General features: G+C 47.0%; 1 long non-coding RNA gene across 1 annotated transcript; it reads left to right on the top strand.

Annotated features, from left to right (window-relative positions):
• Positions 1–31,767: 31,767 nt before the first annotated feature.
• Positions 31,768–59,242, top strand: LOC130854269 (uncharacterized). The gene is made up of 3 exons (XR_009053988.1): positions 31,768–31,861; positions 57,238–57,428; positions 58,739–59,242. It is a non-coding gene; the product is annotated as an uncharacterized LOC130854269 (long non-coding RNA).
• Positions 59,243–71,772: the final 12,530 nt, after the last annotated feature.

The raw sequence follows: 71,772 nt of genomic DNA, 5'->3' as shown, positions 1-71,772 counted from the left end.
GTGCGGGTTACAGTGCTGAAAGGGTGTAACAGCAGGCCGACTTGGCACACAAACAAATTTAAATGTGAACCGGGGGCGGGGGGCTGCCCACCTTATGACGAGTGGTTGAAATGCTGCCAAAAAACAAAACAAAAACAAAACAATAGGTGGGTTTGATGAGGGTTGGGGGACCGGAGTTGCAGTTCCTAAGCAGGGCGGAGGCTCCTTTAATCCCGCCAGCACGGAGGATGCCGGGGGTCACAGCACAGCTGCTCGGCAGGAAGGACAAAGGGCGAAGTGGGGTGCCCGCGGCCTGGCGGCGGGGCGCTGGGCGCGGTGCAGCGCCCACCGCGGCCCCGCCAGCCGCCTCTGACCTTGACGTCTTCCTCCCCGCCGCGGGCGCGGGAGGAAAGCTGGGCCAGATGGGCGTCCCGCGCGTGACGCCTCCCTCCCGCCCCCGCGCTCTGGCGCAGCTGTCGCCGCCCACGAGGCCCCGCACCTGCCCGGCGCGGCCCGCGCTCCGGGGGGTCCCCGCGAACAAAGGCGAGCCTGGGCTCGGCCGGCTCGGGGGGCGCCTTCCCCCAGGTCCCGGGGGGCATCGGGGGCACCGGCGACCCGCGCGCCGGGATCCCGCGCGCCCGGACCCTGGTGTCGCCCGCGTCCGGTGAGTCCGTGGAGACGGACCGCGCAGTGACAGGCCGGAGGCGGCTCGAGGGACCCATAATTTATGATGTTGTTCTCACCAGTCCGGTTTGGGATTTCACAAGCCTTGCCTGTTTTCTTTCCCATTTGTTGCTTCCGTCCGTCCTATCGGAGAAAAGCCCTCTTCCCCTCCCCAGGACAGTACTTACCTTATAGACTTAATGTGATAAGAAAGAAAAAAGTGAGTTTCTACCTGAGGGATTGCTCTGGGGGGCGAGAGGAACACAGGTATGGGGGCGGGGATGAAAGAGATGGCTGAGTCCGCCGCGGACCTTCCACTACTTTTACCCCAACTGTGTAGGAAAAAACCCTATTTCCAGAGAGTTGGGGTGGGGAATTTATGCTGCGAGGCAGTGAGAACAGATCTTTCCCTGCCCCTCCACCAGTCATTTTCCTCATTTATAACTAAACCTTTTGGCCCTGATTTTTTTTCTTTTAGCGCTGCAGGCCTGCAAAAAATGTTTGAGGGGATGGCAGGAAGCAGAGTGGTTAATCACTCCCCCACTGCAGCCGGACCTGACTGATCCCTGCCTGGGGCCAGCACTGCAGCAAGGCAACCTCAGGTGCTCCTAACGTAGGATACAATGAGGGACCCTTTAGCAAAGGATACTTCTGTCCTGAAAATTCCTTAAATTGCTGTAGTGATTGGGGAAAGCTTTGTGGATTTTATCACATTTTAGTGCGACAAATTGAGTAAATGATAGGGACAACAAAGGACCCCTAACTCAGTTGGGGGAAGTCTTTTTTCTCCTTCCCCCCATTTTTTTCTCTTGAAAAGAAATTTATTCTAGGTCCCTTCTTTTTCTCATTCGGACTCAGTGTTGCTAAATGTACTTGGGACCAGAGAGAGACTGTTGCTGATGCTTTCCTGAGGCTGGAGCCTGCAAAGACTTGAGTGAGATGAGGTCTGCGGAGATCAGATCCATCCATCCATCCGGATTGCTGCACGTGCCCGAGGCCACAAGCCCAGGGCTGCTCCCATCCCAGCTGCTTTTGAGGAGGAAACAGGCCTGAGAAGAGCTGCAAGCTCCAGAGCCCGCAGATGGCTGGGTCATTTTGTGGTTCACAAACGACCATGTCAGGTTGAAGCCACACTCACTGTGGTTCCAGGCAACCACGATTAGTCACACAGTCAGTGACCCAGTTACGCGGCACACCCTCTTTTAAAAGGACAATAGTCCACATCTTGCTAGCTTGATGGCAGAAATGGTCCATGGATACGAGGGGAATGAAGACTGCAAGAGATGGGGGACTGAAACCTAGGGTGTAGGTTCCTATAAGGCCAGGAGTGGTGTCTTCTGAAAAGGGGCAGACCTGGGGTGTGACTTTTAGGGCAAGTAGAGTTTCACTGAACATTGATGAGAGAGTGCTGTCCATGTCAGGTATGGCCTTCTCTGAAGGGAGGCAGGTGGGCATAGAAAGGTGCCTCCGAGTTACCTCCTGAGTGTTGACTTGGCCTATAGGTTCCTGGCCATCTGTCAAATGAAGGTGGGGAGACAGGAAGAGGAAGAAAAGCCCTACATATGGAGGCTTGTGTGGGTTTTTACTTTTTAAAAATAGCATTTCTTTTTACCGCAATGGCATAGGAACTTGTAAACATGAATCCCCAGCAATAGTAAACAAATTAGTCTAGGTTCTTTCATCTGAAAAGTAAGTAGAGCAAGTGTCTCTCTGTGTCTGTCTCCTCTCTCTCTCTCTCTCTTTCTTTACAAAGGGAAAATGCAAAACAAAAATTCCCCCTCCTCTTAAAGACTTCTTTGCTGGTGAGTGTTTTTCCAGGAACAAACAGTCTTTTATTCGAATGGTCTCCAAAAGTTCATAAGCAAAAAAAAAAAGTGTCCGATGTCTGGTTACCCACGATACAGCCTCTGGCTGCATAGTGAAGCTTTTCTGTCCTGAGTTTGTGATCTGCTATCAGAGTCCTTTAATTTCTCTGAACAGAAGGCTCTTTGGGAGAAGAAAGCTTGGGGGTGGGGAGCAACACTGGAATCAGTCCGTGTCCCGTCCTGTCCCCCACCCCCCCGCCCCGTGCTGTTTTCTTCCGGTCAGCAAGGAGTTCTCGAATTCTTCTGAACTCCCCCAGCATCTTAGTGAGCTGAGGGCCAGGGAAGGGTGAAACCAGGCCACGGGCAGGTTTCCCTGCCGTCCTGTTTTGCTGGGGTGGAGCCGCTGGCCAGGCACCTCCTAGGAGCTCTTCATAAAAAGGAGCCTCCCTGCTTCTGATGCCCTTTATCTCTTTTGGAGATTTTCCTTTCACAGTGGCGTTTTATACCATCTTCAGTGATGACCGGCTCTTTAAAGTCATAGGTTCCCTTTAACCAAGGGGAGTTTACCGATGTTCCCGACATTTCCAATGCAGTGTCTGGTGAGATGAAGGAGGCACAGGGCGGAAAAGATGGACCATCATTTCGAGGGATGGCAGATGTAATTATTTGTAGCTATGTTGTAATTGCTTAGAGACAAATTGTTTGTAACATTTTGTTACTTGCGCAGATGGAAGCTTCAGTTCCAGTGAATTCAGTTTGATATCCTGTTACAGAGCAGCCTCCGGTCCAGCCAGGTACTCCCCTAGGTGCCAAGGGTACCGAAGGGCCAGGCAGGCCTGGGCCGAGCTCTCATGGAACTTACATTCCATGGGGGCAGAGGGAGCTAACAGGTCAATTTTTAAATGACTTTTGGATAGGGATGAGAGCTTTGAAAATAATAATACACGACAGAGAAAAGGCCCCTCTGAGGAGCTGATACTTGAGCTGAGAGTGAGAAACAAAAGAGAGGCAGCCAGGGTGCCTCTTGGGAGAAATAGGCCAGGCAGAGAGACTCAGGAAGGCCGAGAGAAGCCGCTTGAGTCGCAGAGACAGAGGGAAGGCCGGGTCACGGGGCCGGGGAGAAGCAGGGTGGAGGGGCGCCCAGGATTCCGTCCCCTGCCCAAGTCGCCATGCGCACAACTCCAGGGGGCGCTGTCCTAACCTACAGCCTGCCTGCAACCCACACCTTCCCTGACTTACTTCCACATGCAAACCAGCAGGGTGGCTGAGAGCTCAGACGCTGCCCTCTTTATGTGCGAATTTTCTTTGCCTTGCCTTGGAAGCCAGCAATATTGATTGAAAGCAGAAGACACAGCTATTGCAGAGCAAAAATCCGGTGTCCGCAGTGGGGGAGGGGAGGGTGTAGAGGGCATGTCTTGAGGAGCTGGGTAACTGCTGGGGCTTGGGTTACACAGTTCTGAGGGGAGAGACCTATGACCTGTGTACCAGGACCAGTGTTTCCCTTCAGGAGACAGTTGTGCTCCCAGAAGCAGTCCCCTCAGACCTGGGTGCGGGCCTCTTCTCTCCCAGGAGCCTGCCAGTCAGCCCCCCAGGTTTCTTCCAGGAGGCCTGAGGTGTCCCTCCTCACCCTCTGGTCTGTCCCAGCAGCCCAGGGCAAATTTGGTTCTTGTCTCCCATATAGAGCATCAAGTCACCTCTGAGTTCCCTGGGAAAAGGGCCCATCTCTCTCCTTCCTTTCCTGATTTTCTCATTCTTAAATTTAGATTTTTGATGGGTGGCCAAGGGTTTCCCAGTTCTCAGGTAGAATGTGGAGGAGAGGAAGAAATAAAGGAATATTCAGTGAGGCGGCAGGAAACAAGGAGCTGAGGGATGCGGTGCGGCAGCCGTTCTGCCTTATCCCTAGGACTCTTGGTTTATTTGTAAGCAAAGTCAGGCACTCCTACAATTGAGTTTTTATGGGTTTTTTTTTTCCTTTTTTTATGGTCATCTCCCACCCCCCCCTCAACTGTTGGCCTCAGGCAAGTGCCCCAGCGGGGTCTCTAAATTGGTCTTCTGCCCGCACCCCATTCCTCTCGGGGCCTCCACCTCCCTCCGGGTCATAGGGCCTTTTGCCAGCGGGGCTCTGGGAAGTGGATGAGCTGTTCCCCATTCTGCCCTCACTGGTCCCGTGGCCATTGGAAAACCCTCATGGCAACCCTGGGGCTGCATTTCCAGTGCAGGGGTGGGGGAGGGAAGAGGCTCCAGAGAAGCCTCCAGGCAGAGGCAGCAGTCAGCCTGGCCGCTGTCGGAGGGCTGGGGCCCTTTGCCAAACCTCTCTGACTCCCTCCCTGTCCTTGCCTCACTTAATCAGAAGAGTATCTAGACTTCTGTCTCTTTCCACTTCAGTTCTCATCCAGAATAGAGACGTCTGTTTTGTTCTGTCAAGTGACCTAGCATCACAGAACACTGGCATATATTCCCTCCCACCTTCCCTTCCTCTTTCCAGATCCAGCTCCGGGTTCCATGCAGCCTCACTCTGCCTTTTTCTGTCCACACCACCTTGATGACGTGTACAATTGCCAGGAGTCTCAGCTCATTTGAAAAATGAGGGTAATGATAGCACCCCTCCCAGAGAGGTGCTGCGAGAATTAAATGAGACCATTGGTGGAGACCTCCTTGAGACATGCCTAGCCCATGGCCAGACCTCAGATACGGATCAGCATTGAAGGTTGCAAACCAACTCCTTCTCAAAGTCTCTCCTCCCTGGGCCTTGTCACCTCCCACTATGTTCCGGATGCCTCTGTCTCCTTCAGGGTCTTCTCCCAGTCTCCTCTGGTTGTCTTGCTGTCGCTGGAGGAGCACCTGCTGACTTTAAATTTCACTTATGTTGTCGAGTCTCCCTCATCCACCCTGCAACTACCAGCTCTACGTGGGTCACCTCCAAATAGACACCCCCACCCTCGCCTCTCTGCAGGTGACTTCCTGTGACTCCAAGGTCCACTTGGACTGCTTGTGGCCTCACAAACCCAATCTGCTCCAAATCCAAAGGATCACCTTCCCTCTCAAACAGAAATCCTCTCCCAGCCTCGGATGCATGACTCCACCCTCAGAACCACGCTGGTTCCATCTTCTCCTGAATACCCTTCCTCCCGGACTCTGTCTCCTCTGAGGCTCTGGATCTTAGGCATCTTCATTCACAGTGTCTTCCTCTGATAATCTCTCTTATTTCCTTTCCAAGACCACCACACACATCTAGCTGCTGAGCACTTCGTGTCTGTGATGTTCTGGTCGCTACCTCCCTGCCCCCAGGCTCCAAGCTCTGCTGTCTGATATACCCTGCCAAAGACTGAAAGCAGCCAGTGGGAGCGAGAGAGCAGTCTGACCTGTTGCATCAGCTGTCTCTGTGCAAGGACTCAGTTTCTTCATCCAAATGATGTGCTCCTGTGCGAGTGTACTGGAGATTTTTTGGCTCATGTCCACCGTAAGTTTGATGTCAGGAGGAGGGACTTCTGGAAAGGGCTGTGAGGTTGATTTGCATGAAGATCCAAGAGGGTCCTGGGTAAGGAGTTACCATAAGGGGAAAGAGAGTCAAAGTGTAATCAGAAGAATGAGACTATAAGCTACAGCCTAGTGCAAAAAGGGAGGAGAAATTTCAGATGCACTAATACCAGTAGCAGTAAATATTATTATTAATGTTGTTCTCTGGCCTCATCTCACACCTTCCCTTTTAGGACTTGTACCAGATCCTTAAAAGGTGTAGCTATAACAAAAATGAGTAGAAGAGCTGGTTTACTAAAATATCTAACAATATATTGTTATGAACCAAATCCACTCATTCTTCTGGTCCTTCCTAAGCGTGTGCTGTGGGCTCAGCTTTGGGGGCACATCTGCATGGAGCTTATAGTCAAGTGGGGAGAGAGATGATACAGACGAGGAACGACCAAGAAGGTTGGTAAGTGGTCTAGGTGATCAGAAGGTTAGAGGACCACACATCGGGGTTCCTTTGCCTGGAGTTTAGAGAGTCAGATAAGGCTTTGTGGAGGACACAGAGTCTAAACCAAGACACCGCAGGAGAGTAGGAGTCAGCCAGGTAGAGGAAGAGTTCCACGCAGAGGGGAACAGGGTGCACGAAAGTCCCTTGGGCTGAGAAGCACGACATTTTTGAGGAACTGAAAGAGGTTCAGCCCAGGCAGAGCGTGGGCGGGATGCTGAGAGGCAGGACAGGAGAGGGTGCACGGCCAGGGCAACGCAGGCTCTGCTTGGGAGTTTTGTTTTACCCTAAAAGGGAAAGGAAAGCCACAAGAGGGTTTTAAATGCTCGTGTGTGTGTGTGTGTGTGTGTGTGTGTGTACAACAATCAGACATCAGCATTAGAAGTATGGGTATAGGAGGTTGCTGCAGATACCAGATTCCAGGCGATGGAGCCAGGACCAGGGCAGGGCGGTAGAGAGGCAGAGAAATGGGGGGACCTGGTGATAGCTGAGAGGACTTGTAATAGGTTGAATAAGGGAGGCGAAGGAAATGGGAAGGTGGAGGTAATGCCTAGGTTTCTACTGGAACAACTGGGAGGGGATTAGTCTGGGAACAGCTGGGGACATGCACACAGGAAGTGGATGGGTTTGCTTGCGTGCATGCTGGTTTGAGGTTCCTGAGAGACATCCACAGGGACCTGAGCTTGGGGACACTGGTTATCGCTGGCAAATTGAGACAATCATTTGGATAATCTGTGTGTTTATTTTTGCTGTGGTCTGAGCTCTTATGGTTGTAAGGAAAGGAATTCAGTCCAGCTAGCTCAAATAAAAAGTGCAATTGTTAGCACACAGCGTGCTTCCCGGGGTGTGAGGACAGCACCGGGCAGCGTGGCCACTGCTGCCTTTGTTTCTGCCTCGCTTCCTCCTCGTGGACCAGCCTTCTCTGCTCTTCAAGAGGCCTCTGTCCTCCACGTCTGTGCTCTCTATGGAGCTGACGCCTGCTCTCGCCCCCAGCAGACAGCATCTGAGCTGAAAAGCTTATTATCATTATACTTCACCATGATTTATACATCTCTTTATTCAGATCTTGACAAGAGAGGATCTGATTGGCACTGAGGAGTTAGTGGCATGGTGGCTTTGGGTCAGGTGATCATCCTTGGTTCAAGCAGTGACAGCAATATGTGTGTGTATGTGTATATGTGTGTATATGTGTGTGTATGTATATGTCCGTGTATATACGTATGTGTCTCTGTGTGCATGTATGTGTGTGTATATGTGTATGTGGGGGATGATTTTGTATGAAGGGAGTGGTCAGGCCAGTTGTCCTGTCGAGTAGAGGACTGGGGGCTGGACAGATGTTGGTACATTATTTATTTATTTGTCTAACCTATCGATGGTTGACCCTGCTGCTCCTCTGTGTCCTGTGCAGCAGGAGGAAAGAGCCTTGGCAGGCTGAGTCTGAATGTCTCCTATCCCAGCATGATCTTGGGCGGTGTGTATCCTCCTAGAGCCTCAGTCCCTGCTCTGTAAAATCAATGATTTCGTCTGCCTCCCGGGAGATGGAATGAAAAGAAGGGATGTTGGCGGCGGGAAGGAAGCTCTCAGTGACTATCCTTCCCTCCTTTATGCTTGTTCACACCACCTATTTTCCCAGAACACGGGAACAGTACTTACATCACTTTTTTGTAGTGATTCCTCTGCATGAGTATGAACAAATATTTATAGAGTGATCATATATTTTACCCCATTAAAAAGTAGTTGTAGCCACTCAATAGCATTTGGGAAAACTGAACCAGAAAAAAAATCATTAACCCATAATCCTGCCATCTAAATAAAAACACATAAACTGCTTGGCTTATTTCTTCTCAGCTTTTCTCCTAGGCATCTTTTTTACATACAGGGAATCATAATTTACACACAATAAAATGCAGTCTTTTAAGATGTTTAAACATAAATTATTTGCAGAATGAAAAACATATACTTTAAAGCTGTTTAATTTTCATAAATCTAGAATCCTGATTGGCGTCTCACTATAATTTCTTCTGTGTGGTCCAGAACATCCTGCAGACGGGGCAGTGTTTACTTAGAACCATACTTATTTCTACCAAATTACAAATACATTCTGGGCAAGAGCTATACCGTTCAACTGTACTTTGAGAAACTTAATGCAGGGCTAATGAGGCCAGGCCAGAGGTTTCATCCTCACAAGAGTCAATTAGCCTTACTAACTACTATGGCCACAAATTTCACCCCAATCTTGGTTTCCCACCTTGCAAATGAATGTCAGGGGTCACCAGGGAGACTGAAAGAGAACACGGAAAGTTCAATGCAAATCCATTATCATTACTAGACAGCCAACCTAAAGCTTCTTTTTTGAACTGTTAAGTGAACTTGGGGCGGGGGTGAGACATGCTTAATAGGCACAATTAGAATATTTCATGTTGAACAGTTGTTGATTCTAGAATGAAAGTTCCAGATCCAGCTAGAACAGAACCAGTCCAGACCCATCTATTGTCAAGGATGGTACATGAAAAAAATCTCTCTGCCTTCAAATGAAATAGGGGTCAGCACCTTCAAACAAGGATGGAAACCAGAGAATTCTTTCAGCGGGTTCTTTTCTTTAAATTAACACCACCCCACTGGTTGGAGTTAATAATTCTGAAAGAAGTAAAGTGTAGTTACTGGTTGGAGAGATTTGGAAACATGCCCATTAACCTGTTTCCCTGAGGTCATCTTAGAGCAGACACTCAATTTTCAAAAATTCCATTTGAGAAAACTACATCATGCAATTGGGGAATTTTCTACAATGACACTAAATATATGTCTCTGAACGTGGGCATGGAGTTTTACGAGCCTTACCTCTACCACGATGCACTTTCTGTGCACGCGTGTGCTTTCTTTTCAAGACAACTTGTATACATACTCCCATCCCTGCATCAGCTCCATGGAGAAGATGCAGGCTGGCGAGAAATTCCTGTGTGGGTGCTGGTGACCTCTTCTGCCCTGGTGACAGGGGTTTGAGCCCTGTTGATGTGATGCCCCACCCTTTGTGTTTTAATTGTAAGCCTGGAGAGGGCGGGGATCTTAGTCCTTCTGTGTGAGGGCTGTTCGTCAACACTCACATATCTGCCATGTGGCTTTCGTCCACACGAGAGGAGAAAATTTGAACCCCTGAAGCTCTCGGACTGCTTTTGTAGCATTGCATTTTTTTCCTCTAAAGTCTTTTCTCCTCTTTGCAAAACCAACCACACAGTTGGGGCTCAGAGCTCGTGTCGGAGGCCCAGTTGAGCCGCTGTTTGATACTGTAACTTGCTGGTTACCGCATCGCTGGCATCAGATGTCCTTATTGATTTGTTCCTGATTGGTCCAACCTGGTACAGGAGCGGCTTCCTAGATGGGACATCTTGTGGCCTGAAATAGGAGGTTTGTTTTAACAAACCACTCTTCACCATCATCTCTCCCAGGGAACCAAGCAAAGGCAATTTATGAATTTCTTCTTGGTGGTCTCTCTGGGGGCCCTTCTCACTCCTCCGAGTGTCCTGTTGCCTCTTTCTCCCATTGCTTACAAACAAAAACCCTCAAACAATGCTCACTGAACCCTCAAATCATTCCCTGGGCCCCTGAATCAGACAGAACTGTATCATTCTGGCTGCTGATGGAGTGGAGGATGTTGGAAAAAAGTACCATTGTGCAAGTTAAGGAAAGAGTGCGAGAACTGAAAAGATGGCAGCTGTATTAAGGAGCTGCTCTGGGTTGGGATTCTCCTTTTAAGCTATCCAAAGGCGTAAATTAAGCACCACAAACTTGAAGATGTGGCAGATGAACACAACACTAGGGTATTTTTTAAGTGAAATTTCGCTGTTTCCCAGGAATTCCAACGTGAAGCTTTACATATTTTTCATGTCGGCTCCGTCCCCAGCCACCTTTGTTTTCTAGCCTGCACGCGTGCCTCCCCTTAACAGCTGGACACATCACCATTCCATTTTTCTATTGGTTGTGACTGAAGTAGCTTGAGGTCAATTATTTCCCCAGCAATTGACAAAGAATCTTAACGAAGAGGAAAGTGACATTGTCCCTTGAACAACACTGCCCCCTCCTCTGCCTGCCCTCCCAGCTGAGAGGCGGGCAGACTCTTTTTGCAAGGAGCCCAGCGGGGCAGTGGCGATGGGGTCTGTGGAAGTGCGTGGGTAACATATGGCAAGTGGAGAAAATATTTATATTCATGGGGAAAGAGCAGGAGAAGATCCAAAGAAGGCATTCCACAGAGATTTCAAGCAGGAGACACACAGACCTGATATTCTGTCTCTGGAAGGATACAACAGAGAACTTAAAGGAAGAGTTTTGTTTTGTTGCTTTCCCTGCCACCTCAGATCCTCTGAACAATCTGAATTGTTGGCGGTTTTCACAAGGGAGCATCCCTCGCCCCTAAACTCCCGGAAAGTATCACACTGGACCTTCCCAGGGCCCTGCTCCCACCGCCTCCCCTCCCCCTGCCTCGGCCCCCAAGACCAGAATCCAAAGCCACTTTCTCTGGTCCTTGGGTCTTGGGCCTGTCGGAGTTTCTTCCCTTGTTTTGATTGGGGGGCCGGTACAGAGTAGGCATGGGGACCAATTGTTCTTGGCGGAAGGTATACATAATTAATCGGTGTGAGACTGCACTCTGATGAGTCTTCTCCTGGGCTGTCCGGCCGGCGTTTTGCGCCACAGCTTCCTAAGAAAGGTAAAGGGCTGCCTTCTAGGCCGCAGGAGAAAACCTCGCGCCGCCTACAGTGCCACCGTCCACCGCGCTCAGGGGACCCATGGCGCAGACGCTCCACGGCTCCCCGCGACCGACGGACACAGAAGCCGCGCCCGCCCTCCGCCCGCGTTCAGCACCGCAGGGGGATGCGCAGACTTGCGTGGGGAGTCAGGACTGCGAGGGGGCCGGCTCCCATCTCGCCGTCGCAAGTGTGCCCCCTCCCCGGGCGCGCAGGAAGGTGTGACCTGGGTGCTGCGGAGGGGGTCACCCCTCAACGCGGCGAGCTCCGCGGCTAGGCTCTTAACTCTGGTTTGGGACTTCTTACTACCCACTCCCCCCCCCCCCCGCCCCCATTCCAGTTCCAGGCGGGGGAGGTGTGGTGGTGGTGGTGGTGAGATGGGGTACAGGTGCGTCTGGGTCCTGGCTGGGGAGGGGTCCCCCAGGGTCCCCTGGTGAAGCTGCCCGTAAACAGCGGCCCGAGGCCACCCTTAATGGATTCTTGCCGATAAAAAGCCTCGGCTACTCGGCTACCTTTCTTTGCCATAATGGCCCCTGAGGCTAACGTCTTAAAGAGGAAACCCTGGGATTGTTTTACAGCACGTGGGGGGTAGGGGCCGGCTGGCAGGGAGGGGGAGGTGGCCCCCGCTGGTTAACCCTTCCTCTCCCGCGGCCACCCAGGCTTCCCCAGCCTGGCCTGTGCTCCCAGGAGCAGAAAAAGGAGGGAGGAGAGGACGATGCTGGAGGGGGGCCCTGAGACCCGGCCCCGGCTCCCCTACTCCCCTCTTGGTCAAGGGGTTGCATTTTTGAGAGTCAGGCCAGGGGGGTGTTTCTTGGGAGCACCGGCTGACCCCCCAGGATCCACGCGTGGCGGTGCCTCTGGGCCCCGGACTCCTGGAGGGCGACCTCAGGAAGGCCTCTCCTAGCCCAGCTTCTCGCCCTGCACCTCGCCCCAGGGCGGGGGAGTGGGGGCTGTTCCTGGGCCACTTTGGAGACCCACTTCTTCAGGTGTGCGTGCTGTGTACCGACCTGGGCGTCTCTTACAGGAAGTTTACGTCGTTCGCAAACTGCGGAGGGAGAGAGAGGGAGAGAGTGGTAGTCGCATCTGCTTCCTGGCTTTTTGTTCTGGCTCCAGGAAAAGATCAAAACAATAGTTAAATAGCAATTGAAGACAAGTGATGTAAGAAATAAACAACTCGACAACAAAAATGCCCATAGGGGTGGTTTTTGAAAAAAGCCTTTATTATGGAAATAATTGCACAAACACTGAGGGAGAGAAAACAGTATAATGCAGCGGGTCTCAGATTTGAACCAGCCTCAGAGTCAGGGGAGTGAGGGCCTCGCCTTGTGAGGTTCGCCTCTCCAGATTGCTGGGCCCACCCCCAGAGTTTTTTATTTAGTAGATCTGGGGTGTCCCGCAGCAGCCTGAGGATTTGCAAGTTTCCAGGTGATGCTGCTGGTTTTGAAAGGGCGCTATGAGATCCACTGGTACAATAGTCTCCCTTGTAACCCTCACCCAGCTTCAGTATGTAAACTGTATAACAGTTTGCCCATCAGGTTTCTTCCATTCCCTCCCCCATCTTTCAGGTTGCTGAAGACTTTTTTATTTTATTTTATTTTATTTTATTTTATTTTATTTTATTTTATTTTATTTTATCTTTTGGCCGCACTGTGTGGCATGCGGGATCTTCGTTCCCCAACCAGGGATCGAGCCTGTGCCCCCTGCACTGGGAGTGTGGAGTCCTAACCACTGGACTGCTAGGGAAGTCCCCTGGAGACTTTTTAAAGCAAATCCCAGACAGCATGTCATTTCACCCATATGATGATTTTTAATTCAGCAGTTACTCAAGCCAAGAGGAGTTAATGCTCTGAGAGGTACTGGGAAAGCCTTTATGTGATTCCAGGAAGTTCAACCTCCCTTCTGGTCATTTCGCCCTGGGGCCTGGTCCAGAGCCTCTTTCTGTTAAAGCCATGCTTGCATCTTGGTTTTGAGACCACCCTTCAGGAATTGCTTGCCAGCAAAGCCTGTCAGGTTCCCGGAATGCTGCTGGATTTTTCCAGCAAGCTGGCCTGGTCTGGGGTGTCTCCTGGTCCCCATCTCTCAGTTTCCGGTCATTATCCCATCTGTCCTCATGTACTCCCTTGACCATCATTCACCCTCAAGTGTTTTCCTAACAAGGGACCTTCCCCCAGGACTGAACTTTGTGGTGCAAGTCCGTGGGGATATATTTTTTTAATACAAATTTGTTTATTTGTTTATTTATTTATGGCTGTGTTGGATCTTAATTGCTACGCTCAGGCTTTCTCTAGTTGTGGTGAGCAGGGGCTACTCTTCCTTGCAGTGCACAGGCTTCTCATTGTGGTGGCTTCTCTTGTTGTGGAGCACAGGCTCTAGGTGCTCGGGCTTCAGTAGTTGTGGCTTGTGGGCTCTAGAGTCCAGGCTCAGTAGTTGTGGTGCACGGGCTTAGTTGTTCCTTGGCATGTGGAATCCTGCTGGACCAAGGATCGAACCCGTGTCCCTTGCATTGGCAGGTGGATTCAGGGAAGTCCCCGTGATGCTATTTTGAATCTGTTGCCTCCTTCTTTAAGAATCCTGGGCTCATCCCCCAAGGGAAGCCACTATGTCTGCCCCTTCTTATAACCACTGCTGTTGGAAAGGGGAGATTCTAGCTCGCAGCTTCTGGAAATGGCCATCATTGAAGGCTGGTTTCACCTCCCTTCATTGGTAGGTCCTGTACAGTCTGGTGGTACAGGTTGATCTTGTTCAGAGGTGCTGAGCCCCCTCTTATGTTCCACTTGGCTCGTCCTCAATGTGAAGCTTCTACCCAGGCTTCTCAACCCCCTCTAGGCCACTCCAAGAGAACCCCCCTAAAATGAGGATCCCTCCTCCCTCACTACAACTTTCTCTCCCCAACCCCTGGCAGTCCTACCTGACCCCAGCCCAGAGGGCTTCCTTAGGCTGTTGCAAAGTTCACTGTCTTATATGTTGGTTGTTCTTTCTTCTTCTCTTCTCCTGACTCTCCAGGAAGCTGTATGAATTTTTCCTTTCTCCATCTGCTGCTAAAGAAAGCCCCAGGGATGGAGGAAGCTTCTCCACCCTAAGCTCTGTTTCTATTTTCATTTCGCCTCATCTTCCTATGTTTTTCTTCTTTTGCCCGCCTGGAATCAGCTGTCACTTTTCTGTTGTCTCCTGGGTCCTTCAACTTGCCTTTGCTTTTCTAGCCTTTCTCAAAGAAAATGCGAACAGCATGTGTTTGCTCCCTTTGGGGTCCTATTGCGCCTAATTTTGTCTTGTCGTCCATCTCCCAGGCTGCAGCTGATGTAACAGTTTTACCCTTCTCCCAGGAAGAGAGGCCACATGGTGCTGGGGCAAGGTTTGAGATCCAGTACTGGTTCTTCCTTTTAATAGCCTGTATTGCTGGGTTCAACCCTGGGACTTCAGTTCCCCTATTCATTCATTCATTCATTCATGCGTTCGTTCGTTCATTTATTCAGCAGACACAAATGAGCCTGCACTGTGTGCTGAGTGCTGTGCTGGGTCTGGGGATACAGCTGTGAAGAGAACAGACATGGCCCTGCCTTCACAGAGCTTTTATAATATATCGTTATATAGAAATGATATAGTTGAGTTGGGGAGAGAGATGTTAAATAGGAGAAGTAAGTGAAATAGCATATTAGAGGGTGATAAAGTCCTGTGGTGAAAACGCGAAGCAGGAAGGGGCATCAGGGGCTGGTGTTACTGCTTAGGGAGCGTGGCCAGGAAAGGCGTCACTGAGAAGCTGGCATCACACGAAGGCCTGAAGGAAGGCAGGTCATCCGCAGCACGCGGGTATGAATATTTCACACACTGGAGAGGAGTAGGTGGGCCGATGTGTGTGGAAGGCGTTGCCCCCAGAGACAGAGCCCTTGCCTTTGTCCAGTCAATGCCTTCTCCTAACATTGTGGTCCTTAAAACCTACTCTGAACAAGTCCAAGGTTAGAGTCCCTCTGATGGCTTCGGTGCCTGTCTCCCCTGTTACCTGCTTCCTTAGGGCAATGCTGGCCCAGAGGGGTGCCTCTGTGCAGAGCCCAGCTAGTCCCTCCCTCCATGCTCTGCAAAAAACCACGTCCCTGGGGAGGCCGGAGGAAGCACCCGAGGGCAGGGCTGCATGGGTGTCACTCTCCCTTAGTGTTCGTGGCCTCAGTGACAATGCAAAGGACGTGATAGAGTAGAGGCTGATCTTTAATGAGAGGAGGTGCCCGTGGTCATGGGAGAGCTCCCCATGAGACAGAAGAGGAACTGTCTGGCTGAGGCAAAAGCTGAAACTAGGTTGTAACCACAGCGTTGCTGCAGATGCGTGTTCAAGTGGCTGTGCCTTTGAGCAATTGTCTTGGTGCTGTTCCTGGTTGTTTGATAGACTAAGACATTCTCCGGCATGTCCAGGCCCCATCCTTTTCTGTGCGTAGTAGGTGCTTTTCCACACCTCGATGTCTAACGCTTATTCACTCTTCCTACCCCTTGAGGTCATCCGGGCACTGGGCTGCAGCTGTTTTAAGAAACTCATGCAGTTTGGTGCAGAGATAACTATGTCGCTTTTGACCTTCACTGTCTCTTTAGAATGTTGCAGGAATGAGGAAACAGTGGATTGTTTACCAATTCAACTCTTGGTGGTTCCGTTATACCAACTCAAAACTGCAGGGCCAAGTGGCCTGCTCCCCTGAAGAAAAACAGCCCAACCCTTTCTGTTCTCTTTGTTGTTGTTGTTTAAAGCTGAACTGGTCACAACATAAATGGGTCTCTGTGCGGCTGCCACCCCCACAACCAGGTCTGGACAGGAGGAGCTGATACTTTCCATCCAAAAGCAAACAGAAGTGCCACTGGGAAGCCAGTCCCGCCGGCAAAGGGAGCTGCTCTCTCTGCTGCTGTCGAGTCACGGAAGGCTGGATCGGGTGAGAGCTGTGCAGACGAGCCATCAGAGATCTGACCCCAGAGAAGGCTTCCTGCTCACAGCCACTCTGAAGGCGCTGTGGGCATGCAGCGTGAGGTGCTGTCTCTTGTCTCCCTTTTGGCAAAGTGAATGGGCGGTAAACCAGACCTTCGCAGAAAGGGCTGGAGAGGTAGGCCAGGTTGTGGGGGAGATCTCCCACCTAACCCCTTGTCCTGGGCTCACTCTCAAAGCACCTCTGTGAGTGGAGCTGGCTGGCAGGAAGGGAGAAGCAGCTGGGGGAGAGGATGTGGTTACTTTGCAAGACCCTGTTCTGCTACAGGATCAAAAAAAAAAAAAAGAAATTTGTTGCAAAACACACTCAAGTCATAATGTAACAGATCTGTAGCTATTAAAGTAGTGTGTGTGTGTGTGTGTGTGTGTGTGTGTGTGTGTTTTCCTGGGTATTATTATGTGCGCCTTGTGGTCAATGACCATTTAGTGTGATCAGTAGTTTACCAAGAAAGAGAGCCATATCTCATTGTATTGCTTTGTTAGAGCTGCCAGAACAAATTACCACAGACTTGGGGGCTTAAACAGCAGACATTTATTTTCTCAAGTTCTGGAGGCTGGAAGTTTGAAATCAAGGTGTTGGCAGGCTTGGTCCCTTCTGAGGGCTCCCTCCCTTCTCTGCAGACGGCCGTCTTCTCCCTGTGTCCTCACCTGGTCTTCCCTCTGTGCGTGTCTGTCCAAATCTCCTCTTCTTATAAAGACACCTGCCATATTAGATCCTAACTCAACGACCTCATTTTAAACTTAGCTACCTCTTTTAAAAACTCTTCCTCAAATATATTCAGTTTTCTGAGGTACTGGGAATTAGTGCTTCAGCATGCGAATTGTGGAGGACACAGTTCAGCCCATGACACTCACTAGGAGTCATCGTGACATAGAACAAGGGCCTTGGAGTTTAAAAAGTATAATGGCTTAGCCATGAAAAAAAAAATCAAATGTACTAATAAGATTTTTTTTTTTGAAAAAAAAACCAGCTAAAACATTTTAGTACTTTTCAGAACTAGTTATGCTGCAATATTGAAAACATTTAAATATAAAACTAAGCGACCTTTGTGAGGACAGTAGGATTAGAGGTAATTAACTGTTTCCATTTCATAAATTTTATTGTCATCATGTTACCTTTATCATTAAAAATTATAAATACAAAAATGAGTGGCGACATGGCACATATATCACCCTTAGAAAGCACTCATTTCAGTCTCTTCTGTTTGGAGCGAGGAAGCTGGGACACAAGAGATGGAGCCCCAGGCCCGCCCACCCGCACGCCCGTGCGCAGGTAAAACTTTGCACCCAGGTAGCTGGGCGGTTCTTAGATTTCCGCAGGCCCACGGAAGTGGACAGGAGGTATTAAATGAGATCGTCCTCTGATCCTGAGTTGGGACTTTTGCTACGTTTTCAGAGAATACTTTCCTTTGTTTGTTTTTCTGATAAATCTTGAAACCAGCGCAGACTCTTCCGCAGCCCCCACGTTCTCCAGATGAGACAGGCCGGGTCTCATCGGCCTTCTCATCTCCGCCCACAAAACCCACGCAAACAGGAGCAGAGACGGGTGAGGCCTAGAGTCCTTCCTGATTCTTCTCAACAGGGGACCTGATTCCCTCCTCTGTAAAAACAGCGTGCCAGCGTCCCATCGGGGCGCAGCTTCTTCCAACAGGAGACAGGCCCGTGTCCAGCGAGGCCGGGAGCAGGGCCTCAGCCTCCCTGCGGGGGACAGAGCTTCTCAGAGCCCCCGGGAAAGCCTGCCCACCGGTCCGCCGGCAGGAAGCACGGTCAGCCCACGTTTATCTCGGGCTGCGCAGCACCGTGTCATCCAGATACTGGCGATCTGATGTGAGGAAACGCCTTCTATCCCTCCAGTGTTCCCTGAAGGCCGAGCGGTGCCTTCATAAGTCGACTGCTTCCTTACTGCAGTGAAAATTAGGATGCATGGGATGTTATTTACAGGTTCCAGGAAGGACACAGTATTGCCTGATATGTGAAAAGGCAGGCACGTGTTGTTTTTAAGGTGATTCCCCAGAGACCTGAGGTGGCTGGTTTACTTCTCAGTGACATGTGATGCATCGCTGTTCCTTGCTGTCGTGACCGCACTTGCCCTCTGCTCCGAGATGCGCTGGGTGTGTGCCCCAGGGTTGTCTGGCAGAACCCACACCCTCTGCCTGTGCCTCTTCCCCCCCAGACGTGCCCCTGTCCCTCCCGCCCTCACTGCTCCTCCTGACGCACTGCGGGAACGGGATTCGTCACTTCTCTCTGAACACAGCTCGTAAAAGTTTCCCTGAGCTGGATTTGGGGTGGTGTGATTAGTCACCAAAACTTTTTTTTTTTTTCTTTTGGTGATTTAAAAAATGGTAGCAAAGTATACATAATGTAAAACTTACCATTTTAATAATTTTAAAGTGCACACTTCAGGGGTATTAAGTACATTCACACTGTCAGGCAACCCTCCCCACAGCCCGTCTTCAGGACCTCTCCATCATCCCAAACAGAAGGTCTGTGCCCATTAAACAGTCTCTCCCCACCCTCCCTTCCTACCAGCCTGAGCTAATCTCTATTCTATTTTCTGGATTTGTGAACTTGCCTATTCTAGGTCCCTCAGATAAATGGAATCATACAGTATTTGTCTGGCTTATTTCACTTAGCACAAGTGTCCAAGATTCATCCATGTTGTAACATATAATCAAATGACATTCCTTTTTAAGGCTGAAAGATATTCCTATATCTATCTCTCTATTTCTCTCTCTCTCTCTCTCTCTCTATCTATCTATCATCTATCATCTATCTATCTATCTATCTATCTATCTATCTATCTATCTATCTATATCTATCATCTATCTATCTATCTATCTATCTATCTATCTATCTATCTATCTATCCTCTATCTATCTATCTATCTATCTATCTATCTACCTATCATCATCTATTTATCTCACATTTTGTGTAAGCATTTCTCTGTTGACGGACATTTGGCTTGTCTGCGTCTTTTTGGCTGTGGTGAACAATAGTGCCAACATTAGTGTACAGATTTCTGGGTCCCTTCTTTCACTCCTTTTGGGTGTGTGCTTAGCAGTGGAATTGCCGGAGCCTACAGTCATTCTATGTTAAACTGTCTGAGGAACCATCAACCCCAAATCACTGAGCACAGTGCTATTGGGTACTTATTTGTGAAAGCAGGACCACTGCCTCTTAGGGACAGGACCTCAGAGGTCATCCTGTCTCCTTCCTTTGACCATGGGGCTGAATGGCCCAGGGGTTCTGTGTTCCCCAGGGCCAGCCAGGCAGAGTTGAATTCCAGTTCTGATACTTGCTAGATCTGTAATTGTGGGTGACTGACTTAAACACTCTAAGCAACAGTTTCTAATGAGGACAATGATACCTACTTTTGGGAGCTGTTGTGAGAAAATAAAAAGACAATGTGGTAAAATGCTTGGTATAGATCCAGTGACAGGCACCTCCTTGACGAATGGTAGCTGTTGTCATCACTGTGACCGTGTTTACAAGACTTGGAGACCCAGGAAGATAACAGTCCTCTGATTGCTTCTTCCATGGCTGGTTCTAAATGTCTCTGTACCTGGCGCTCGTGATATGTCCGTACGTTACCTTATCGTGTACACGGAAATCCTCCTGTGAACCGTGCTCCTCTCCTCTGCACTGTTCATGGCTGTGGTTGATTGATGATTCTGATCCAGCTCAAAAATGCCAGGAAGCAGGGCGACTTGGCACCATCCCACTCTGGTGCTTAATCACCGGGTGGCCTCCCGCAGGTCACTGAATCTGGCTACTCCTCGAGTTTCATCATAACGTGGGGCATCATGGTGAGCGTACAGGGCTGTGGTTAGATCCATGGAAAACACTTATGTAAAATCCCAGCACTGAGGCACTCAATGAAGAACAATTTCCATAGTTCATCCAAACAAAGACACTGATTGTCAGATGGGCGATTTAGTGGGTACACAAAGCTGAGGTGCCGCGGACTGTAAAACTCATCTCTGTTTCCTAGATGGTGAGTGGGAGGAGAATGTGCATCACAGCACTGATGAAACATGGGAACTGCCTCTTGGTGCGTCCCTAAGTAAAAGGTCATAAAGGGAAAAGAAAAGAAAAAACACAAACCAGAAGCTCAAAAAAGCCTCACCTTTTGGAAAAGGAGCAAAGGAACTGGAGCACTTCTGCTTTTCCTGTGATTATTTTGGGACCCACACCTGGGACAGCTCTCTTACCAACTCACGCCCAAGGAATTCAAGGTGAAGAAACATCGTTGGAAATGCAGGCTCAGCTCTGGCACACAGAGTGGGAGAAGGAGTGCTTTGGGGGAAAATGCTCTCCCTTTTTCTGTTGTCTGAGATGGAAGCAGCATCCTTGACTTGTGGCTGTGGTTGGTAGCTAGCGGTCTGAGTGGGGAGAAGAGTCACCTTGGTCTCCCCAGGTTAACCAAGTCCAGCCTCCCCTCCTCCCCCTGGGTTTCTTACACAATAGATCCATTTGAAGGTGCCAACTACAGGCGCCTGACTCACTTCCGAGCCTCTGAAACAGCAACTTGTTGGGTCTCGATGGGACTTCAGAGGTGACCTTAATAGTGGCCTTGCCTCCAAAGCGCTCACATTCCCACAGCTGGGGGTGGCCCAGGTGGCAGCAGAATCTGGGACTTCTGACTCCCTCTCCTGTGGGCACACTGGCTCTCAGAGTTTTACAAATAAGCTCGAGCGTCTGTTGGAGGTTGAGCAGGATCATTGATGACGCGCCACAGATCTCCTGGACCCACAGCCCCGGATTCACCAGGGTTTTACTTCTTTGGCGGAAGTTAAACTTTAATAGCTGTGACCTCTCAGCAGTTCTGTGGTTAACAGCCTCTACTTCATTCCTCAAGCTCTTCACTCGCATGAAGCAAATGCTTGCGGAGCATTTGCTACGTTTCGGGCACAATTCTAAGCACCTTTACCTTGAGGAAGGTCCCATCACTCTCCCTGTGTTATAGCCGCTGGTTAGGCCCTGGAGTCATCCGTCCACTATTATGCAGCAGGTTTGAACTCTGACTTTGGAGACTGAATTCTCAACCCAGTGCTTTAGGGCCACCCTTGATTGAAGTACTTCCTCCCCGGAGCAAATCGAAGCCATCAGATGGGAACACGCTCAGTTTCCCTCCACTGAACTCATAAACCTGCCTCCGTCTGCACCGTGTTCCTCGCTGGTGCCTGTCTGCTTGTGTTTCTCCGTGGCCACCTGCCCTCTCTGTGCTCGGGGTCCCACCCTGGCCTGCCTCCTTAAGGACCTCACTCCGCGACCATTCTCTTCCTCCTGTGTTTCCAACCTCCTGTCATTCACGGACTCCTTTCCTCACTTAAGTATCTCCCATGGGAAAAAGGAAATGTAATGCCCCACCCCCTTGCTCACCCCCCACCCCGCTCCCCACGGGTCCCTATGGTTCCCCACTTGCCGGATGTTTGTATCCATTCCTGCATTGATTTTCCCACCTGGCCTCACCACCCTCTGCAATCTGGCTCCACCATCAGCACCCATCTAGAGGTGGTCGGTCCACAGTAGCCGCTGGGCTCTTAAATACGACAAGAGGACCTCTGTCCTTACCTCCTTGACCTGTCTGAACACTGACAGTGCTTCTCATGCCTTTTTTTTTTTTGGTAGAAATGCTTCCTTTGGCTTCTCTGGTGCATCTCCAAAGTAGACTTTGTTTTGGGCTACTTACCTCCTGATCCTCCTTCTTTGGAAAAAGAACCCCTTTCTTCCTCTTGGAAGCTCCCCTGTCTTACCGTGGGGCAGTCCATGAAAAGGCTGGCCTCCTTCAGCTACCCCACCACCTGCTCCGAGCTGCTCAAATAGTTGGTTAGGAAAGAACCCTTGTCTCCTGATCCTTGTTTCCCCATGGAGGGATTTTCATGAATAGCGGTTCCCAAAGTGTGGTCCCTGGACCAGGGGTATCGGCATCCCTTGGGAATGAATTAAGAATGCAGGTTATCAGGCTCCACCCCAGACTCACTGAATCAGAAACTCTGGGGTGGGACTCTTCAATCTGTGTTTTACAAGCTCTCCAGGTGATTCTGACACATGTTAAAATTTGAGAACTAGCATAACGCCCCTGTTTTTTGTTGTTTGTTCTTGTCCTCTTTTAGGTTAGGTTTGTTGGAGTTTAATTTACATGCAGTAATAGTCACTCTTTTTACATGCACAGTTCTAGGAATTAAAAATGTATATATATTGTCGTGTAATCACTATCGTTAACAAGATACTGAATACTTCCATCACTCCAAAAAGTTCCCTTATCCCCTTTTGTATTTAATCCCTCTCTCCACCCCAGCACCTGGCAAGAAGTGATCTTATTTGTGTTCCTATAAATTTGTCATTTTCAGAATGTCACATACAGGAGATCGTACAGTATGTAGCCCTTTGAGACTAGCTTTTCTCACTTAGTGCAGTGCCTTTGAGATTGGTCCACCTCGTTGCATGTATCAGAGGGCTTCGTCTTTTTTATTGCTGAATAGTATCCATTGTGCAGATACTAGAGTTTGTGCAATCATTCAGCAGTTGATGGGCTATTTGGGATGGTCTCAAGTTTCTGGTGACCATGAATAAAACCTCTGTAAACATTCACACACAGATCTTTGTGTGGAAGTATGTTTTCTTTTCTCTTGGGTAAATATTTGGGAGTGGGGTTGCTGGGTCATATGGTAAAAACTCATTTAGCTGCATCAGAAACTGTCTTCCAATGTGGCTGTACTATTTTGCACTCTCATCAGTAATGGACAGTTCTTCCAGTTGCTCCGTGTTCTCATCAGCACTTGGTTTTGTCAGGTTTCTAAATTTTAGCCATTCTGATAACTCTGTGGTTGAATTTTTTTTCCCTTTTTCGTTATTCCCTGGGGGATGGAGAGATTGGCAGGTGGGTGGTGAGGTGAATCATCTACAGGTGAGTTTGGGAGTGGACCTGTGTGATTCAAATCCCTTCCCTCCTCTGCCAAGAAAAGGTGCACAATGATGTGTGTGGCCGGCCTCGCCATGCAGGCTGTGGTCTCAGGCTCTGCCCATGCTGGGACGTCTCCCACTGGTCCAGTTTTGCCCAGGCCTGGGGGTAACTTTTTTCTCAGGTGAAGTATTAGAAAGCCCGTTTTTGCCAAACACCTAAGTCATGTCTCTATCCCCCCCCCACCCCCTGCTACACCCCCAACTTTAAATCTTACACGTGGATTCTATTTGTCTTGCTCTTGCCTTCGTCTCTCAGTTGATACTAAATGTGGAGGGGGAACTCATCGCCCTGGACCCTGTAATTGGTTTAGGGTTGGCAAGTGATGGGAGAACTCTTCTGTGGAGACTAACATCAGCCAGGATCTGCCTGGAGCTCTCTTTGCCATCGAGTCAATAGAGCATGTCTGAGAATAAAGCCAACAGGAGGGAAGCTGCACTGAGAGATGGAGAGAGAAGGAAGGGGTAGAAGGGAGAGGAGAGAGAGAGAGAGGGAGAGAGAGAGAGAGTGATGACCTTGCCTCAGTCCCTTCAGGTGTGCCTGAAATATGTCCCAAGTTCTACTCCTCATCTTTTTAGTTGCCGGTAAATTCCACAGTTAAGTCAGTTTGCATTCAGTTTCTGTTCTTCAGAACAGAAAGATTCAATTTGGCATAAAAGCGTGGACAGAGAACATGTTCTCTGGAGGCAGCCACCTGAGTTAGAATCCTTGCTCTGCAGTGTGACCTTGGGTAAGTTCCTTGTTCTGTCTGTGCTTCAGATTCTTCATCTGTAATATAAGGATACTAACATGATAATGCCTCATGGAGAGTTGTGAAAATTAAATGAATTAATACTTGCTGTCCACCTGGAACAGTGCCTGGCACACGGAGATTTCTTAATAAATGTTGGCCGTGATTAATATAGCTGTACACTTAGTTTTCCTCCTGCCGTGCTGGGCACCTTTTCTCAGAACCCTTTGAAACTCCTCCTCATCTACTCACCATCTATGTTGGTGGATCCTCAAGTTTCTGTCCTGGACTTTCTCCTTGTCACTGCACACTCTCCCAAGGCTCCAGCTGCTGTCTATATGTTAATATTATAATTGCTGAATGTGTATCTCCAGGCTTGACCTCTGTCCTGTGGTCCAAATCCAAACATCCAATTGCTTGTTCCCTATCTCCAATTAGACACTATATTATTTTTCAATTGTTGCACAACAAATGACTACATACTTAGTGCCTTCAACCGACACACATTTATTATCTCATGGTTTTCATGAGCCAAGCGTCTAGGCGCAGCTTAGCTGGGTCCTTTACTCAGGGTCTTACAAGGCTGAAATCAAAGCCTTGGTTGGGCTGTGATCTCATCTGGAGGCTTAGCTGAGGGAAGAATGCACTTCCAAGCTCACTCAGGTGTTGGCAGAATTGCTTTCCAATGAGGGCCCATCCTCAGGCTCTAGAGGCTGTTCCTCCTCACCTGGGCTTTCCCAACAAGGCAGCTCATTGCATCAAGCCCACAGGCTCTAGTTCCAGCTGCCTAAGAGAGGGTCTTCTGTGATGTAATGTAATCACAGCAGTGATGTCTCATCCCCTTTGCCACAGTCTGTTGGCTGGAAGGAAGTCACAGGTCCTGCCCACACTCAAGGGCATGAATTCTAGGAGGTCGGACCATGGGTCGCCGTAGGGTTTGAGTACCAGATGTTTCATACGCATCATCACCATGGCCACGTGGATGCATCATCTCCCGAACACTCTGCTCCTCTTCCATCTTCCCTGCAGTAGGAAACGGTGCCACTCTTCACACCAAAGGCCAAGAGGGCCTCCTTGATTCCTTCTCCTAACAGAGCCTCAATCAGCCATCCAGCCCTCCTAAATGCCGCTTGATTCCTTCATTCTCTCCAGCGTGTCACTGCAACTGTCTGCTGCTGCCGAGGTCCTTTTCCTTCTACAGGAGTCAGAGAAATGTGTCCTAAGTGCAATTCTGATCACACTGTACCCCGCTTAAAACCCTTTAGTAACTTCCTATTGACCTGAGGATGAGACCCAGATTCCTTCATGGCCCGTGAGACCCGTTGTTGTCTGGCTTCCTCCCCTCTCCAGCTTCGCGTCCTTCTGGCCTTGGCGCTGTCTGCCCTTTTCCCCTGGAGCCCTCCATCCCTCCCTCTGCTGTTAGTCCTGCCCGTCCATCAGGACTCAGCTTCCGTGCCATGTCCTTTGGGAGGCCTCTCCTGCTCAGCTGTGGTCGCTCCCCGGCCCCCACTCGCTCTCCATGCTCACACCCTGGACTCCTATGTCCACGATGCTCCGCCCACAAGGTGGCTGTTTTTTGTTCACTTGTCTTTATTCTCCTCTGAACTGTAAGCTGTGTGAGGCTGGGTGACATCCTCTGTGGCTGCCACCATGCTTTCAACACTGTGAGCCCACACGTAATTGTCATGTGCATCAAATGATAGATGAAGCCTTGGATCTCAGCCTACCCTTGAAAATATTCCCACCTTCCCTCGTGGTGACATCCAGCTTTCCCTCTTGATGGGCTCTGTTCCAGTCGGCAGACCATTTTAAATCGAAAGTAATGTATTAATAGAGGCACCTTTGTTTCGGGTCATATTTCTTTCCTATTATGGCCAGTCCAGCCTCGAGACATTTCCTTGCAACTGACATACTCCAGTGACATGAGCGCCGGGATGTCACCTATTTTTCTCCTTATGTGATGTTTGTCCTTTAGCTGTGTAATTGGAATTTTGTAAAAATAGCTGACCAACTGCAGTACATATAGTTCTATAAACTTGCTGGGAACAGGCCCCTCCATCCACCCTATGGGGGGGGCCCACACCTGCTCCTGGGACATTCCAGGAGATGCTCTCATGCACGGAGAACACAGGAGCATTTGTTCCCTGGACCCACTTTGGAGGGACAGCTGAGGCTGGGCCCGATCCAGCCAGGTCGGCCTGTTTCTGGGCACTGGGGTTATTTTCACAAGACAAGCGATTGAGCTTAATTGACAGGTGTGAAGTACGTCCTTTCTCACCATCTCTGTTCACTTCTATGGGTGAGGCAGACTCTCCCGGGAGCCCAATTAGCATGTCATGGTGTGTGTGTATGTGTGTGTGTGTGCGTGTGCATGTGGGGGGAGGAGGGAGATAGTGTGTATGTGTGAGAGAGAGAGTGGCAGAAAGAGGGAGAGAAAAAGAGAAAGAAAAAGCAAAACTCAGACAGGGAAAGAGATGGAGAGAGAGAGACTCAGAGAGAAGAAGGAGAGACAGAGAAATAGGAGGAAACAAGGGAAAAAGAGCAGCAGAGATGTGGAAGTAGAAAGCTGGGCAAATAAGAGGGCTTGGGAGTGTGGGCAGGCGGCGCCGTTGGTGGCCTTTAGTTGGGTTAAGTGCACACAAATGGACACCGGGGTGGTGTAGAGTGTCAGGCCCATCTGGAGGCCCATGTGTGAGGTCAGGGCAAAGTGAGCATCTGCATGGTGGTTAGTTTATTCCTAATGGTCTGGGATGGATTCTGGGAGGGCTGTGGGCTGCGGCACATTAGACCAGGAGACTGTCTCCATGGCAGGAGGCTTCACTCTCTGCCCCAGTCGGCTCTCAGACACTACGAGGCTGGGGAGGTGGTAGAGTGCCTGCCACGTCGTTATCCCGGGGTTGAGATGTGAGGACCTGTTCTGCGTGGGGGGAAATCATTCTCTTGAACGTTTAGAGGTGGTTCTAGCACACAGAGATCCTGGAAGCCAAGTGAAGCCGTTTGGGACCATCCATTGGCTTCAGAACGCTACTGAGAGGGGCAGGGCATCATCCCTCCTGCTCTTCATACGTTAACTAACTTAATCCTCACAACGCCCTTAAGGGGTGGATGCTTTTGCTGCCCCCACTGTACCAATGGAGATAGGAGAAAATCGCCAGCTTGCCCAATGCCACACTCCTGGGAAGTGGTGGAGCTGGACTTCGAACCCAGGATTTCTGGTTCCAGAATCAGTGCTTTTAACCACTATGCTGCTAATCAGATGCAGCTTTCAAACTATAGTTAGTCCTTTTTTTCTTGTTTTCCCCCAGAGTCCTTTCCAGAGAAGAGAGAAGAGGCAGTAGGGTGTAGTGGAAGGACTGGGACATTTATAACACTGAGTTTTCCTGACCACCTCTCTAAGCTTCAGGTGGGGCCAGTGACTGAGTGCCCAGACTCTGGAGCCAGACCCACCCAGGCTCACACCCCAGCTCTGCCACTTCCCAGCTGGGTGCCCTTGCTCCTTTGTTGAGCCAATCTAGGCCACAGGCTCTTCTGTAACATGAGGACGAAACCAGGGCTGTCCTCGTGGGGTTGTGAGGGTTAAACAAAGTCGTGCGTTTAACATGCCTGGCCTGAGTATGCCCTCAACAAACACTACCCATTATTATCTTTCAAATGACCGTCCTTTCTATTTTGTATCTTTATTGGAGGGATCAAATGAGATAATAAATGTGAAAGTGCTTTGTAAAATTTTCCACACTGTTCCAGTGTTAGATGTTATTGTTGTTGTTAAACCCTGAGTGAGTATACGGTCCATGGATGAAATCCTCCAGCAGATAGGCAGCAAGACGTGGAGACCACCATGGAGGGGCTGGAGGGAGGAGCTGGGGGAAGAGGTGTAGATAAGTGACTGTGATGCCAGATACAATACGGCAAGTCCCACAAGAGAATTCCAACACCGAACTCTGGGGTCCGGTAGAGAAAGGGATAGGAAATGGCTTAATTAAAACACCAAGTTTTGAATAGGACAAGAAATCCACTTATTCAATGCATATTGAGTCTTTGCCCTTTGCCAAGTCATTGGGTGCTGGGGATACAGTGATGCCTAAGACATAGTCAAGGTATCCAAGAAATGACCCTTGGCCTGAGTTTTCAACTGGAATTGGTTGGGAAGAGCATTTCTTGGGGAGGAAATAAGGTGAGCAAAGACAGAGAGAGAAAAAAATGTAAGCAAGCTTTGTGAAGCGACCGGCAGTCACCTGTGGCTGCTGTGGAGTCTGTAGAGTAATGCTAGGTGAATCCAGAAAAGACGTTTGGGGGCCGTATTTGGGCAGGTTTGCATTAATGGTGGTCTGTAATTAATTTGAAAGGCAATGGGGAGCCACCTAAGGGCAACAATATGATTGCAGCCACATGAAGCTACCTCTAGTACAAATTCACATCAGCGCCACTTATTTTTGCTAATTTAGAGATGATGTCCTAAGTGTAGATGATAGCCTATCCCAGAAAAGTCTTACCCAAAACTTTTTCAGGGCATGAACATGTATATTCAAAGTCTTTGAGGGTGACACAAAGTCAGCTTCAATAAACTAGCCATACCTTGTACTTTTCACAAAGCTACTGTCGTGCGCGTGTGCGTACACACACACAGAGATTAGTAGGTGACATTGTAAAGTCAGCTCTGCATTTGAGGGTATTTAGAGGTGTCATTTTCTCTTTCAGCTCCAAAATTTAATGTGTCAATATATAACATTCAAGGATAAATGTATATGGGAGGGTAATTGTTCAAGAATTAAAATATATGCCAACAGAACATCGGCAGGTTTTATTTCGTGACATTTGGGGCTCCTTCCTTTGCAGTGTTTCTTTGTGGTAAAAGAGGTAGATTAAAGATCATTGCAAATCAAAGCGATGCTTTCAACTTTTGAAATGAACGCTAGCTTGTCTTTTTCCACTTTTCACACATTTGCATAGATGTCAACCGAATTCTGAATTCTTTTAAGAGTAATGTTTAATACAAAGTTATGAACACCCGCGTGCCGCAAAATTGCTTTGCCCCTCTTTTCTTCAGCTAACACCTCCACTGCCCTTTCCTTCACCCCCACTAGAGCATGATTCTTCCGGAAGATTTCTCAGGAGCTTAGAGAGATGGAATCAGAGCCTTAAAAACAAACCAATAGCTGCCAAACAGAACTTGCGGACCCCTCCCTTGCCACGGACCCTCCTACGGGAGTTTCTGTGTTTGATTGCAATTCTGCTGACAGTCAGAAAAATGTGTTTTCAGATGTTCCCCAGTGAAAAATGCCCGAAATCTCTCGTGGCGGGATCCAGGTGGTCAGGTGTGATTCTTCTAGGGTAGAAGAGCTGCTGCTGGCCTGGGCAGGGTTAAAAGGCCTCTGTGAGAGAGCCTTTGGCAGTGTGGGAGGATGGAAACCCCAGTCGGTCCTTCAGCCTCGTTTATGGGTAGTCATGTTGGTCCAGGGGTGCTTTGGATGCCGATCGGCTGCCCACTGCCAGACACACGCAGGTCTGCAGCAGCCAGCTCTGCTCGCAAAGGGTTACTAACTAACCACAACTGTCGTGGCCTTGAAAGGAAACAAAACCCCGGGGCAGGGCAGGGTGTTGGTTGGGTCTGTGTTTTGTTGCGTGTTATTTTTAATTCTGGATTAATAGCATAGATCAAACCCACAGTTAAATCACACATCTGCCTGGGGTTTGGGTAGCAATTCGCAATATGTTTTTATTCATTATTGCTTTAATTATGGCTCAGACTTCTTTTGAATCGCTCCCAAGTAACAGGTGGTTTTCTGACCATGATAAATGCTAAACGCTGCAGAGGATGAGGCAGTGAGGCGTTGTTTGCCTAGCTGTGGTTACACCTAGGCCCCAGGCAGCCTCTGAATTAGCAGCCGGCAACAGATTGGAATTCCTAGGGGACTTCACTTAACCCTTAATTCTCCCAAACCTGTTTGCAATGCGCTGTGGGGTGGGGGTTCCCCAATACACCCAGCAGCGTGGCAGGTGTACTTTTTGTATCCTGGGAGGTAGCGGGAGGGTTCAAGGTAGGTCAAAAAGTTAATATGTCAGTGTTCTGAAGGTTGATGGGAGTAAGAACTTGGTGTGATATTGAAGATGATTTGAATTTAGATTTTTTTTAGAATAAAAGCATTCTTTTATACATCTGCAATAGAGGATAACAATTAAATAAGTCACACATGAATCATAGAAATTAGAGCAAGGGCAAAGACCTATTAGATCATCGAGCCAATTCCCCAGCTGACACAGAATGATTCCCCACAGGATTTTCAGGAGAGCTTTGTACAGTCTCTTTTGAAAGACTTGAGCAATTGGGGCCTTCAATTATTTCCTTAGGGAGACACTTTCCCTCATAAAAGGCCTCAGTGTTTTTCTCCTTAGCCTGATTCAGGCTAAAAAAAAAAGTCTGTGTTAATGTGCAAAATCGGAGACCGATCAGAGGTAAAAATTAAGCCCGAGTCTTCCAGAAAACTGTGCATGTCGTTGGCATTCTTCTGTGTCCTCTCATTTCTGGGTTTTGTGCTGAAATTTGCATACCCTGTGGAGGGGGTAGCACAGAAATATCCATTGGAAGACTCCCTGTTTCCAACATCACTATCACAAACCCGTTACAGGTGACACGGCACCCCTCCTTCGTTTGAAACAAGGGGAAAAGATGTTTTTGAACAAATCTGTTCAGACTATCCATGTTTCTGGGGTAAAGAGTACTCAGTCATCCAGGAAACAGCAACTGCTTAGAATTCCTCTCTCTTTGGAACCAACTGGTATTGTCTTTCCCAGGCTGTTTGTATTGGAGAGGTACGACTGTGTGCACACAGGGCCCCGGGGCGGGCACCCTGCCCCAGATTCTCTGTGATCCAGGGCTGAGGGCTGCGGACCGCGGGCTGCGGACCGCGGACTGCGGACCGCGGACCCAGCACCAGCAGAGCGGCACCCACAAAGCTGCCCGCTGAGTGGCCGTGGTTTGTGTCCTAGTGCCCTTAAAGCGCAGTGTTCCGTCTAAGAGGGAACATTTTGTATTTGGAGAGTTAAAAACACGAAAAGAGAGACATTGTGTAGATTTCCAGAAGTCGGGATGCTGAGATTGGAACTGTTCTCCTGTCCCATCCCCCTCACCTTGCACTAGAGTCCCCGACGTGCCAGGAAAACAGGGGACAAAGGATCAAGCTTCCCGCCCTGGAAAACCTGTGGACAGGTGAGGAGACAGGTGTGGGACTAACCTCCGAGCCCTGAGAAAAGGGTATGAAAGAGGCAGGCAGGGGCGGCCACGGGCCCGGGGAGGGCACCCGAGCAAGCCTGGGGGTAGGAAAGAGTTCCCAGGGAAGCTGAACTTACTGGACAGACGCGGGGAAAGTGGGGGGAGATGCGAACGAGGCGAAGAAGAACGGAAGCGCTAGGGGGGTGGGGATTGGGGGAGGCTGCGGCGGGGTGGGGTTCCTGCTGCCAGGCCAGCTGCAAGTTTCTGCACGGGCCTCACTGTCCTCATTCTGCAGACGAGGACACTAAGGTTCAGAGAAGCCAGGTGCCTCTTCCAGGGTCCCACAGCCCAGTGGCAGAGCTAGGATTCTGACCCGCTGACCATGCTGCCTCAGGAAGACAAGGCAGCTGGAGCACAGCTTCAGGGTGGGCGGACTTGCAGCCTCCTGGGAGGAGCAGGTGGCCGTAGGAGCTACAGCGCCCTGGGAGCACCAGAAGTGGCCAGGACATTTTGGTGTCTGCCTGGAAGGGACAGAGGCAGGGAGAGAAGAAAGAAGTTCTTGCAGAGTTCATCAACTCCTGTGATTACTCAGAATGACTCACGTTGAGGCAAAACAAGTATCTTCTGCAGACCGGCCACCCTGACCAGGGCTGAGTCACCGGGGCGGGCGGCAGCCACACTGAGCCTGTGGCCATGGCCAAAGCAAAGGCGTAGCTTTGTGGTCGTGGCCTTCTAACAGGCATGTGATACATGGGGAAGCTGTGGGGAGCCATCCCTACTCTGAACTGGGGAGACGAGGAGAAAGATGAAGAGGCAGCGGCAGCCGGAGAGGCGCGCGGAGACATAGGTGCGTCATGGGGGGGCGGGGTGTTCCTTCTCCCAGCCTCTTCCTCATGCTTCCTCAGCGCTTCCTCAGCCCGGGTGCGGGGATGTTTGGGTCTGACTGTCCAAGCTGTGAGAAACGACTGTGGCACCTTAGCCCTTCTGCTCTCTCAAAGATATGTCAGCCCACAAATATCACGGGTTTCAGGAGCCACGAGTCTGGGTCTGCTGCTTGCTGTGCGCTTGTTGTCACTCGGAGGGTACAAGGCAGTGGTCTGAGCTGTCTTTTGGTCCAGATGTGGTCCTGCATTAGGAAAAGCCAACTGTGGCCATGTCTGAAGTGTGGTATCCAGTACAGTCTTACTGCTAATTAAGTTGCCATGTTGAACAACTGCATCTACTTTGAACTGATTCTGAACTCAAAGATGGAGCAAAGAGCTGTGATGATCATGGCTGTAACATTATAAATTTAATATTAGCTTCTGAGACAGAGATCAAGTGAGGACTAGGATTGGAGTTGTGGGGAATTGCTTACTGAGAATAAGATAGACACATTAGGTGATAAGTTAAAAACCAGGACGAGCTCGGTTGTCCAACTGTAAGATTTTGGTTAAATAAATTACGGCATATCAATACAATAAAACATGATGACACTGAAAATGGTTATATGTGCATCTAGGATGTCATAAAATATTCACACTCAGAGGCCAAAGCAGATTATAAAACAGTATAATTGCGTTTTTAGTTAAAACATGCATGCTTAAGAAAAAAATCTGGAAAAATATAATGTAGAATATTAATAGATCATCTCTGGGAGAGGGATTATGTAAAATTTTTTTCTAATTTGTTATGTTAATTTTTTTCTTGAAATGTGTATGGATTTCTTGAGTAACTAAAGAAAATGTTAACTTAAAACTATTGTAGACATCTTGTCATACAAAGAGAAGATACGGCAGAAGGAAACAGCACTGGGTCTAGAACGGGAAAGAATTGGTTTTGAATCCCAGCTTTGCTCCTGCTGGTGAGGTGGCCTCGGCATTTGGGTCTTTTGTCTCTTAGTCTGACTGTTGTAGGCTCACAGCAATGCACAGCAAGATAGGCTGTCATCTGGCAGGTCCCCAAAGGTCCACAAGTGCTGAGGTGTGAACGGGGCTTGGTCTCCACAGCTTTGCAGGCTAGAAATCTTGATTTTGTTATCACCCAAGAGTAGATCAGGGATTGACTTCCACTAACCAGCTTTGTAAATGACTCATGGTTACATCAATCTCCATTTTTATTTGACTTGATAGAGGTAGAGTGAGCTGGCAAGAGGCAGGAGTCTTGAGTTCTCTATTTGATGCAGTTTTTCCATACAGGCAACCACCTGGGAAGCCAAACTATCATAAAAACCTTGCTGGGTGAGCATAGAGTTTTTCATTTGCTCAGCAAACAATTTCTAATTAGCTAAGATGCTCTAGGCTTTGGGCTAGATGCTGCAGAGGCAGTAGTGACCAAATTGACAGTTTCTTAGTGGGTATAATATTAGAATATTAATAACTGTATAGGTTAGTGTTGAGGAGCTTTGGAGTCAGATGGTCCAAGGGTCCAACTCTTCCACTTACTTACTAATAGCCTTGGGACAGCCACTTACCCTCTCTGAGCTTCATATTTTTTCTACCACTAAAGTAGAAATAACACCCACCTCACTCATAGTTTTGTTTTGAGTATTACATTAAATAATGTATATGAGGTGCGAAGCTCAATGTCTGGCACATAGCCTTGCTTGATAGATGGTGTTACAGCAACTATTGATACACAATTTTAGCTCCATGCATTGGTTTGCAACAGGCCTTACCAGGTCTGCCAACCCTGTGCCTTTGTCAAGCCAACCTCACAGGTTAGTACTTGCCTGGGAACATCTGGCTTTCATTTTCTTGACTTTTTTTCCTTTGAAACACCCACTGACTCTTCTGATTATTACATCTTTTCTTTAAATATGTTAATACTATCAATTAGGCCAGGGGTTGGCAAACACTTTTTGCAAAGAATCTGATAACAAATATTTTGGGCAAAAGAAAAAAGGAGCTAAAGCTACAGGAAAAGGTGGGGTACATGTATCAAATGGGGGTGGGGGGGACCCTTGTTTTTGCTACACAGGCATTATTTCCTCTGAAATAATAGTCCCAGCCTCTTTCCTTGCACCTTACTCAGTCCCTACGCTGTTATCTCTGTTGCAACCACTCAACTCTGCCATGATGGGACAAAAGAAGCTATAGACTAGATGTAAATGAATGAGCATGGCTGTGTTCCAATAAAATTGTATGGATACTGAAGTCTGAGTTTCACATAGTTTTCACTTGTCACAAAATATTTTTCTTTCTTTTTTTCTTCAATTATTAAAAAATGTAAAAATCAACCAGGTAGTAGGCTGGACTTGGCCTCCAGGCTGTAGTTTGCTGATGCCTGATTCAGGCAACACTCTGGTTGCCTCTAATTAGAAATAATTCTTAGAGCTTTGATCTCATCCATTGTGTGTTGATTTTATAATGTAATTATTAGGTGCAAGTTATTTCCAAATTTATAAGGCCTAACTCACCGTGGCTGCCCCCTCTTCCATGCCTGCTTCCCACCACATAATGGCCACACATATCTTGTACCACCTATACCTTGTATGTGAGGGGTCAGTGACATGTTGGGGGAAAGGAGCAGTGCACAGTGCTTGGTCACAGGGGTGCTTGGAAGATGTCCTGTCTTGATTTCCCTTTTCCCCAGAGGTTGTGCTTGGAATCTGCCATCAGCACTGAGGCCTGATCTTAGTGGAAATGGGGGTTCTGCCCTAACTTTTTATTCGAAAGGCTCTTACTCCTATCTTGAGAAGTAAATTCAGCTCCACAAAGCACCTGAGAGAAATGTATACTTTACTGAAGATATTGTGGGAATACAGGAAGAAGAATTCACAATCCATCCCATACTGCAAAAACATAATAAAACATCTGTTAGACATTCCTTTGACTCCCACAAAGTGTTGCTGTTTTTGCCAGATTTCTTTTCTCCCTTTCTTCTCTTGTCTTGAAACCCTCTCTACTTTCCTGAGCCATTCTGTTCAGAATTTCTTGTTCTATTCCAGAGTATCCTTTTAGGATCATTTTGTTCTTTTAGATGTTATCCTTTAGATATTCCTCTGATAAAAGTCTATTAATGGTAAAGTGTCTCAGTTTTTGTTTTGCCAGAATATATTTACTTTCTTATCATGTTTGAAAGATAATATTTCTGAGAACACAATTTTAGATTCACAGTTATTTTCTGTCAGCCTCTGGAGATATGGTTCCACTGTCTTTTGGCTTCATTGTTTCTGCTGGTAGTTTGCTGTCAGACCACAGTCATCCTATGTTAGGTGATCTGTTTTTCCTTTCTCATTGCTGTCAAGATTTTCTCTTTGGCTTTGGTATTTTACAGTTTCATAGGATGTACCTAGAGTGTGTGATTATTTTAAAAAATTGTACTCTGCCAGGGATATATTATACTTCCTGTCTCTGCAGATCCATGTCTTTCATTAATTCTGGCATTTTCTTAGCTATTAGTTCCTCAAACAGGGTCTCTCTCCTCTCTCATTCTTTCTGTTCTCTCTTGTGTACCTCTGGATGTATATTAGAACTTCTCACTTATTCCTCCCTTTCTCTTTTTGTTTTCTAGTTCTTTTTTGTTTTTTTTTTTTGTGCTGCATTCTGAGTGTTTTCTTCAGATCTGTCTTCAGTTCGCTGATCCTCTCTTCATCCATATTTATTTTGCTGTTTCACATATTCATTACTGTGTATGTATACACACACACACCCCATACATATATGTATGAATGTATCTATCTCATTATAATTATTATATATAATATATGTAGTATTAATTATATATAGTTCTATCTTTATTTCCATAAGTTCTATTTGGTTCTTTGTCAGATCTGTTTGGTCACTTTTGATAGTAGCTTTTTCAAAACTCATTCATTTTTCTATCTTTCATTTCTTTTTTAACATTTTATGTATAGTTATTTTATATATGATAATTCTAATATTTGAAGTTCTTGAGGATGTAAATCATACTTGTTGTTTCTGTTGGTTCTCACTTATGGTAGTTACCTTGCAGTTTGGTAAATTTTTTCTCTTTTCAAAAACTTATATGTAATCAAACGTAATCTGTGGGAATTCTCATGTGACTGAGTTAGGAAGGCTTTGCTCTGGAGAGGATTTGCATTTCTGTCTGCCAAGTATTATCAAACTGGGACCACTTTAATTTATTATTTTTTGTTTGGGGTTTTCAAGATTAGGTGGGTAGTGAAAATTTGAACCTGAGGGTCATATAAAGTAGGTTCATAGTTACTAGTTCCCGAGGGAGATCATCATTATTATTTAAAAATTTTTTTTATTATCACTATTATTAATAACATTTTCCACCTGGAGTTGTGGTGAAAACAGAAAGATTTACCTATGACTTGTTTTGCCAGCAGGTGTTTTTTTCTAGCCCACCCTTTTCCTGGAGAGTAAGCCCCTTTGAAGGTTCAAGCTTTAATGACTGTCAAGTTCCTCTCCCACTTTGTACAGGTCCAAAGACCCTGTTTCCCTGCACAACCATGAAGAGTTTTCTTAAAGAGTCAGAGTAAATATTTTAAAAGTTTGCAGGCTGTATAGTCTCTGTTGGAACTACTCGGCTCTGCTGTTGTAGCACAAAAGCAGCCATGGGCAATACGTAAATGAATGGGCATGGCCATGTGCCAATAAAACTTTATTTACAAAAACATGTTGTTGGCCTGTGTGCTATGACTTGCTAATCCCTGCTCTAGAATCCTGGCATTGGCATTTGTTTCGTGAGCAGCCCCAGCTCCTGAATTTTCTTACTTTTTTGCTCATGGCTTATTTTGTTTTCTTTTATTTTACTTTATGTTTCGGGGAATTTCCCTTATTAATCAACTCATTTCATACTGCAATCTCAGTATTTCACAATGAAAGAATTTTTGAAATATCCAGTCTTCTGTATTTCTAATAGCAGAACTTAACACTTTCTCTCTCTCTTTTAGCTAATATGCCCTTTCAACTAGGCAAAACCTGGTAAATTAGCTAAAGGACAATCATCTATTTTTCCTTAAGCATCTCCCCCAGACCTTCCGCATCTTGTCACACCAATTTATAGCTCCTCTCCCATCTGAGAGCTTGTAGTCTCAGGTTAGCAAGATTTCAGAAGAGATATCCTAAGATTCTGAACGCTCTTCTGTCATGTCAGAGGATACAGTAGAAGAAACTTGGGTGTTCTATATGAGTGTGGTGTTCTGAAAGCTCTTTCAGCCTCTTTCCTGGGCCTCTCCTACATGTCTTTCACTGCTCTAGGGGCTGAGGTTTAGAGGTGGAAAAGACAGAAAAAACTCCTGCTCTCTTGGACCTGGCATTTTAATGGGAAGGAAAAGAAAATAAACAAGTGAATAAAAGTAGACAATATCAGGAAATGAGAGTGTTACATTGAAAATAAAAGAAGCTGTTTTACTAGCAAATGACTGGGAAGTTGTTTTTGTTTATTTTTTTGATTGGATGATAGGGAAGGGATGCTCGGTGAGGAGACAACATTTAAACCTGATTTAAGATAAAGGACCAAGTTCAGTAAAGATCTGAAGCAGTGGAGGGGAGCATTGAACCCAGAACAAGATCTGTGCAGAGACTGTAAAATAGGAGACTTTTTGGTATTTTTGGCAGTCAGAGAGAATGCTAGTGTGGCTGAGATAGAGTAATACAAGATCGAGACAAAAAAGTCTCAAAAAGAAAAATGGGAATCTGAGAAACAGTGGAACAAACCCAGGAGGGTCATGAAAAAGAAGCCCCAATGACAGCTGTGCAGCAGTCTTAGAAAGCAGTTCATCCCAATGAGTACAGGACAGCAGAAGGCCCAATAAAAAAGGCCTTAGTAAGAAGGGGGCTTATATTACATGCGTTATGTGGTTACCTGGAAAACTTTCATGATAAGACGGGTGCCTGTGTCTTCTACGAATCAGAAAAAAAGAAAGATAATAGAAATTGTGAGAAAAATAAAAATATTATAAGAAATTTTTAATTCAAATATGAAGGAAGTTGAAACATGGCATAATTTAGATCAGTTGATGTCATTTGAGAAAAGAGAACACATTTGATCTTTTTAAATTGAAGTATAGTTGACGCGTAATATTACGTTAGTTTCAGGCGTACTACATAATGAGTTGATACTTACATACATTATAAAATGATCACCACGATAAGCCTAGTAACCATCTGTCCTCATGCAGAGTTACTACATTATTGACCACATTCCTTATGCTGTATGTTACATCTGTGACTTATTTCTTACATAACTGGAGGCAGGTGCCTTTTAATTCCCTTCACCTATTTTGCCCATCCCCCTCCTCCCTCCCCTCTGGTGACCACCAGCTTGTTCTCTGTATCTATGAGTCCATTTTCGTTTTGTTTTTTAGATTCCACATATAAGTGAGATCGGGCAGTGTTTATCTTTGTCTGACTTATTTCACTTAATGTAATGCCTTGAGGTCCATCCGTGTCGTTGCAAATGGCAAGATTTCCTTATTTTTTATGGCAAATATTCTGTTGTATATATACAAACATATATATTATACATACATGTATATTATACACATATATTATATATGTATATATATATAATTTTCTTTATTCATCTATCAATGGACAGGTGGCTTCCATATCTTGGCTATTGTAAATAATGCTGCAGTGAACATAAGGTGCAGATATCTTTTTGAATTAGTGTTTTCGTTTTGTTCTGGTAAACACCCAGAAGTGAAATTGTTGGATCATACGTAGTTCTATTTTTAACTTTTTGGGGCACCTCCATGCTGTTTTCCACAGTGGCTGCACCAATTTACATTCCCACCAACAGTGCATGGTGGTTCCCTTTTCTCCACATCCGCCTTTGATCTTGATGTGGGGCACACTCTCCTCTGGGCAGTATAAGCTCAGTGACAGACAGTCCAATGGCTGCACTGACTTTTCTATGAGCACAATCACATCACTCGATGCTGATGCTGCAGTGGGTGATATTCATACAGTAAGAGTAGTATTATTGATGTCGTTTTGAAATTTAGAGTCAACCTAAATCGACAAGGCAAGAAGGACCCAGACATAGTTAAGGACAGAAGGTAAATGTAAACTTCGACGCTGTAGGAGGGTGCTTGGCAGCTGACCAGGGCTGGGAGCACAGTGGACTCTCCGTACACTCTTTTCCTTGTCTTACATAGGGCGTTTGAGGGGTGAGGGTGGAGTGAGAATTTAAATTTTAAATTATTTGCTGTGCTTTAAAACTTAAAAAACTCCCTGCCTGTATAATTTTTGTAACCTTATTTTACAGAGAGTTATCCTTCGGTTCTTTTATTCCACAATATTCATAGAACATTGCCTACCTTTCAGATGCCACCTACTGTGGAACAAGTGCAGAACAAGACAAAAAATGTCCCTGTCTTCATGTAGCTTCTATTCTGGTGGGGGAAGATGGGCCTTTCTACAAGAACCCAAAAGAACCCACGGTAAAGAAATGTGGTGTCAGTAACATGTTGGCCACGCTTGCCGGCTTCCCAGGTTCAATTGCCGTGTGCGGACCAATGGCTGCTCACTCTCTTTCCATACCAGACCTTGGTCCTGAGCTTGTGATCTGCATGTCTACATGTGCAGTTAGCATCTCTAAACCTGATCTTCCTCCACATCCTGCAGCTCCATCAGAAGACATCTGCCTCTTCCTCCATCCTTCCTTCCACCTACCCACACACCGCTCCATGGCCGGTCCTTACCAAGTGCTGCTGATTCTGCCTCCCATGCAGAAATCACCTCCCTCCTGTGCCCGCGGCTCCATCTCAGACCTGGCCATCATTTCGCACTTGGATTATTCCAACACGCCCTTCACTGCTCTCCGGTCCATCTTCCACACGGCGGCCAGAGCACCATTTCAAACATCAGATCTGATCATCTCATTAATCTGCCTAAAGTCTTTCAGTGATTTCCCATGGCCCTTAGGAAAAAGTTCAAATTCTTTAGTATGGCTTGCAAAGTCCTCCCCCGCCCCCCGCCCCCGGCCCATGTATGTGTGTGCACGTGCGCGCACACACACACACACACACACACACACACGCACACACACACACACACACACACAGGCCTACACATTTGTAGCTTTTTCTTTCCAGAATGTTCTCTCCATCACCTATCTCTCTTCTACCAGGGTCTCCTCCCACCCTCCTTGTGCTGCTGGCGGGGCACCGGCCTCACACGCGGCTATGAGGGGCTTCCTGTCTTGGTGTCCCACTGACTGTCTGGAGCAGAGTGATTAGCCAGTGCAGGCTCTGGGGGTCACACCCCTTGGTTCAAATCCTGATTCTACCACTTCCGTGGGCAAGTTCCTTAAGTCCTCTTAAGTTGTGTGAGCATCTGTAAGGTGGGATCACAGTGCACTTACCTCCCAGGTTGTTGTAAGATATGACTGGCCCCCGCAGCGCCTTGTCGCTGCTGCCGTGACTTTCATTGGGACTCACAGGTCTGGTCCCAGCCCCGTGAGGCTCTCAGGGAGGTCTTCCCTGACAGGCCCTGGGTTTTCCTGGCATAGTTCCCCGCTGTGCATGCCTCCCCCTTGACTGTGGTCACGCGCGGATGCTCCTCGTGTGGTAGCAGGAACTGTCCGCTAGCGCGGCAGCCGCACCACTGCGGAGACCAAAGTCTCGGTCCCACAACACGCCCAGGGCTCAATGGAGAGCTTGGTACCTGCTCGGGCTCCGTGAAGAAGGAACAAAATGAGCAGCACGGGATAGATGCAGAATTTAGTTAATTTGGCTTGACGTTGGAAAGAAATCTCTGACTGTGAGAGTCGTGGGGCCCTGGAACCCCTGAGCAGCGCAGGTGCGCATCTGGAAGTGCAGTCTGTCCTTCTGCAGTTTAGAAGAACTTAAAAATGTATGTTATTATTGGCTTTTAAAAAATACTTGTTTTCCAGCCATGTTTCTAACTTAGGGGATGCCCAAATGATGGCGCCAGCTCTCCTGGCTGAGGGCTGCGAGGTCTAGAGCTGGGCTTGCACAGACCACACTCCCTCAAACCCCGGCGTCTTTCTGCCAGGGCGGGGGGGTCCGCCTTTTAATAGGCAGCGTTGTTCATTCAGCCCTCTCCCCCTGCCCCCGCCCCCCCCCCCCCCCCCCCCCCGCCGTGCACACCTGTCACAGGACCAGCCAGCGCTCCTCCCTCCAGGATGCTGCTCGGCCCTGAGGCTGGTAGACCAGTTTCCGAGGCAGGTGTGACACGAGCTGAGGCAGTGATTTGGCTCCTTTAAGAGCTCGGACAGGCTCCAGGAGTCCTGCGGCTCCCACCCCTCAGCAGGGCAGCCAGCAGCAGAGCCCAGCTGTCGAGGGCCCCCGCAGGGACATCGCTGTGTTTACATGAATGGTCATGTGGTAACCTCTCCCAGCTCACGGGCTGGCTGCACAGTTACCTCATCTGCAGTCCAATGACCTCATGCACGTGAAATGTGGCAAGTGTGAGACAGGAGCAGGACGGCCCAGCCTCTCCCTCCTCTCCCTCGGAGCCCCTGGAGAAGCTCAGGAAATCAGCTGGAGAGCTGTCCACTCGGTAATGCCTCCCAGCCGGGAGCCCATTCATGAGTCAAGTGGACCTGGCTTCCAGGGGGAGGGGCTGGGAGGTGCCTGTGCAGAAATGTCTGCGCCCACCCTGGGAGCGGCTCACCTCGGGGGATTTGCGCCCCACCCCCACCCCCAGGAAGGACCACTGACCTCAGGCCAGGCAGAGCCACCACCACTCCCCCTCCCCCCACCCCCCAGCCCCGAAGCGCTTTGAAGATGTTGACGCACAAACAGGATGAGAGATGCACCACAAAAGCAGAGAAGGGCACGTGTTCTCTTGACTTGGGGGTGGAAGCATCACTAGATAATGTGGGTGTTGTTTTTTTTTATTGTTTATCCCTTTCTTTGAATTATATTTGCTCTCCCCCTCCAAAAAATATTGCATGTGATGAGGAGCAATATAAAATAAATTACCTCTGCCATAGGCTGCTGGGTTTATTAGCCCCTTTCAAGCTTTTCACAATGTAAAGGACAGGCTGACCTAGAGTGATCTCCTTCCTCCAGTCAGCTCCCTTTCCTCCCGGTAACAGGAGCTCTGCTATTTGTGCATTTAACAGTTTAACCCTTTGAGTTACCCAGAGCTCTGCATGCTTTCTGGGCTTTCTTTTGGGAGAGTCTCTGGCTGTGGGATGGCGCTCTAAATTTTCGGGCCACTGGTTTATGTTATCCATAACATGTGTATATTAAGAAAAAACTAAAACGGAGTTTAAAAAAACCAGCCTAGGAAATAAACATGGAAGAAATAACACAAAAGTGAAATAGCTCCAGAGGTTGAGAATTTATTTGGATGAGGTCTGCACAATGAAGGTCATGTCAAGGAGGGCGGTTTACTCATTTTAAAGGGTAAATGTTAATAAACATAGAGCCACCCTCCCCCATTACATGGAGATCAATTAGTGATATAGGAACCGTTGCGCTTTTCCTTTAAATGCCTGACAAAACCAGTTATTAAAGGTGAGAGCTAAGTCTTGCACGGGGAAGCAAACTCGGCAGTAATGATCAAAGGAGCAGAGGTCATTGTTTCGATGGGGTGCTTGCTATTTACTTGCAGTCACACACTTGACATATTCTTCCTTATTAGCAAGGCTGGAGCCGCACTGGAGAGTGTGCAAATAATTTCCCCCAAATCTGGATTCCACGACACTCCTCCTGCACACAGACGAATGCCCCCACGAGCAAACTGCAACCCCTTCCCCACCCCCAGCCTGCCCAGAGTCACCGAGGCCGCTAGCAAATGGTTTTTCAGAGCAAGGTAAGCAGCGCGGAGAACCGGAGGCTGTACATTTAAGCAATTACGGCCCGTGTGTGTCTCAGCCTCTGCTGCCCAGTCCGAGCAGGATGGTGTCATGTGTGCGTTCTACATCTCAGTGGCAGAGGAGGCTGGTTCCAGATGGCTGTACCTATTTCAAAGCCACCTTTTTATGCAGAAGGAAGACTGTGTGACCTCCCTCCAAGTAAATGTGCTTTGTAAGCCCTGGGAACGACTGCTTAAAAAATGGTCCTGGGCTATATTTCATGTCCAGCCCAACGTCTGGTGTGTGCACAGCTGTTGTGGGCTGGCATGGGGAGCATATTAAAAGGAAGATTACCATTTCCCAATTTTCCCCCTTCTGAAGGCTTGATATGCATATATGAAACTTGTGAAAAAAAAATAAGCATAATGAGACAAGGAAGCCGGGTCTCCAGGCACTTGGCGGCGCACATCTGGAGTTTGTAGCATTCTAGAGATAGTTACTTATTCCCAGGAGCCGCCACCGGGGTGGGAATGGGAGCCCGGTCTCCATGGTAGCTTCCCTATCGCACCGCGCCAGGTGTGAGCGTGTGTTATTTCTTGGAAAGGCTGTCCTCTGAGGGAGCGGGGAGGGGAGAGGACCAGAGAGGAGAGGAGGGAGAAAACAGAAGGGAGGTAATTAGGCGCCACCTTGCCCAGAGGAGCCAGCTCAGGCGGCTGGAATCAGGAGTGGGTATTGGGAGGGCGCCGGCGGAGTCAGATGGCGCGCAGCGCCCTCTCCGCGCTCCCCAGCTCCTGGCTTGTTTCTATGGGGATGAGACCAGGGAGGAGGGACGCAGATAAGGACACCAAGCAGGTCGGGCCTGGGAAGGCCCTTGCTAATTGCCTCCTAGGCAGTGTGATATTAGTCTTGAATTGACAACCTGAATTCTTGATGGTATTTTTCCCAGTTAAGAAATCAGAAGTGTTTCAAACCTCATTGGGTGGTATGCAGGAAAAGGGGTGGCATTTTTACTGGGCAGCTGACTGGCTGATCTTATTCCCATTTAATGGAGAGAGAAAGTGGGGAGTTAGGAGCTGTAGGGACCTGCCTTACAATAAGAGGTCAGTGAGGAGTGGGTCTGGGAAGTTTTCCCAGGAAGAGAGTTCATCATAGTTTCATGGCTTCATGAGATTCATGGATTTTTTTTTTTTGAGCTGCAGCACTGTGAGGTTCCAGATGCCCCGTGTAAAACAATGCCCCCCAGGGGAGAGTCAGGGACAGGAAGTGTGAGGTCCAGCTTGAGGCCACCCTAAAACAGAGCTGTAAACAGCAGCTGCTTCTATTGTGCGTGCCAAGTGCTGCCTATTAGTTGAGGTCTCCTAACTCCTTGTTTCTTTCTCTTCAACCAGATGTGACCAACAGGAGTTTGTCAGTTCCTAGGTGGATCCCAGATGGTAGGAATCAGGGGAAGGAAGCTGGGGGGCACAGGCGGGGGTGCAGGGCCCAGGCGGGAGAGGGCTGTCTGCCCTTTCTTGGGTGTTTGGTCTTTCTCCGCCTCCACATCTGATCTGCTGTCCCACCACCCAGCTCTCTGGATGCCGCAGCTGAGGCCAAGTGGGGAAGTGATGCCTGGCGTGTCTGATCTTCAAGCTCAAATGCAGGCACGTGGAGGGCGCAGGGCACACTTGCAGAGGGTAGAAGACGGCTGAGGAGGACTCAGAGGGGCCATGATTAGGGAGCCCCAGGTGGAGGGCAGGCCGAGGGTAAACAAAAGGACTCCATGCCGCTGGGACCCTGCAGACCTTGGGTGATGAAACACGAGGGTGCGGGCAGGAAAAGACAGAGACTGGTTTGCGCAGCTGCACCTGGCACCAGGGTTCATCAGTTCCCAGGCTGGTAGAGAGAAGCCGTCAACCTCGGAGCCCTAGTCCTTCTAGTTAATTGTGTGTGTGTGTGTGTTTACCCTTTAAGGAACTGTGGGTTCGGTTATTCCTTCTTGTTTCTTTTTCCCTCTTTTTTTCTCTTCCCAGGTTAGAGAATCTTTTGAGATACGAATCAAAAGCATTGTCTGAAATAAGTCGAACCCTAGTGAGCACAGGTGCATCAGCAGCAGGGAATGGGGAGCTCAGGGAAGCAGAGGTATCCCTAGCTCATCCTGTCCCTCCATTAAAGGGCTATGGCCTGGGGAGAAGACCCACAAGAGCAGCCTCTGTCTTTCCGTCTCTGCTTTTCATGGAAGATGCTGAGAGTCACTGTGAGGCTTCTCTCCTGAGGGGCACAGCTGTGCCACTGTGTCTGCCAGCTCTTTCTGTGTCACACCGCAGTGAGTTCTCATCGGCAGCTGGTAGAAGTGAGGTGGGTGTAGCCATCCTGGAGAGCAGTTCAGAAATTGTGTGTTATGTTTTTTACACGCCATGCCATGGCAATCCCCACATACGCCCGACACACCGTCGCACATGTCCCTGTGGAAACACAGGTGTAAGGGGCCCCATGACTTTGGGGCCCAGGGAGCTGGAGGCAACATAGGTATCCATCATTTGGGGAATGGATAGGTGAGATGTGGTAGAAGCTTCTGGTGGTAAATACCATGCAGCAATGAAGCAATGGATAAACAGAGTTCCTTAGAAAAAGTATGGAATGAAAAAGGAAGCTGTAGAATGAGATCTATAGCATGATATCATTTAAATAAAGTTAGGAAAAGCATACACACACTACCAAAACTCTATCTTCAAGATATATATGTTTCCAAGGGCAAATGCCTAACACTTTAGATGGGTGTCTGTTGGGTGGGAAGAGAGGAAGGAGACAGGTCATGGGGATCAAGGATACAGGGAAAGAATTCAAATAACATTAAAGGGGGAGGGGTTTTACACTGACCAATTATAATAGTATGCCATGAAGTGAAGAAACGATAAACTCAGCTCTGTACCTGATTCCTATATATAAAAATTCTCTCCCCTCCATCCACCTGCCTACCTACTACCATAGTCTCTGTGATAAGAGGTACCATAGAAATGCATGAATGCGTCTATAAAGTCAGCAACAATCAATCCTTAGCCACTCTTTAAACCGATACTATGTGCTGGGTGTGGTGGGGCCTGCGGAAGCATATGCGGGTGTCCTTGTTCTCATCATGCAGCCTGCAAATAACAGTGTGCAGTTCCAAACAGTTTATAACTGAGGCCCAAACTGTGTGAGACCTACCACATGAGTTGCGTGAGATTGGGAAAAAAAAAACCAGAAAGAGATCGTCGGTGAGGACAAAGTCAGGAAGAGTTAATGTGGGAAGAAGCACTGTCCTGTGCCGTGGAGGACGACGGGCGTGGCTTGGAGGAAGGGAGGCCGTCTCGGGGCTGCCCTTGGAGCTGCAGGCCTCGCAGAGGGGCAGGTTTGAGATGCGGAGACAGTGGGCCGCAGTGCATGCCTCCGCTGTGGCCTGGGCATCACTCGCCCCTTGAGACCTGTGCGCCACCCTCCCCCGCCGCCCCCCCCACCCCCCATCCGGGAGCCCCAGGAAACTGGTCTGTGTAACCCCTCCGGAGCTTGCTCTGGGCATGGGCTCTTGAGTGAGAGTGGATTTGGGATTTGGCCAGGAGGCTGCATCTGTCCCCTCTGCGCTCCCTTTCACTTTATTTTCCTCCTCTACTAGCGGCTGCCTCTCCTGCTTTCTCCTTCCATAAGACAGCAAGAAAGGGACATGTCTTAAAGTGACAGTGCTACACTGGCAGCATCACACAGAAATTCTCACTCCCTACCCCTTCCCATGATCATTTTTCAAGGTCTTTTAAAAAATCAAAACCATACATGCATGAGTTTAAAAGGTCCACCAATACCCTGAGATTTGTTAAAAAAAAAACACAAAACAAAAAAATCCCAGGAGTCCCAAGCCCCTTCCCCCTCCATTTCTCCTTACTTAGGGGCAGTCACTTGGAGCTAGGGTGAGAGACTCCTTCTGTATCTATTTCAATGTTGCTATTTAATAGGATTCTGTTACTACTTCTTAATTTTTCAGTTTCGGGCATTTAGGATTTAGCTTTCTTTCCTCTTCCTCCTTTGACACACAATGAACATTTCCCATCCCCACCTTCCCAGTGGAGTTCATATTATAATTCTGATTAAATGAATATTCAGAGTATGTTACTCAAAGCTGAGCTATGTAGTAACTGCAATGATTTTTCCTTTTCCACATAACTTTAAAAAACAATTTATTTGTTTATTTATTTTATTGGCTGTGTTGGGTCTTCACTGCTGCACACGGGCTTTCTCTAGTTGCTGCGAGCAGGGGCTACTCTTCGTTGTGGTGCGCGGGCTCCTCATTGTGGTGGTCTCTCTTGCCGTGGTGCACGGGCTCTAGGCACGTGGGCTTCAGCAGTTGCAGCACACGGGCTCAACAGTTGTGGCTCATGGGCTCTAGAGCACAGGCTCAATAGTTGTGGCACACGGGCTTCGTTACTCCGCGGCATGTGGGATCTTCCTGGGGCAGGGATCGAACCTGTGTCCCCTGTGTGGGCAGGCGGATTCTTACCCACTGCACCACCTAGGAAGTCCCCACATAGCTTTTTGATCTCTCTGGATCTTACCTGTCCAATACAATAGCCACTAGCCACATGGAGCCTTTGAGTACCTGAAGTGTGGCTACTGTGACCAAGCAATTAATTTTTAATATTATTTAATTGATTTAATAATTATCTAATTATTAATTTGTTTACATCTAAATTAAAAACAGATGGCTTTTGGAAAAAATTTAAGTATGTATGGAACACCTTTGGTATGTGAATCAGTATTTCAACTGCAAGTTTATTTTATTTTTATTTTTTACATTTACTTATTTTTTGGCAGCATTGGGTCTTTGTTGCTGCTCGGGCTGTCTCTAGTTCGGGAGAGCGGGGGGCTACTCTTCGTTGAGGTGCACAGGCTTCTCAGTGCGGTGGCTTCCCTTGTTGCAGAGCATGAGCTCTAGGCTCTCGGGCTTCGGTAGTAGCGGCACGTGGGCTGAGTATTGCTGCGCACGGGCTTAGTTGCTCCATGTCATGTGGAATCCTCCCAGGCCAGGGATTGAACCCGTGTCCCCTGCGTTGGCAGGTGGATTCTTAACCACTGCGCCACCAGGGAAGTCCCTCAACTGGAAATTTAGTGAAAACTAAATACAGCTGAAATCAAGTATTTCTGAGAAATTTTAGTGTGTAAACTGAGATGAGCTATCAATGCAAAATACACACTGGACCTCAAAGATTTAATATGAAAAAGCATGTAAAATCTCAATAATTTTATATTGATTTTATGTTGAAATAATGTTTTGGATATATTGGATTAAATAAAATATACTATTGAAATTAATCTCAGCTCTTTCTTTTTTTAGTATGATTACTGAAAAATTTGAAATTACATATGGGACTCTCGAAGGCACTGCTCTGAATTATCATTGTTTTGTTTATTTATTTGGTTTTCCATGCATTTGTCAACCCCTGATGCTATGCCAGTGTTCTAGATGTCTCTTGAGACGAACATTCACATAAGACATCCTGTGTCTTCCTCTTCTGGGGGAGCCTGTCCGGGATTCCTCTGAGGAGCTCTTGCTGCTGTCATTCCTAGGTTCCCCTTCACCAACAGCCTAGGAAGTCCCTTTATTGTTCCAGTGTGTTGAAGCCACGTCCTGCATCTCATATCTTCTTCCTCCTTGGTTCATTCCTTTGTTTTACGAAATACATTCTCCCACAGTTTCCTAAGAAAAACCGTGTAGGAGGTTAATTTTTCATATTTCTGAAAATGTCTTCCTTCTACACATGCCCTTGACTCATAGTTTATCTGGATAGATAAGTCCAGTATGGAGATCATTATTCAGAATTTGGAAGGCATTGCACTATTGTCTTTTAACTCCCTGTGTTGTTGAGAAATTCTAAGTCATTTGACTTCTTATCATTTGTGCGTGACGTTTCTCTCAATCTCTCTTTCAATCGTTCTCTCCCTCTCCTTGCAGAATCTTCTTTTTCTCACCACTGCCGTGACATTAGATGATAATGTGACTTTGTGTGGGTCATGCCCTTTATTTCTGGGAAATTCCCTCAAATTACTTCCTGGGTGATTTCCCCCTCCCCATTTTCTCTGTTCTTTCTCTCTCTCTGGAACTCTTTATTATTTGGATAAACAGATAATCGTTGGTCTGTTCACATCCTTTAATTTTCATGTCTTTTTAATTTTCCATCTCTGTCTTTTGCTCTCCTTTTTAAAAAGTTTCCTCAACTTATCTTCCAAAACTTCTGCTGAGTTATATTTTTATACTGCCATTTATTTAATTTCCAAGAGCCCTTTTTTTGTTCAACTACTTTTTCTTTTTAATAGCACTCTGTTCTTGTTTTATGGGTGTGATATCTTCTCTATCTCCTCTCTAAGGACAATAATGATTGCTTTGCTTTTTCGTTTTCTTTTCCTGCCGTAGCCTCTGTTTCCTTTAAATCCCCTCTCCTCTGTGTATTTGGTCTCTCGCTTTCATACTGGAAGCTTCCTCAGACGTCTGGGAATCCGGGATTGTTTGCATGTTTAGGGTGGCGGCTAAAATCTGATTGGAAGCTGTGTGCCTCTGGGCGGGCCCTGCTGAGGGGGACCTTCTCTGTAGGGTGGCTGTGGGGAAAGCCTGCTTTAGGTCTTCCTCTAGAGCGGGTCAGATTTCTCAGAGGAGAATCTGTTTATCTCCTGCCCAAGCGTAACGTCCTGGCTGTCAGCATCCTGGGAGCTGAACTGGGGAAGAGGGCTTGGGATTTCAACATGTAGCAAGTGTGCATTCCAGAAACCCGCCTGTTTCTGTAAAGCACTGCAGGCTGCTGTTGGCTGCCTCTGTCTGTCTATTTAACAACCACCTCAGAACTTTGTGGCTGGAAACAACCATCTTATTTTGGTCATGATAGGTAGGGGAGGAGTTTGGTAGCTCGGGTGGGTGGTGTGTCTCTGATCACATGGCCTCAGCTGGCACAGCTTGGATGGAGGTCCACCTACATGCTGGCTTCTACTCCCATGGCATGGCCGGCCTGCCCCACCCCCGTCTCCTACTCTCCAGGGCCCCTCTGTGGCTTGGGCTTTTCACAGTGTGGTGGTCTCAGGGTCGTCACACCTTTTACATGGCCGCTGACTTGCAGCTGGCAGGAGGCAGAAGCTGTCAGGCCAGTGGGGAGCTATTGCAAGTGCTGCACAGGTCCCTTCCAGCATATTCTACTGATTAGAGACGTCTTAGTCTCTCTGCTACCCAAGCCTGGATTCAAGGATGTGAAGAAATAGACTCCTCCTCTTGATGAAAAAAGAGGAAGGTCACATTGCAAATGAGTGTGGGGGTTGAGAGATTTGACATCTTTGGAAAATTTACAACTACCCAGATTAAAGCTGATTAAAAAAGAAAAATTCTAGCGAGCATGATTTTCACTGATAGGAATATTTATCGGTTGTTTCCTCTTTATGGCTATTCTCCCATAAAGTCCTTTCAACATTGTTGAAAATCTAAATGAAAGATTGTGTTAAACTTATCCCCTGCTTTGGAATAAGTTTCTTTCATAGATAAACATTTGCTCTGGGTCTTCAAAAATGTCTTCTTTCTGTTTGCGTAGTAAATCTTTTCATACGTTCTGTGATTTTTATTGTATTTTATTTTTTTGATTTGCTTTCCCTTTAGAAGGAGATCTATATTTATTCATTTTGGAGGTTTGAAATGGTTTTGTCAGCAACTGTACTGGTTCTTTTTCTCTTAGTCCCAAAGGCGGAATTTAAAACTTTTATTTATTTGGTAGTTTTATTTTCCTTGCTTAGGGAATCTATTCAGCTGGGAAAAGTTGGTAGCAAACTACTGAGAAGGCATTTTTGCCTCAGGAAGTCACTGCTTTTTCAAATAGCTTTTCCTCCCCAAATAGCTTCTTTGAAGGCTCTTGTGGTGGAGGTGCCCCACGGGGGTCCCTCCTTCCCCAGGTGCCTCCTGGGTGGCCGGCAGTTCCATGTCAGGCACTGGTGTTGTTGCCAAACTGCTTTTGTTTGCTACCCACCAACTGTCCCCCAGTCCCATCTGCTTGTAGGTCAAGTTTGAGAACTTCCCAGGTCTTTGGGGGGAATTTCACCCACTTGCTTCCCGCACGGCTTCTCTTTGTCGGCACTGACTCGCGCTTGGCAGTGTTTGGGGCATCATTTTTACCTGCACCAAATCATGCCAACTTCCTCAGAGTTCCTAACCTCTTGATACCATTCTCCCTTAGTTTTCATTAATGTCCTAGACGTTTCTCCCTGCTTAGCATAACTCTGATCTTTTAGTGGGATTTGGGAGGGGTGTCAACTCAAATTGCCATCTGCAAGTCGCATTGGTAAGTTTGTTCTTGGTTTTTTTGTCAACCAGCTTTATGAAGATGCGTTCCAAAGATTGGGTTATGCTTGAAAGAGTGAATATTTCCTTTTCCAGGGTTAAGAAGAGATGTTATCTATCTCTTGATACTTTGAGGTGTCATTCTCAATCCTGCACATTAAGGTCATCTGAGGGTGGGGGGAGGCTTTTGACAGAATGCTGATGTCCAGGCCACACTGCCAGAAGTTATCATTTGATTGGCCTGGGATGGGGTCAGTCATCAGCTTTCATAAAAGCTCCCTGGGTAGTGTTGGTACTGAGAGTGCTGAGAACAATGGCTCTTAGAATAACGGGTGCGTGTCCTAAGTCTGTGAGTGCCTTTGGAATAAGGAAAAAGGAGGAAAAGGAAATAGAAATAGAAAAGGAAATAGTAGAAAAGAAGACATCATAGAGATGAGGAAAAAGAGTGGGATTTAGTGCCCGTGTCCGATTGCCAGCTCCATAACTGAATGTCTGCGTAACCTCATGTTACCTCTTTGGGGCCTGATTTCATTCTTTATAAAATAGCAATATTGACACCTACCTTGTGGCACTGACACAAAATGAAATTGCATGTCTGTGAAAGCAAATGTTTGTTATTTAAAAAAAAAAGAGAGAGAAAATGTAGTGTTAGTAAAGGGAGAGAAATGACATGAGAGAAAATAAAAATCATAAGGTTGAGAGCAATGGTGTCGCTTTTGTTGGCTACCTGACCTTGGCATGAAACTAAATCATTTGTTTTTGAATGCTGAGAAGCTGCAGGGGACATTCCAGGAAGGGGGGGTCCAAAGGGGACTTAATTTGGGTCCTAGATCTTTGCGTGCTTCCTTAGCTCTAGGGACAGTGACAATTCCAGTGATCAGCTCACAGATTTCACCCTCATTAAATGTGATTCTTATCACTATTTCCTGCCCATCCTCCCAGAAGAACACCTGCAACATAAACTCAGGATTGATGGACAGGTGGTGCAAGTCCTGAAAAAATCTTACAATCTTTTAGAGTTTGTACAAGGACCTCATGTCTTACCAAAGGCAAAAGAGGTCTCTAGCAGGAAGCATCCCTTAACCTCTGTACTTTGCCTTCTTAAGTTGATTCCGTAAATAAAATTTTCACAGATTTAATTAATATGTTCTCAGTACTATTAGAGTTTGTGAGAAAAAAAGGATTCTAATTCTTCCTTCCGTTCCCTTTTATGTGAGTTGAATTATGTACCCGCAGAATATATATCCAAATCCTAACCCTAGTAGGGTATTTTCTCTGACACCAACCATTTCTCTAAATCCTCAGTACCCAAACTGGGTGTTCAGAAATTCAGTCCAATTCTGACACTAATTACCTGGACTTAGTACAGACCCCACAGGTTAAAGGCTCAGTCCCACAAGCTGCCCCCACTTCAGATGTCAGGCACAAGTCTACTTCTGACTGACCAGAAGTATAAACTGAGTTTCCCATGATCCCTTCTTCAGATTTGATAATTTGCTAGAGCAGCTCACAGAACTCAGGAAAACTGTTTACTGATGTTTACTGGTTTATTATAAAGGATAAAATTCAGAAACTTAGCCAGATGGAAGAGATACATGGGCAAGGTATGTGGGAAGGGGCACGGAGCTCCCATGCCCTCTCTGGGAGCTCTGCCTTCTCATCACCTTGATGTGGTCACCAACTCAGTACTCTCTGAATCTCATTGTTTAAGAGTTTTTATAGAGCTCAACCTTCAGCCTCCTATCCTCCCCTTCCTAGAGGTGGGTGGTTGGGGCTGAACCTTCCAACCCTCTGATTAAGGTTAGTCTTTCTGCTGACCAGCCCCAACCTGAAACCATCAAGGGTCCAGCCCTAAGTACCTCATTAGTATAAATTGCAGTGTGATTGAAAGGGGCTCATTATGAAAAACAAAAGAAACTCCTATGGCTCAGGAAATCCCAGGAGTTTTGAGAGCGCTGTGCCAGAAACCTGGGACAAAGACCAAATATATTTTGTATTATATCACACCTTGGGGCTTATGAATGTAATCTTATTTGGAAATAGGGTTTTGTAGATGCAATTAAACTAAGGATCTTGAGATGAGACTATGGATTCTGGATTTACAGTAGACTTAAATAAATCCAATGATTTTTTTTATTGGATTTATTCTTTTTTTAAAAAATAACTTTATATTTTTATTTTATTTTATTTTATTTGACTGTGCCATGTGGCTTGTGGGATCTTAGTTCTCTGACCAGGGATTGAACTCAGGCCCCAGCAGTGGAAGCACTGAGTTCTGACTGCTGGACTGCCAGGGAATTCCCCAATGACTGATATTCTTATAAAAGACTGGAATGGAGAAACAGACACATGGACACACAGGGGAGAAGGCCTTGTGAAGATAGAAGCAGAGATATGAGTTATGCTACCACGAGACAAGAAATGCCTGGAGCCACCAGAAGCTAGAAGGGGCAAGGAAGGATTCAGAAATTTTAGGGGGAGCACAGCCCTGCTGACACTTTGATTTTGGACTTCTGGTCTCCAGAATTGTGGAGGAATAAATTTTTTTGTTTCGAGCCACCAAGTTTGTGGTAATTTGTTATGGCAGCATAAGGAAAGGGATATACCCTTCCTTATACCCTTTTCCTTCCTCTCCTTCTTCGGCTTAATTATAATGTTTAAGAAATTATTCTTGTTCTCAAGAGAGATCTAATTATGCTAGAGCGAAGGACACTCATCCCAGTGGAAGTTAAATGATATGCAAGTTAAATGACCAAATAGGACCACAGGATGGGGATGCCACAAGCCACCAAGTGGCCAAGAGCTAAGTAAAGAGTGAATACAATAAGTACAGGGAGGTCAGGGACTTCTTTGAGCTCAGAGTTAATATTTCTCTTGATCAAACTTTCCTTGATCCTGAGAACAAGCTTCTGCTCTTCAAGCTCTGGAAGATGTACCTCATTTAGCAGGAGGGTCTCACAGTTCTGACTAGACTCTTCTAGGTCTAAGTTTTTTTTTTTTTCTTTTAAATTTTGTTTATTTGTTTATTTATTTGTTTGTTTATTGGCTTCGTTGGGTCTTCATTGCTTTGTGAGGGCTTTCTCTAGTTGTGGTGAGTGGGGGCTACTCTTCATTGCGGTGCACAGGCTTCTCATTGTGGTGGCGTCTCTTGTTGCAGAGCATGGGCTCTAGGTGTGTGGGCTTCAGTAGTTGTGGCACATATGCTCTAGAGCGCAGGCTCAGTAGTTATGGGGCACAGGCTTAGTTGCTCCATGGCATGTGGGATCTTCCCTGATCAGGGATCGAACTGGTATCCCCTGCATTGGCAGGCAAATTCTTAACCACTGCACCACCAGGGAAGTCCTAGGTCTAAGTTTTTTTTTTCAGATCATGTTTCCAACATGTCTTACACTTTGCCTGCCTCCTAAAGGGATTTTTAGAATATACGTGACTTAAAGATGGCAGATAAAAAGCACTGGGTTGTTTAATCTCTTATGAGAGACCTTGAGAAAGTCAAGACCCATGTTGATGACATGTTTTTTCACTTTTGGGAAAAACGTGTACTTTTAACTTTAAATAAATAATTATTTTCTTTGGTTTTTTTTTTTCTAATTTAGAATCAATCATTACTGGGCAATATCCTGGGGAGAAAGCAGATTAGGAAGCTCTAGGAATCTGCCCATCCACCAAAACAATGACAGAGCTGGCAGGAACTGTCAGCCCATCCATGTGCTGAAGTGGCTTCTGAGGGGATTTACAGAGAGGACCCATTTTTCCCCCCATGCCCCTTTGGGAGGCAGACATTTAGGGAAATCTGACTGCAGAGATAACAGAAACAGTGGGGACCACATAAAAAAGGAATACACATATTGCAAAAATAAAGAAAGTTCAACAAGCAAGATTTAACAGTCTCTGAAGAGTGGGAGAACTAGATCTTCAGGATTGTGGTAACACAATACTCAGAATATCCAGTTCTCAACAACAACAAACACAAAATATACAAAGAAATAGGAAAATATGACCCATTCACAAGAAAAAGAAAGAATTTGACAGAAATGATTCTTGAGGAATTCCAGATATTGGAATTATTAGTCAAAGATGTTAAATCAGTCTTAAATCTGTTCAGTGGACTAAAGGAAACCATGGACAAAGGACTAAGGGAAATCAAGAAAACAATGTATGAACAAAATGAGAATATTAACAAAGAGACAGAAACTATAAAAAAGAACCAAACAAATTCTGGAGGTGAAAAGTACAATAACTGATATGAAAAACTCACTAGAGGAGTTAAACATTAGATTTGAGCAGGCAGAAGAAAGGATCAATAAACTCGAAGATAAGACAACTGGAATTATCCAGTCTGAAGAACAGAAAGAAAAAAGAGTGAAGAAAGTGAACAAGAGCATGAGGGATGTGAGGGGTATCATCAAACATACTAACGTACATGTTATAAGAGTCCTAGAGGGGGAGAGTGAGAGGAAGGGGAAGAAAAAAAGTTGAATAAATAACGGCTGGAAACTTCCCAAATCTGAGAAAGTACATGAATATTCATGTCCAAGAAGCTCAATGAACTCCATGCAGGATAAACTCAAAAAGATTCACACCAAGACACATTATAGTCAAATTGTCAAAATTCACAAAGAGGATTTTGAAAGCAGCAAGAGAGAAGTAACTCATGGTGTGCAGGGATCCTCAATGAGATTAACAGCTGATTTCTCTTCAGAAAGCATAGTAGGCCAGAGGCAGTGGGATAACATATTTAAAGGCTTGAAGAAAAAAAAATGTCAACCAAGAATTCTCTATCTGGCAAAACTATCTTTCAAGACTGAAGGAGAAATTAAGACATTTCCAGATAAACAAAAGCCAAGGGAGTTCATTGCTAATAGAGTTGCTGTGTAATAAATGTTACAAGGAGTCCTTTAGGCTGAAATGGAAGGACAGTAGACAGTAAATCAAACTCACAAGAAACAATAAAGAACACTGGTAAAGGTAACTACATAGGTGAATATAAAGTCCAGTATCTGGATTTAAAAGTGCACAACAATGCACTTTTGTTATGGTTTGTAACTTCTCTTTTTTTTCCCATATGACTTAATAGGCAAATTCATAAAATAATTATTATGTCTATGTTAATGGGCACACGATGTACAAAGATATAATCTGTGGCAATAATGGTATAAAGGCAGGAGAGATGGAGACGAATAGAAGTGGAATGTTTGTATACTATGGAAACTAAGTTGGTATTATTCAAACTAGATTGTTACGGGGAATTCCCCGGCAGTCCAGTGGTTAGGACTCAGTACTCTCACTGCTGGGGCCCCAGGTTCAATCCCTGGTCAGGGAGCTAAAATCCCACAAGCTGTGCAGTGCAGCCAAAAGAAACAAACATAACAACAAAAAAACTAGGTTGTTACAAATTTAGGATGTTAATTGTTACCCCCAAGGTAAACAGCAAGAAAATAATAATAATAATAATAAAAACCACAGGAAGGCCAAGAAGAAGGAATTGAAATGATATACTACAGGACTTCCCTGGTGGTGCAGTGGTTAAGAATCCACCTGCCGATGCAGGGGACACGGGTTCCATCCCTGGTCCGGGAAGACCCCACATGCCGCGGAACAAATAAGCCCATGCGCCACAACAACTGAGCCTGCTCTCTAGAGCCCATGAGCCACAACTATTGAGCCCATGTGCCACAACTACTGAAGCCCAAGCACCTAGAGCCTGTGCACCACAATGAAAAAGAAAAAAAGAGAGAGAAATGATATAATACAAAATTCAGTCCTATCAACACATTCTACATTTTCTGAGTACCTTGCAATGGTTTTTATTTATGGGTTCTCACAACCCAGGCTGTGTGAAAGGAGCCGGTGACATACTCAACTCTGATAGTTTGGAGCACTTAGCTGTGAGGTAGTGCATGAGTCAGTTTATGAGGCCAAGTGAAGACCTTGGGTCAAAGAAAAGTGTACTAGAGCAGAGTAAACACCAGGCCAGGGACAGTAGCAGTGGGTTCTAGCTCCCTGGGTTCTTTGCTGCCAACCATCCATGTGACATTGGACAACCAGCAATGTAACCAAGCTCTCAGCTTTCTTACCTGTAAAAGGAGGATGTTGAACAAGATAATTCAAAGGTCTCTCCAGCCTTTTGGGCACCAGGGTTTGGGCACAGTCCCCCACTGACAGTGCATGCCCTGTGAATTGAAGAGCACAGGTTACGGAGACCTCTTTCTACTCATTTCCAGGACAGATGTGCATTCTGCGAGGCTAAATTTCAAAGGGATGAAAGTGTCATATGGCTGGAAGGGACCTTGCGAAATGAGTTAGTGCAAGAACAGTGACATCTACAGCAATAGTGATGCCATCTGTCTGTGTGGAGTTGTGGAATTATCTGCAGAGGCAGTGCACCCGGCGTGGCTTTGAGACTGTGAGTCAGGTAAGACGGACATCCAGTTCAGGTAAGTGGGTATTTATTGAGGGTCCTCTGTGTGCCAGGCTGTGTGCCCAAAGCCTCACACAGGAAATGAAGAGCGATCCCGCCTTTAAGGAGCCCATGTGGGACATCAGGCCCAGTTGAGGAAACTGACACTTGGGCCAGGTTTTGTGAATGAAGCCATGTGAGTTAAAGAGTCATCACCGGGGCAGGGAGTCAGAGAAGGGGTCCAGGCTGCTGCTGGATCACCAAGACACTATTTTCCTGGTGTTCCGAAGAGGCAGCTGTAGAACCCCTTTTGGAAATAAACTCTGGGCTGGCACACCTGACTGCAGGGATTTCTTTCTCATCAGTATGAACATCTCAAGTAGCCTGAACATCTCAAGTCAGAGTTGACACTTAACTTCCTCTTGTTCTATTTAATTGAAAAACACACAGTCCCTGCCCTTTTTCACTTCTGGTCAGTGGCCTAAGTTCCTCATTCAGCACTTTGCAGAGCACACAAATACAGCCCTCTCGGGGCAGGATGAGGTGGGGGAGGGAAAAGCAGAACTGGCGACCTGGGCCCTGTGAGGTCTCAGGGCCCAGGAACCACACATGCCCTAGTAGCAAGGTTTGCAAAGCTTGTACTTTCTTCATCTAGAGGTGAAGAAACAGGCCTGTTTCCATCCCTGGGCCATGGTGAAAACTGAATTTTTTAAAGGTCTTGCTCTCTCTTTAAGCATCACATTAACTATTTATTTCAATGGGCTTTGCATGGACATCTATTTTAACTTGCTACCAACTTTATCACATCTGTGAAATCATTTTATGTCTGTTCCTCAAGGACAGAACTGTATGGTCAATAAAGAATTAAGCATAGGGACTGTAGTAGCCTGAGTGGTGGCCCCTAATCCCTGGAACCTGTAAATGTTACCTTATTTGGAAAAAGAGCCTTTGAAGAGGTGACTAAGTTAAAGATTTTTTTTTTTTTTGCAAACACTTTTTTTAAAATATTTATTTTATTATTTTATTATTAATTTATTTTTATTTTTGGCTGCATCAGGTCTTTGTTGCAGCACACGGGACCTTCATTGTGGCACAGAGGCTCCTCTCTAGTTGTGGCTTGTGGGTTTTCTCTTCTCTAGTTGTGGCACACAGGCTCCGGGGTGTGTGGGCTCCAGAGTGCGTGGACTCTGTAGTTTGCAGCACTAGTAGTTTCTCTAGTTGAGGTGCACAGGCTCAGTAGTTGTGGCACGTGGGCTTAGTTGCCCCGCAGCATGTGGGATCTTAGTTCCCTGACCAGGGATCGAATTCGTTTCCCTGCATTGCAGGATGGATTCTCTACCACTGGACCACCAGGGAACTCCCCAGTTAAAGATCTTGAAATGGGGAGATTTTCCAGGATTATCCAGTTGGGCCCAGGCAGAGGGAGATCACACACAAAAGAGGAGGAAGCCACGTGGAGATGGAGGCAGAGACTGCAGTGATGCAGCCACAAGCAAAAGCATGCTGGCAACCACTAGAAACTGGAAGAGGAAGGGCAGGGCTTCTCGCCTGGAGCCTCTGCAGGGAGCATGGCCCAAGGATGCCTTGATTTCTGCCCAGTGAGACTGAGGTTGAACTTCTAGTCTTTGGAACTATGAGAGAATAAATTTCTGTTGTTTGAAGCCACCAAGGTTGTGGGAATTTGTTACAGCAGCCACAGGAAATTAACACAGGCACACACACACACACACACACACACACACACACAAAGTTTAGGTGTCTGTTGTTGGAGCAGTCTGGAAAGCCTGTGGCTCCCTTCTCAGAAGAATGGTTTCACATCATAACATAAAATATATAAGACCGTACAGAAAGCCAAATATATAGTTGTTAGAACATAAGAACATAACTTTGTGCAGCTTTGAGCACGTTAATCAAGATGACACATTTCAAACATAGGCAGGTTAGAACTGATCTCATTTCTGAAAAACACCAATGCGAAGGCCACTGTTGCCCAGCCTGAGTCACACACGGCAGCGTGGACGGGCCTGCGGGGCACAAAGGTTGCGTCCACGTGTCATCTACTGGGGGGTCTAATAAACAAAACACTGCTGTTTTGAAGTGGTGAGAAAAGTAAAGGGTCCCAAGATATGGACAGTAACTGTAACGTAAGCATGGGAATATCCGGTGCGCTCCGGTGACTCGGTCCCGGGGACTGCTATGCACTGCGGTTTGCTGCGTACTTTTGCAATCCAAGGAAATACTGAATTTCAGATGGGGACGCTCAGGCTCAGAGGGAGAGAAGGCAGGAGCGGCGGCTTGAATGGCCACAGCGCGTGTGGAGTCGGGGCCTGGGGAGGCCAAGGAGGGCCGGCCAGGCCTTCCGTAGGGACGGCAGCCAGTGCGGGGCTGGACCCCTCACTCGGGCGCCCAGAGAGGCAGCAGCTCGCAGGAGCCGCCCGGTGATACAGCAGGCACGGCAGGTTGGACGAGGTGTCAGCTTGACTATGAAATATGACGGATTAACAGCCGAGGCTGGTGGTGTGACCTGCTTTCAGACACTTCATTTAGAAGTTATCATATTGCTGGATGCTTCCTGTAATTTGTGATGATGCTGATTGTGATAAATCGTGAGCTCCTGGCGGACGCCCCCAGCCCGCTCCGATGGCTGAGCAGAGAAAATGTGCAATTCCGTGGGAACGCTCATGCCACGCATGAGAGCAAGGATCTGGCCGTAACAACAGGATGCTCAGTCCGTGAACACAGTAATTAAATCAAGCTAATTAAATCACAATAAAAATAATTTTAATTTAATTAATTTCTCTGCACTGATTGAACATTATGTTGCAACCAGGAGGCTTTCTGAACGCTAATAGAATTTAGGGGCTGGGACACCGAAGTTGTGGTCACTGGTGTGGTACGTGGGTTATTGTTGAGAGAATGAAATTAGATACATTTAATGAGATGCCCGAAATGTTGCCTGAGCCACAAATAGAAAATGCTCTTGGAAATGAGATAATGGGATCTCTTCCTCTCCCGGTTAGGTTTCTGTGCTAACCGGGGAAACAAATGTCAAATTTGGTAATAATTTTAAAGGTCTAGTTAAATTAGATGGTGCACAATTGCGTTACTTGTTGGAGTCAGTGGGAAACCTCAGTAGTGTCCCCTGGTACAACAGGTACTAGGGACATTTACCTGTTGTCACCTCCACCCCCAAGTCCCTGGTAGCTAAGAAAGGCTCTAGAAGCATTGGAATCCTGGAATCCGGTGGGGTCCTCAGTCCAGGACTAAACAGGTGGCAATGCGTTTCTAACAGCAGCATGAAAGATGCAGGTGAGGCACGTAGAAGCACTTTCTATCTGCCGATAACCAGTTACTTCTTGAAAATGAGAACCACGGATCTCGTCCCACTCCCCACCCCCTCATCCCCAGTGCTAAGCAGAGAGCCTGACCCTAGCTGGTACTCCAATATTTATTATGAAATTAAATTATTGAGTTCTTAAGGAATTTCTCCCCTTAGCACTTGAACATCAGGATGGATACCCTTCTTTCGGGGTTGCTGAGACATTGTTCAGTTTACAGCAGGAGGATACCACACGAGGCGGCCTCTCGAGGTCACCTCCCCGAGGCTAATTTTGTCACGTAAGCAAGCCTGGAATTCTGAGTGTGTGTTAGCAGGCGCTCAAGTCATTACCAACTGTGACTTTGCAGGAGTCCTGTGCTTTGGATCCCAATATTATTTATCACGCACGTTGCTTCAATTAATATTTTGCGGATGTGCCAACACTTGAACCAGACCTCATTATGACTAGTCGGGGCACCGCATTGTTTGTTGAGTGGAATTGTTTTCGGGATGCAGCTGGTTTCCCTCCCTGGCAGCCAGGAGGGCAAAGAGACCAAGAGGCTGGTACTTGCAAAAGCCTCTGCTGCCACCGCAGTGTGATCCTCCGACTTAGGTGCTCATCAGTGAGGAGCTGTTTCTCCATCCAAAGGAGGGGGTGTGGGGATGCCCCTCAGGAGGGCTCTGGACCCTGAATGAGGTGCCACAGGAAGAAGGATGTGGAGGATCAGCGGTGTCTGTGTGCTGCACGCCAGCCTCGGGGGCGAGGGTGTTCATGTGCCTTTGAAGAGTGAATTGGCACCTTTTCTGTTGTCTGTTGTTTCGTAATTGTGCAAACAGTGTGAAATCCAGGCTAGCACAACGCCCAAGAGCTCCAGCTGGCCGTTCCGCTCAGATCAAACAATAACGGAAGACCCCCTGCTCCCCCAAACGTCTGCCCGCAGGACGTGTGGGCAGGTGCCCTTCTTCCCGGCAGAGCTGTCCCCCAGGTTAGCACATGACATTTTACAGGAGGAGATGTTTGTTGTTCTGAAAGGAGAACTTCCTGCTTGACCCGCATTCCTGCCAGTTCTATCCCCACCTCCACTGGTTGCAGCCCACCTCCGTTATGACCCCTCCCCCGCTCAGCACTTACTGGGTGCCTCCCTCCCTCACAGGTGCAAACTGGGCATCCTCACCGGGGGGAGGGATGGACAGTGTGACAGTGCGGTTGGTGCAGGTGGATGCCTCCCTCTCTCTAGAACATCTTTCACTTTCTAGCACCTGCTTTTAGAAAGATGCTACCCACCAACGTGAAGAAGCTTCATGTCCCAGTTCTGCTAATGAGAATTAAAACCCTAAAATTGGCTTTAATCCCTTTCTCTCACTCTTATAGACTCCTAAGGTCTAGTTCTATTCATCTCATATTTTATTATGCTTCCAGTAATTCTATTAACCTTCCTTTGAGGTAAAAGATACTGAGCGATGTGCTAAGCCCTTTACCTGCATCTTTAGTTCTCACAGAAACTCTCTCAGGTAGGTGCTATTTTTATTTCCATCTTATAGATGAGGAAATGGTAGCTTGTAGAATTTCAGTAACTTACATCACAGCTAGTAAGTAGCAAAGCTGCTATTGGAATCAAGGTCCTTCTCTTTTCAAAACGTCTCCTCTTAACAATCAACTGCCTTAGCAATGAATCCACGAGTGAGGTATATTTTTTCCCTGTCCTTCTCCTCTCCTTCCCAACACAGAGCTGCAGAGAATACACAAGTGGTTCATTTGCTCCCAACTCCACAATCTTCCCCCAAATCCTCTTTCCCAGCCAGGAAAGCTATTTTACAGAACGAAGATTCTGGAGCAACTAAGAATGTTAGGACAATTTTTTTTTCTCTTATAAAGTAAATTAACTAACACTTGCATCTGTATTTGTCCGAGGACTCTGTCACAGGAAGAAATCCCTTTAAAGGATTTGACTCTCAGACCCTAAGGTGTCCTGAATGCGGGCCATGAAAGCCGGCCCAGGCCCTGCATATGCCCTGCGGCCGTGGCGCTCAGCAGGGCTGGACCCGGCTTCCGAGATGACTCTCCCATGCCAGCTGTGGGCACTGGGCCAGGCCGCTCAGCTCTACCTACCTGCCCGGAGAGTTCCTCCTTCATTTCTCTCTCTTTGATCTCTCTCTCTTTCCCTCTGTTCATTTTCTTCTCGTTTTCTCTCCAAATCAGCTTTGTCAACCCTCACCCCCATTCCTGCGCCAGCCTCTCACTTCCTGTCATCTTGACTGTGCTGTTGGCTCCATCTTCCATCGTGGCCTTTGCCTGCTTCATAGTTCTCTGCTGAAAACGAATAATAACAGAAAATCCAAGATGAGGAAATATTTACCAGTTCTGAAATGGCTTGAATTAATGAAATAACGTTTGAGGGCATTCAGATTGAACTGGTGTAATTGTAGGTCGCAAAGTATAATAGTAGCTCATGCAGGGATATCATTTTGTGCTATTTTACTTTCAGGTTTTTGTTAATCCAGTAGGTTTGTTGGAATTAGAGGGCTGCTGTGAAAAAACAGAAGGAGAAGCCTAAGCAACCTGCTGGCAAGAGAACAGCCTTGTCCAACGAGCAGGTAGCTGCACGTTCAGCCTTCATCCAGCACACAGTCGGCGCAATCACCAGGGCCTGTAGAAAGAATATTGAACTGTCGACACAGGACATTTTTGTTGAACGTGGTCCTTTTGATTTCACCTTCGCAGACTAATGTAATAAAAACAGACATTAGGGAACGCATTCATCTCAGTTTGATAGGGACCATCCTGAATGCCCGGCAATGTGTTCAGTCATAAAGGTTATCCGACTGCCGGAAGTAGCCGGGAAGATGATTGTGGACCCAGAGGTTGTGAGCACCTCCCCAGATTGGGGGGGGGGGGCTCGCTGTCACTGGAGCAGGCCCACGTGGGACAGAGTAGAAACACGCTCTTGCTGCTAGGAGGATACGTAACGTCTCAAACATTTCAAGTTTCATCCACAAGCCCCCTTTCTCTAATTAGCCAAACGCTGAGGGGTTATCTCAAAGGAAGAAGAAAGGAAAACAAAGTGGAAGAGTTTTGAACTTATTTTTGCTGAGCTGATGGCCATTTCTATGGAAACAGAAATGGAGGGAGGAACCAGCCCTGGTCAGAGGCCTGGTTCCTGTCAGCTTCTGTTACTTTCCATAGTCTCGAATTCCACACTCAGACTCTCAGTGGGGACCAACTACAAAGAAAAGAGCTTCATGTAACTTGAGAATTTAGGAGTTTTGCCCCAAACAAGAAGCTCACAGGGGTTAGGCTGATTCTGGCATTTGAGAGCATTCAAACTTACTACACCTTTTAATTTCTGTAACCGATTGTAGCATTCCAGATCTGCTGTGACACAGTAAACATCACTTCCAATACTTCTTTGTGGCGCTCACTGAAGGACACTGAAAAGGACTGCTTATTCTCCATTAATTACGCTCTGCCATGCGTTTATAGGTAGCATTTTGCTGGGTGTTAAGATGAGAAAAGGTGAGTAACTGTGGATTGAATTTTAAATGTGGTATATAAATATAATACCTCAAACTGAATAAAGCACCACCTGACATTTCTTTGAGATTGAAAAGGCTTATGTCTCATTGTTCTAATAATTACTGTTGAATTCATTGTATTTTATGCTTTGTGTTTGCATGTGTGTTCATTCAGCAAACTGTCACTGAGTGCTCACTGGGAACCGGGATTCAGGTGGCAGATTCTGGGAGTTCACACACAAAGGACACAGTTCCTGCCATCAGGCCACTTACAGTCCAGAAGTGCTTCCAAGACCGGGGGGACGGTTACAAAGTAGTATGATTAGCAGCGGGTTAGGCAGATTCCTAGGGTACACTAGGAGCCAGGAGGACAGCGATAGATCCAGCTCTGTGTGTGTGTGTGCGCGCACGTGCACGCGCCCATGGTGTTTGGAAATGCATAGTTTAAGAGTAGGCTTCCTGGACTTCCCTGGTGGCACAGTGGTTAAGAATCTGCCTACCTATGCAGGGGACACGGCTTTGATCCCTGGTCGGGGAAGATCCCACGTGCCTTGGAGCAAATAAGCCCATGCCCCACAACTATGGAGCCTGCACTCTAGAGCCCACATGCCATAACTACTGAACCCACATGGTGCAACTACTGAAGCCCATGTGCCCAGAGCCTGTGCTCTGAAATGAGAGAAGCCACCACAATGAGAAGCCCGTGCACCACAACTAGAGAAAGCCCGACACAGCAACCAAGACCCAATGCAGCACCTCCCCCCCCCCAAAAAAAAGAGGCTTCCTCCTAAATGGGAAGGAAATCCAAAAAGAGGGGATATATGTATAGGTATAGCTGATTCACTTTGCTGTAGAGTAGAAACTACCACAACATTGTAAAGCAACTATACTCCAATAAAAACTTTTTTTAAAAAGTAGACTTCCTGGTGATGATGTCTAAAATAAATCTGGAATTATAACTAGATTGAGATAATAAAAGGGAAAGGGATTGCATTCTAGATAAGAGCAAATGGCATTCCTAGAACTCCAAGTTACGTTGTTAATGAGAGCTACCCTTACTTGGGGCTGTGGTGATGGATGAATCTGGAGAAATGGGCAGTGCTCTTATGTTTCATTCCAAGGGGCTTATCTGTGGAAGGAAGAAAGGAAGGAAGGGAGAGAGGGAGGGAAGGAGGAAGGCAGGGAGGAAGAAATAGCAATAGGAGTATTAAAGAATAAAAAGGGACCTAAGATTTATTTCCTGCTTATGACTGGTGATTTTCATTAGGAAGTCTATTATGTCTTTTAATGTCGAACCTCTGAACTCAGTTTCCGCATTTGTGAAAAAGGAGATGTCCCTCCAACATCGGGAAGTTGCGTGGGTCAGATGAGATGCAGATGTAAGGTGCTGAGCACTGTGGGCGCAGTATTGATGCTCCATAACGGTGGTCTTTATTATGGTGATGAGCGTGGAGGACGGGTTGTAAGGGGTGGAACCGAAGCAGTACAAAGGCTGTGAGAAATGACGGCAGCCTGAGATGGGGTAGAGAGACAGCACCTGATGTGAAAGATACCTGGGGAGGCTGGTGCCTGATGACCTGCCGGGGTGAGAGAGAGGAGAGTCAGAAACGCTTCCAGGCTGCTTCCGGCTGGGTGTGTGCAGGCCCCTCCACGGAGAGGGACACGGACGGAGCCGAGGTCTGTGTCCACAAAGTGAAAGACCATACAACACCAAGACCCTAACGAGTCCTCAGTCTGTAGAGCTTGTTTTCAAAACTGGACTCAAGTTGGGAGCATGTGAGGCAGTGCGTGTGCTGGTGGGTGGGATGCAGAGACATCTCAGTGGGGAGGGGACCACGCCATGTGACCACTTGCACCTCCTTCTCCTCACGGGCCTGTGTCTCTGCAGCTCCCTGGCCACCTGTAGGAATCAAGTCTCCCTCTACTTTCTCCCATCAGCCCAGGTTTATCACCTTTTCACGTGACCTGTGATGCTGGTGACCTTTGGTCCTCCCTACACACCAGACCCAAGGTCACTGCACATAAACCTTTTGCTGGGGGTGGGGGAGTGGGGGGGGTGAAACGTTAGGAATCCTGCTTCTTTGTGTACTAACCAAAGCAATAAAATATATTCCCAAAACTAATTCCGCAACTTAAATTTATTATCTTTGTGCTTTACAGTATCCATAGCAGTAAAACCTATTCCCAAGAGTATCATTACAATTTCCAACTACTTAAGGAGTTATTTTTGTTTACGTTTTAAAGCCACAGCAATAAAATTTAATACCAACGATAATACTACAAGGTTGCATGCCCTTAAAATTTGTCATAAATGATCATCGTGAGGAGATTGTCGGAAAACACGTACATGTTTCCAGGAGAAGCAGACTTCTCCGTTTGTCTCACGATGAGGCTCAGATTCTTCACAGAGTGTCAAGAAGCACGCTCCTTCCCAATTAGCCAACAGTCCGGTTGAGCCTGTCCCCTAAGCTTTTCTTCAATTAGCCCATTGCTCTGTCCTTGCTGCCCCTGGAGCTACGTGCCACTGCTGTCGTGTAGGGAATTCTCCTCTCCTGCCTGGGGGGCATCACAGCCTCTCACTGTCTACCCTCCCACCTCTAATCCGTTCTCCCTACAGCAGCTTGAATGCTGTTTTCAAAACACAGGTCTTGCCAGTTTCCAGGAAAATATGGGGGGACAGAAGACAAGTTATATGATACTGCAAAGAAGCAACCAACCAAATGCAGACTGTGGGATGCTGAGCAGGGCAAATGACTTGGTTTCTCTAACAAGTCAATGGCATGAAAGAGGGAGAGGGAGGAAGAGAGGGGATTGTGATGGACTCAAAGAGATGTAAGAACTACCAACACAGTGACCAAGTATGATCCGTGGGCTGAGCGTGACTCCTCAGTTTAACCAGCCAACTGTATACAGACCTTCTGGAGAAAACCAGGGAAATCTGACCATGGTGTAGATAGTAGCTGAGACTTGAAGAGCTACTGCTGATTTTGTTGGCATGACCTTATGTTTGTAAAGTGAAGGCTCTATCAGTTAGAGGTGCATTCTCGGGTATTTACAGAGGAAGTGACGTGATGTCTTGTGCTTGTTTTAAAATACTTCAGCCCTCTCCGTCCCCAAAGCGGATGGTTGGTGTGGAGAGATGAGAACTGAGGTCATCAAACGGTTGGTGATTGTTGTAGCTGGGGGATGGCGACGTGAGGTTCGCTGTGTGTTTTGTCTACCTTTGTGACCGCTGGGAAAGTAGCATAAGTAAAAGTAAAAACCTCAAGCAAATAGGTCAGATGAAGCATTCATTTTTTTCAATAGTAACTGATGTATTCAACAAAGATACTTTTTCATCACCCACTTCAACAGATTTTTTTTAACAAACACCTACCTGGTACAAAATTGAATAAGACACAGATGCTGCCCCTCAGAAGCTTGCCATCTGGTCGGGGAGGAGAGACTTACATTTGTGAAAAGGTAACTCATGCTACTACTAATACCAATACTCATACTCATACTAACACTAAGAGCTAAATTGACAATATGCAAAACGGCCAAAAGCGATCACAAAAAAATTCAAGTCACAGAACACTGTGCGTGGTATGCTACTTTCTGAATATAAAAGGAGAAAAATAAGAATTGCTCGTTTATTTGCTTATGTGTGAATGTAGAAAAAGTCAGGAAGGATGCATAAGAGACTAGAAAAATTGATACCTATTTAGGAGAGAGGCAACTGAGGGGCCAGGGAGGAGCTCTTACTGAATACCTTCTCATACTTTCTGGTTTTTGAAAACATGTGAATGTATTGCATATTAAAAATTTAAAATAAAAAGTAAAATAAGCTCTCAGCTCCTCCTCCATATCAGACCATGTTTTTCCTCTATTAAAAACCCTTTGGGAATTCCCTGACGGTCCAGTGCTTAGGACTTGGCACTTTTACTGCTGAGGCCTGGGTTCAATTCCTGGTCAGGGAACTAAGATCCTGCAAGCCATGAGGCAAGGCCAAAAAAAAAAAAAAAAAAAAAAGGGAAACCCATAAAACAAAACAAAACAAATAAAAAACACCAAACTTTTGTCAGCTCCTATCATCCTTGGTATATAATGACGCACAGTCCTCTTGGTGGCTTTTCAGGATGGCCACGGTGTGGCTTCCGTATCCTTGTACCTCATGGTTGTCACACGGACTCTACAGGCTCCCAGCTCAGTCAAGCTCACTCTGATGCGCGAAGCCAACAAGCTCTTTGCTCCGCCTGGTTCGTCCTCACTCCCGCCTGGCCTGACAGCCCCTGACCATTCAGGTTTCCCTGAGGTGCTGCGGTCTCGGGGCAGCTCATTCAGCATCTCGCTTTTGGTCCCGTACGTCTCTATTTTTCTAAAGGAACATGTCGGATTTGTAAGTCATTGTCTGCTTTCATCTTTTATACTCACCTGTAAACTCTACGAGAGCACAACTATGTCTCACTGTCTCCCGTGTTCATCACCGATTTCCAAGCCTCCCATCGGCTGGGAGTTGAATGTTGAAGTGAAGGGGCCACAGTTATAGAAAATGAAGACACGATCAGCTTGCATGTGTATGATGTGTGGAGTGCAAGAGGAGATAGCATTTCCAAGAGAAAGGAAGGCGGAGAGAAGTGCTAGAATGAGCAGACAGGAAGTGGCATAAAACAGCACAAGAAATGACCCAAAGGACACCTTCTGAAGCAGACCTCGCCCTTGAATCAATGTAGTGGAGGGCACCCGAGAGAGGAAAGTTGTGGGGAAGAAATGGACGAAGAGAAAAGACTTAAATTTTATTAGAGAAGGAGAAGGGAACACCTAGGGCAGGGGGTGTTGGCCGGGTGTTTTTGGAGGTTTTTGAATCTCTAGCAACCGCACAAAAACTTCCATGGAGATCTTTAATGTGCCTATTTTTTTCTTTTTTCTTTTTGGCCCCGTTGGGTCTTCATTGCTGTGCACGGGCTTTCTCTAGTTGTGGTGTGTGGGCTTCTCAGTGCAGTGGCTTCTCTTGCTGCAGAGCATGGGCTCTAGATGGTGGGCTTCAGTAGTAGTGGCACATGGGCTCAGTAGTTGTGGTTCAAAGGCTTAGTTGCTCCGCGGCATGTGTGATCTTCCTGGACGAGGGATGGAACCCGTGTCCCCTGCATTGGCAGGTGGATGCTTAACCTCTGTGCCACCAGGGAATTCCTATGTGCATTTTCTTTTTTGAATGAACTTCAGTTTTTTTTGAAAATTGTGAAAGTCTAGAGGTTTAAGATGGACTAAAGATCTTACTAGCCTTAGACGAACCACATGAACTGAGAAGAGAAAGCCATGGCTCCATGAGCACAGGTCCACAACCTGGGAGAACCAGGAGGTGAGCGTGGGGAGCGGTTCACAGAGACAGCAGCAGCCGATGGGAGGTGGGGGTGTGGGGTTGGGGAAGGTCGTGGAAGCTCCTTGAAACCTGGTGGAGGAGCCCTGTTGCCGCCGGGATTGTGAGAACGTCATTTGCTTCATTGAGCCTCATTTTCAGCCCTGGGAGAAGGAAGGGTGGGTGAGTGTTACAAAAGTCCCTTCTCATCTCCCTCACAAGGGTGTCATGAGGGGCTAAGAAAGACTCAACATCTGGAAAGCTTTCTTTAATTTGTTCTTTATGCAATTTCCCTTAAAATTCAGGTAAAAATAATAACAGTCCCACTGAATGGTGGGGAGGGGAAGGTTCCCAGCCCCTCATGGACCTTCTGGAACTAGGAAGAGGGATTTATAGCATCTCCCCAAACTACAGAATCGTTTCCCATTTAGTTAATATACAGTCAGTTTGGAATGGACTTTGCTTCTTTTCTATAAAGTCCTAAGCATGGATGCCTGCCCTGGGACCCCATGTTCCAGAGCAGTTGTGTACAGTGACAGCCTGGGCTGTCATTCTTTCTGCCTCCTGCTGGCTGGGCACCCTTACTTCACCCTGCATCTTGGGCTTCTCAGGTATAACATGGCAGTGAGAGTGGTCCCGAGCTCACGAGACGCCGTGAGGATCACCTGCTGTGACACACGTGGAGCCCTGGGGAAGGCCGTGCCCACGAAGCTGCTCAGGGCTTGGCTCCTGTTAGTGGCTGGAGGTGGGGCAGCCTCACCACGGCCCCTCCCGCACCTCCACATCAATGCCTTCTCTAGAGCTAGCCGGGGGGGGGGGGGGGGGGGGGTTCACGGGGACGCTGCTCATCCGTGGGAAGGGAGGTTTTTGCCCAGTGCTTCTCCCATCTTTAGGAGCTGGAAACTCCACTGCTGTTCAAGGCTCCTGAGTTCAAGCTAGAAGATGCCATTTCATGCCTGCTCTGTCTCCTCACAGTTTGGATTCTGGACAAGTTACTCTCCATCATGGAGCCTTTATATCTTCCCTGCTATTCTGAGCGTGCAGGCTATTGAGAAAGTAAAGTCTGCTCGGGCTGCAACATACCAGACTGGGGACGTAAACAACAGAAAGCTAGTCTCTCACAGTTCTGGAGGCTAGACGTCCAAGATCAAGGTGTCTGCAGGGTTGGGGTCTCCTGAGGCCTCTCCCTGGCTTGTGGGTGCCGTCTTCTCCCTGTGTCCTCACATGGTCTTTCCTTGATCTGTGTTTTGATGTCTTCTTCTTATAAGGACACCAGTCAGACTGGATTAGGATCCACCCCTACAACCTTATTTTACCTTAACTACCTCTTTAAAGCCCCGGTCTCCAAATACAGTCACATTTGGGAATCTTGGAGGTTAGGACTTCAACCTATGAATTTTTGGAGGGTTGAGGGGTGTACAATTCAGCCCATAACAGAAAGCTAAGTGAGAAATTGTATATTTAAACTTGGCATAAAGCAGGCACTTGATCAGTGCTGGTTGAAATTGTTGACATGTTTTCAGAATGGCCATCAGCCACTGCGGAAAATAGTACAGAGGTGTCTCAAAAAACTATAAATAGAACGACCGTATGACTCAGCAATTCCACTCCTGGGTATATATCTGAAAAAACTCAAAACACCAATTAAAAAAGCTGCACCCCCAATGTTCATAGCAGTGTTATTTACAATTGCCATGATAGGGAAAGTGTCCATCAATAGATGAATGGATAAAGATGTGGTTTATGTACATATATACAATGAAATACTACCCAGCTATAAAAAAAGGATGAAATTTTGCCATTTGCAGCATCATGGACTTGGAGAGCATTATGCTAAGTGAAATAAGACAGAGAAAGACAAATACTGTATGATATCACTTATATGTGGAATCTAAAAATACAACAAACTAGTGACTATAACAAGGAAGAAGCAGACTCACAGACACAGAGAACAAACTAATGGTACCAGTGGGGGAGGGAAGGGGGGAGGGGAAAGGTAGGCGTAGGGGACTAAGAGATACAAACTATTAGGTGTAAAATAAACTACAAGGATGTATTGTACAACACGGGGAATACAGCCAACATTTTATAATAACTACAGATGGAGCATAATCTTTAAAAATTGTGAATCACTATATTATACACCTGTAACATAGAACAGTGTACAGCAATGATACTTCAATGAAAAAAGG

The sequence above is a fragment of the Hippopotamus amphibius genome, chromosome 5 (genome assembly GCF_030028045.1).
Source record: "Hippopotamus amphibius kiboko isolate mHipAmp2 chromosome 5, mHipAmp2.hap2, whole genome shotgun sequence".
NCBI classification, from domain to species: domain Eukaryota; kingdom Metazoa; phylum Chordata; class Mammalia; order Artiodactyla; family Hippopotamidae; genus Hippopotamus; species Hippopotamus amphibius.
Note: the sequence above shows the minus strand (reverse complement) of the source record. Positions and strands in the feature narration are given on the sequence as shown.